Source organism: Hoplias malabaricus, chromosome 1, assembly GCF_029633855.1.
Source record: "Hoplias malabaricus isolate fHopMal1 chromosome 1, fHopMal1.hap1, whole genome shotgun sequence".
In the NCBI taxonomy this organism is placed as follows: Eukaryota; Metazoa; Chordata; class Actinopteri; order Characiformes; family Erythrinidae; genus Hoplias; species Hoplias malabaricus.
In genome coordinates, this window is record NC_089800.1 from 73,113,610 (window position 1) to 73,177,517 (window position 63,908).

At 38.1% G+C, this 63,908-nt stretch overlaps 1 protein-coding gene across 2 annotated transcripts; it reads left to right on the forward strand.

Annotated features, from left to right (window-relative positions):
• Positions 1-6,725: 6,725 nt before the first annotated feature.
• heatr5a (HEAT repeat containing 5a) lies at positions 6,726-56,723 on the forward strand. Of its 2 annotated transcripts, XM_066673206.1 has the most exons (37): positions 6,726-6,900; positions 9,831-10,037; positions 10,821-11,032; positions 11,405-11,513; positions 12,213-12,362; positions 12,532-12,703; positions 15,019-15,176; positions 17,948-18,197; positions 18,309-18,464; positions 21,652-21,902; positions 23,158-23,269; positions 24,430-24,582; positions 26,430-26,529; positions 26,634-26,743; positions 29,380-29,543; positions 29,899-30,059; positions 30,619-30,724; positions 30,817-31,007; positions 32,306-32,465; positions 32,650-32,839; positions 33,866-34,035; positions 35,263-35,289; positions 39,129-39,273; positions 39,518-39,697; positions 41,706-41,933; positions 42,819-42,997; positions 43,409-43,477; positions 44,053-44,232; positions 45,416-45,650; positions 45,800-46,039; positions 46,268-46,395; positions 46,764-46,911; positions 49,123-49,395; positions 50,311-50,535; positions 51,374-51,525; positions 52,402-52,612; positions 54,810-56,723. In XM_066673206.1, exons 2-37 carry the CDS (start codon positions 9,912-9,914, stop codon positions 55,109-55,111), a joined length of 6,123 nt encoding a protein of 2,040 aa, XP_066529303.1. In that variant the 5' UTR covers positions 6,726-6,900; positions 9,831-9,911; the 3' UTR covers positions 55,112-56,723. The 2 variants fall into 2 exon arrangements, with proteins under 2 accessions (XP_066529303.1, XP_066529311.1); XM_066673214.1 differs by lacking the exon at positions 35,263-35,289.
• The last annotated feature ends 7,185 nt before the right edge of the window (positions 56,724-63,908 follow it).

Sequence of the window (63,908 nt, forward strand, 5' to 3'; positions counted from 1 at the left end):
TATATACAAACACACAGGGGTTGGACAATGAAACTGAAATACCTGTTGTTTTAGTGTGGGAAGTTTCATGGCTAAATTGGACCAGCCTGGTGGCCAATCTTCATTAATTGCACCAGTAAGAGCAGTGTGTGAAGGTTCAATTAGCAGAGGGTAAGAGCACAGTTTTGCTCAAACTTTTGCCATGCACACAACATTATGGGTGACATCCCAGAGTTCAAAAGAGGACAAATTGTTGGTGTGCATCTGTGACCAAGACAGCAAGTCTTTGTGATGTATCAAGAGCCACGGTATCCAGCGTATTGTCAGCATACCACCAAGAAGGACGAAACACATCCAACAGAATTGTTGTGGACGCAAGAGGAAGCTGTCTGATAGGGATGTTCGGGTGCTGACCCGGATTGTATCCAAAAAACAAAACCACAGCTGCCCAAATCACGGCAGAATTAAATGTGCACCTCAACTCTCCTGTTTCCACCAGAGCTGTCTGTCGGGAGCTCCACAGGGTCAATATACACAGCCAGGCTGCTATAGCCAAGCCGTTGGTCACTCGTGCCAATGCCAAATGTCGTTTCAATGGTGCAAGGAGTGTAAATCTTGGGCTGTGGACAATGTGAAACATGTATTGTTCTCTGATGAGTCCACCTTTACTATTTTCCCCACATCCGGGAGAGTTACGGTGTGGAGAAGCCCCAAATAAGTGTACCACCAAGACTGTTGCATGTCCAGAGTGAAGCATGGGTGTGGATCACTGATGGTTTGGGCTGCCATATCATGGCATTCCCTTGGCCCAATACTTTTGCTTGATGGGTGTGTCACTGCCAAGGACTACCGAACATTTCTGGAGGACCATGTGCATTCAATGGTTCAAACATTGTATCCTGAAGGTGGTGCTGTGTATCATGACGACAATGCACCAATACACACAGCAAGACTGGTGAAAGATTGGTTTGATGAACATGAAAGTGAAGTTGAACATCTCCCATGGCCTGCACAGTCACCAGATCTAAATATTATTGAGCCACTTTGGGGTGTTTTGGAGGAGCGAGTCAGGAAACGTTTTCCTCCACCAGCATCACGTAGTGACCTGGCCACTATCCTGCAAAAAGAATGGTTTAAAATCCCTCTGACCACTGTGCAGGACTTGTATATGTCATTCCCAAGACGAATTGACGCTGTATTGGTCGCAAAAGGAGGCCCTACACCATACTAATAAATTATTGTGGTCTAAAACCAGGCCTTTCAGTTTCATTATATATATTTACAATTCGTTCACACGATTTAGCTAATTTGAGTGAACGAATTAGTTATTTGTGCGCACGAATAAGGAATTGATTCTCCGGGGGCTCCGTAGAAGCCAGCTGCCTTTTGCCAAAATTCTTATAATGTGCGAGCTGTGGTACTAATGACTGCAGTCACTGCACATGGAGTGAAATGACCTTATTTAGTCCGTAAAGACAAAAGATATCAGTTCAGTGTTGATCAAGTGTTTTAAACTCGTGCTTATATAAATATATAAAGAACAATATGTAGGCTTAGTTAAAAACGAACTGAAACAACCTTCAAATAAACAACAAATAAACAAATTAAGAAATAATTGTTTAAATAAACAAGGAATATTACATGTATGGAACTAAATTAATAAAATAAACGTAAAATATATATTAAAATAAAAATAAATATATACAAATATGAATTTAACTAAATTAGTAAATTAAACAATATATTCACATAGGAACGAAATGATCAAATAATTTCTCCTTCAGTACAGTGGCCTTAGATCTCTGTTATATATCCGTTATAATCTCCGTTGGAAAGAAACATAATTGTTTTTCACGAATCCATTAATCTCCGACTAATACTTTCACAGCAGGCGGCCCTTGTGTTCCTGACGTCTAAGGACAGATAGCGATTTTATTTACAAAATAAATAGCAATATATTCTGCTTATTCGATTCCCACTCCGGGTGACTGTCTGTGAGGAGTTGGTGTGTTCTCCCCGTGTCCGCGTGGGTTTCCTCCGGGTGCTCCGGTTTCCTCCCACAGTCCAAAAACACACATTGCAGGTGGATTGGCGACTCGAAAGTGTCCGTAGGTGTGAATGTGTGTGTGTGTCTGTGTTGCCCTGTGAAGGACTGGCGCCCCCTCCAGGGTGTATTCCCGCCTTGCGCCCAATGATTCCAGGTAGGCTCTGGACCCCCGCGACCCTAAATTGGATAAGCGGTTACAGATAATGGATGGATGGATATTCTGCTTATATTTGCCAAATATCTGAAATTGAATTATTATACCGCGGTGTGTGTCTGTGTGTGTGGCAAATCTGACCATGTTTTTCGCAAATACAGTGTAACCGCTGTACTATATTTTATTAAATTACAATGAGATCTGAAAGCATCTTATCGGTTTAAGAGGTCCAGTCTCATCCTCATTACATTACCATATATAACCTATATGTCCTGATGTCTTATAATTAGTTATATTAAAACACAATTACTACCATATGTCCTGTGTTTAAAATAGTCTGCTTATTTAGGACTCCTATATATGTATTATACTCTGAGAATAACTGTGTCTTGTGTTTAAATGACAGCTATGAGCTTCTAGTGCTCAGCCGAAAAGATGATGCACGCCGTTTACTTCAACACTTCACATGTACACAGTGTGATCAACACCGAACTGATATCTTTTGTCTTTATGGACTAAATAAGGTCATTTTACTTCATGTGCAGTGACTGCAGTCATTAGGACCACAGCTCGCACATTATAAGAGTTTTGGCAAAAGGCAGCTGGCTTCTACGGAGCCCCCAGAGAATCAATTCCTTATTCGTGCGCACAAATAACTAATTCGTTCACTCGAATTAGCTAAATCTTGTGCTCGAATAACTAATTCATTCACTCGAATTAGCTAAAACGTGTGAACGAATTGTAAATCGTTCACTCTAATTATTTTTTTTTTTTTACCCATGTCCCCTCCAGGGCTCCTTAGTCATTAATACCACGGCTTGTACATTATAATAGTTTTGGCAAAAGGCAGCTGGCTTCTACCCCAGTAAACAAGGAACGTCCCTGGACGTTCAAAATAGGTCTAAATGTAGTCTGTCCGTCAAGGACATATTTTAAACGTCAATGGACGTCCAAAATCCATCTTAATAAGTTAGTTAAGTGGTGACCAATCGATAACATCAGTGGACGTCCAAAATGCGTTTTATACAAGTAATTTATTTCGGGACCAATTAATAACGTCAATGGACGTCCAAATACGTCTAATAGTCTCTTTTCAATGTCTGTGTTTGGACGTCTTTTCAACTTTCATTTCCAACCTTAAGAGAATGTTCATTAGACGGCAGTCATTACGTTATTTCAACGTTGAATCAACGGCTAAATGTTTACTGGGACGGAGCCCCCAGAGAATCAATTCCTTATTTGTGCGCACGAATAACTATTTCGTTCACTCGAAGTAGCTAAATTGTTCGCACAAATAACTAATTCGTTACCTCAAATTAACTAAATCATGTGCGGAATAACTCATTTGTTCACTCCAATTAGCTAAAACGTGTGAACGTATTGTAAATCGTTCACTCAATTATTATTATTATTATTATTATTTTTTTTTTTTTTTTAATGAAAACAAGTTGGGACAAGTATTCCTTTGACCACAGTCTATATCTGCTATTTTTTAACCAAATGAACTTGGGCCCAAAGAACATCTGCATTTCTCTTTGTGCAAACTCTTTTGAGTTTCAAGTTGCATTTCTTGATGTAGCTGTTGACTACTATGGGACAAGGGTTTTCCAGAATGTTACCGATCCTATCTGGTTGTATTTATATCAGCTGCATGGCTGTGTGTCATGCCATGCATGATGGCTAACTCTAAATGGCATGTTTCTAAACACTGCTGCCCTACACATTTCTATGAATTACCAATAAAATGATTATGCTGAAAAAGTTGACGCTGTGCTGGATTAAAATGATTTACTAATCTAATTTATAAAGAACAACAAAAGAACCTAATGTATGGAACGTTTGTAAATTGAATTGTGAATGGAAAAGTGATAAAATGTGGCATTTTCTCTAAAAGTGTTTAATCAATGGTGGGCCACCCAGAAAGTGCCAGCTGACTTCCAACTTTGCCCTCAGTCACCAATCGTAGTCCACCATCTTCTTGTTGTCTCCTCATTTACAGTATTAGCCGAGCTATAATTTATTGACACCTAGTCTATTTATTACACTTTAAATCATTAATTCTTTAGAAAACCTTACCTGAATAAATCTAGGATATTTTTTGCCTATGTGAGATAATCTCAGTGATACACATTATTACTCCAAGCTGAACTCATGCAGCTTGTTACTTATTTCACCATATTTATTAATTTGAACAGTTTTCCTGTTTTTGACATGCCAGAAACACCTCTGTGACAAAAGCTACATGGTTAATGGCGGTCCAGCAAAACCAGGCTTAACTAGATTCTCTTTGCTCTTGTTTTGAAATGTCTGACAGTTCTCTCAAAAAGTTGGTCACAATGTGAGGCACAACCCACGTTTGTTTGCAAGGTACATGATACTCTTGCCTTTTATCAATTCACTTGCTTAGTATTGAATATATTTAAATTTAAATAAGTTTTCACTTTAATGTTGCCTCTGTCCTAACTTTTTTTGGAGTGTGCTGCAGAAATCAATCCTAAATCAGTTTATTAAACAAAAATCAGTTCAGTGAAATTCAGTAAAAACACTGGAAACATGTCTGTGTTTTATTTAAATTTGTTAGTTTGTTATAGTCGTTATTGTATAGTACAAACTTTCTGAAGGAGCACTATCTGTAATAAAAAGGGGGTTGAAAGAAAGTAAACTATACTTAAACTGAAAACATTAGCAAGGAATGTATGAAATATGCAATCAAATTTAAATCAAATCATAGTTTATTTGTCACATATATTACTATAGTTGTACAAATCAACATAAAAGTATATGTTAAACATGTATACAGAGAGAATACTGTAAATTTGGAAGTAGAGAGTAATATAACTATAAAAATGCAAAAATAATAATGTAAAATAAAAGAAATCCCCCTCCAGGGTGTGTTCCTGCCTTGCGCCCAGTGATTCGGGCTAGGCTCAGGACCCACCGCCACCCTGAACTGGATAAGCGCTTACAGACAATGAATGAATGAATAAAAACATGTAATAGACCTTTTAAAAAATAAATATAGATTAAATATGTATTATAAAGAAACAATAATATAATGTATTGCTGTGGAGGAACAAAAAGCTTAAGCAAGGACACATCCTCCTTCTGCACAGGGCTCACTCTCATCTGGACAAGGGGAGAGGTGCTGTGAAGGTTCTTTGACTTCTCCAGTGCCTTCAACACCATCCATCCCCTTCTACTGAGAGACAAGCTGATGGAGATTGCCTGGATCACGGACTACCTCACCAGGAGACCAGAACATGTCAGAATCAGGGACTGCACATAAGACATAAGTGATCAGCAGCACAGGAGCACCACAGGGGACCATGCTCACTCCAGTTCTTTTCACCCTGTACACAGCCAACTTCACATAGAACTCAGAGTCATGCCAAATGCAGAAGTTCTCAGGCGACCCAGCAGTTGTGGGGTGTGTGTGTGACGCACAGGAGAAAAGTACAGGAACCTGATAGAGGACTTTGTGATGAGTTGCAGATCCAACCACCTGCAGCTGAACAATGTGAAAACAAAGAAGATGCTAGTGGACCTCAAAAGATCCAGGCCTTCTCTGCACCCAATCTCCATCAAGGGGGTTGATGTGGAGGTGTTCAGGACCTACAAATATCTCAACGTTCACAAGGACGACAAGCTGGAAAGCTCAGTGAATACTTACACCCTCTACAAGGAGGGACAGGGCAGGCTCTACTTCCTGAGAAGGCTTGGGTCCTTCATGTTCTGCCAGATAGTCCTTCAGATGTTGTACCAGTCTGTTATGTTAGCCAGTGCCCTCTTCTGTGCAGTAGTACATTATGGAGGCTGCATTTAGATGAGGGACGCCGGGCGACTCGACAGGCTAGTGAGGAAAGCTGTTTTTGTGCTGGGAACAGACCTGGATTCTCTAACATCAGTGGCAGAGAGAAGGGCCCTCAGTAAACTCAGTAAACCCTCTGCACAGTGCCATCATCAGGCAGAGGATCTCTTTTAGCAGCAGACTGCTGTCCCAGTCCTGCTCCACGAACAGATTCAGGAAGTCTTTTGTCCCTAAGGCCATTAGATTGTTCAACTCATCTCAGCACAGCAAATAATAATCCTGTGACTCTGCTGAACCCCGAACAATTTAATAGACACAACTCCACTACTGTACTGGTCTACACTGTTTACACTGTTGGGTTAACTGCACTACCTCCATCTCACTGTGAGATTTTTCTAAATCTATTTCTAATTTTTATATTTTATATTTTATATTCTATTTTATACTTCTACTTGCTATTTCATATTTTATTTTATATTCTATATTCAGCTCCACTTCTATATTCAGTTTATTTGTATTTGTGTTGTCTTTATCTTTGTATTTATATTTTATTCTTTAATGTGGAACAGCTATTGGTTGCCTTGAATTTCCCTCTGGCATCAATAAAGTATCTATCTAAATTATATAAGTATATTATGATGACAACAAATATATCCCCATATATCAACACACGCTAATAAACATATTTTATATTATATTATGTGGAGGAATCCCCTCATTCCGGGGTGGGTGATTTCCCTCTGGTGGTCAATCTTTGAGCTGAGAGGATGTTTGTCCCTGTTCTCTCTCAGTTTCTCCTCAACACAGACATTCATCTGTCGAGTTCGGGACGGTTTATCAAGTTCCCCTTGAAGCCAAGAGCTTTGTGCTCGTGCATCTCTTGGGCAGAAAAAGAACTGATATTTCTCTCAGGTAACGGACCTCCTGATTATGTTTTTGTTAAATTTCTCATAAATCGAAGCTCGAATGCTAACTGTGTTAGCCGTGGAACTGAGGAACAGCAGTTAGCGTTCTCTCACCGTCATTTCACACCTAGCTGATTTACTAACTGAACTGCAGCCTCCTTCGCTGTCTTGTTTAGTTTGATATTTCACTGCAAGATGTATTTTTACTTTATAATCAATACCCGACTTACAAACAGCAACTTTTTTTCTTGGCGAGCTAACGTTGATACTAGCTTGCTCTAAGGAGAAAAAGACGTTCAGACACCTGCGAGAAATTATATTGTACCGACTTTATTTAGTGGGATTTCACTATATTTGTAGGTTATGGTTTAACTAAGACTTACCCGTGTTCAAATCCAAATAGTATCACGTGGAACGTCCTGCAGAAAGAAAATAATAATGAACAATAACTAAAGTGGGTGTTATGGTAAAATATATATCGATATCCACTTAAGGATGTTTGAAGGATAGGCACAACATGCCTTAAGAAACACTATGAATAGTGCTGAGCCCTGCTGGGTCCAGGGTAAAATAAAATAAACCTATGCACCCATTTTTCTAATTTGTGGCTATGTTCTGTGGTCTTTCTGAATTCAAGTCCCCCCACAATTAAAACCATAAAGACTGTTCATTTAAACTACATTCAGAATTTAGCCTGTTTCCAAGAAAATGAATATCTTCCCAGCCAGCACTCCTCTGTGGGCCAAAAATGGGCAGCCCAGCTAGGTACCAGCAAGTTTTAACATTTTAAAGTTGGCCCCACATATATTTGCCCTCCAGGATCTGTGATGGGAACAGGGTGGGTTAAACATACAGGGCTAATGCAGACAGCCCACATTAAAGCACAAAATCTCTCTATTACAGGACCGGCAGCACATCTGTGTTCCACTAACAGCCCATGGCATGTACCAATCCATCTAGAGTCCATGCCCACTTTGGAAGGAGCTAGACCAATTCTTATGTTGTATTCCTTTAAGACTGATATGATTTGAATAATGTTTTAAAAATGAAGATAGGGGTATAAAGCTGGATATTTCATCTTTTATTGTTAATAGATTGGTTGTTAAAATGTAATGGTCCTTGAGATTATTAATGCAAATAATGTTTCAGTTAAACTAAAACCTTTTCAGTACTCGTAATGATCATAAGATTTCTCTGTAAATAAGTCACTTGAATGTCATCAGTAGTTTTGAGTTTTGTAGTTTGATATGTTTTGATATGTTTTGTAGTTTGATCATTTGAGTTTTGTAGTTTGATATGAACAGACAATAACAGGTTTTTCATGATCATACACTGTTCTTCACAGACTGTGAGCCTTTATTGCTCCTGTTGGTTAGTGATGAATTTGGTGTTGTCTGTACGGGAGTATTTTCTTTAATTCATTAATATATTTATGGACATTTAGTGGATGAGGTATTGAGTGTTTTTGACTTTTCTGAAGGGCTTTTTTTCTGTGCTGATGCTGTTTGTAGTTGGAGGATGCCTGCTTGGCACAATGTATTATTCATAGCTGCGTCAGATACGTTTACATGTTCTAGGTCCCCTTACGGATTGTTCTTTATTCCCAGAAACGTGCTTAAGAGTTTTGCTTTGTTTGCAAAACTAGACATCAATAGAATTTTTTAACCCTGAATATCACTGCAGCTTTCTGATGCTTATATCGTGGGGCTGATGGATTATTCATTAGGTTTATAACAATATTCATATATATAATTTCATAGATTATCAAAACATTTTAGTGAGTAAATTTAAACTAATAACTTGGAGCTTGTGACCTCCTTTCGATGGGTTCAGTCGCAATCACAAGCCAAACACCAATGTGCAAGGTACCTAACAAAACATACCAGCCTCAAGTCATATAATGTGGATATGCTGGTAGGGCTGTCTCAGTGAAAGAATCTCCCTTGTGGTGATTTAACAGGGCACAACAGTGCGATATGCAGTATTACCACCCCAAAGTGCTATACTCTAAACGGTCAGCTGGAACCATCCTGAGCTGTTCGCTTTGAAGCTGATCCATGATTACGTGCCAGAGGAGGTTTCAGACCACCTGTCAATACAAAATCAGTGATCAATGGAGATTCAAGGTGAAACCCTTCTTCTAAGACCCTCCCATCTGTGGGATTCTGAGACCTTACCAGAAGAAAAAAAAACTAAAACAATGAAAGCAAAAACTGGCAAAATACAAACAAAAATAAGGATCAAATAATTGCAAAGTGTAATAAGGTAAACAAGTATCTTTTAAAAATATATTTTCACAACATATACTTTTTGCTCTTGATTTTAAGAATCCTATTTTTAGATTGTTTTTTGCTTTTGTAGAACTTGTGACACCAAATTCACTCCATACACTTGGGTTTCGATAGCTGGCCGACAGGTAGCTAGACGACACCTTAAATTTTATGTATTTAACTGGCACAGAATTTACATGTCACTTGTCCACATTGACTGGTTCACCCTTTTAAGCAATTATTTAAACAAGTTTAATTAACATTCGTTACATATGTGCTGAAGTGTAAACCAAGAAAGACCTTGCAAAGAATGAAAAACATCTATAGACCTCGTTTGAGACAGTGCTTGCCATTCCCTGCGATTGGCTGGCTAATATCGTGATATTACCAAACTGCAGTAATTGTGACAGCCCTATATGCTGGTTGCCTTCATCAAATAAATATAGTCCCGGACCTTAATTTAATTTAATTATTTTACAATTAATACATTGCTCAGAAAATAAAACACAATTAGGTTGTTAAATTGTTCCACCATATTCCATAGAAAATAATTTATGCTTGACACACTATTGTTTGGTCAGTATCAGCATAAAACTCAAGAGCTCCCAATTAAGAAACAAATGCAATGTCGTGTGTTTCTTCATTATCTTCTGCTTGTGTCTTTTAGAGATGATTCCCTGAGGGTCAGTGCCAGGAGTTTTGACTTAGCCAGGTGGAGGTCAGAGAGAGAGTTGTAGAGGTGGAAAGGATGGATCAGGCCCACAGTCTTCTGCTGAATGAACATGCCTACAGCCGCCTGGGAGAACAGCAGAGGGCCGAATTCATTTTTGAGTGGCTGTGTTTTCTGAAGAAGCATCTCCCAGCTGCAGACCGGGTGAGTTGAAGAGCTTAATGTTGGAGATTCACATCATGCTTTATTTGCAAGTAAACTGACACAAACAAGTGACAGGATAAAATCCGAACTCTTATTATATTATTTACAGCTGTATACACCAACCACAAGAGACTGTGCAAAGATGCTTATACTTGTATCATACTGCTCTGACGAGACATATATGAAATACTGACCCATTAATGACCCATTAAGTTTGATGTGTCACATGACCCTCTTCCCATTGAATAAACAAAAGTTGGATCCAAAATGGCCGCCATGGTCACTACCTATCTTGAAAAGTTTCCCCCCTCCCATACACCAATGTGCCACATACAGGAGGTTAATATCACCAACCATTCCCATTTTATTAAGGTGTATCCATATAAATGGCCCACCCTGTAGATAAAGCCTCAAGCTGCTTTCTAAATAGTTAGTACACATGTGGTGTAGAAATAAAGGGGTGTTTTGTGCTGCTCTGTTGTGTCACTCGCTTGTGTTGCTTGCAGTTGTGACACAGTGTCGAGTCCAGAGGTAACAAGCCAGTTGTCTTCAATCTGATTCTGCTTATTCATTCATTCATTCATTCGTTATGTCTTTAATTTACATAATCTTAAAAAAAAACAATGTCCTTGCTGTAGCAGCATCATTTATGATCATAAAATACAGATGCTTCACAAAGAATAAATGCTGCAGTGTTCATTTAAATGAAGATTGAATGAAGATTAGTATTATATGAATTCTGCTGTCACTTTAGTAACAGCAGTATGTTTGTGTGTGTTTCAGGCACATGTAAAGAAGAATCAGAAGCAGCTTGTGGAGCATCTGACTTCCATTTTGACAGGGTCTCCAGGCCCTGCCACACGCAGGCTGTTGGCTGACTGTCTGGCTCTGCTCTATATGGTGGGCGACTCCTTCACCTCCAGCCTCACTGTGGACCGCTGCAATGATATCATCCGCAGCAAGGATGACTCGCCCAGTTTCCTGCCCACTCGGCTGTGAGTGCAGTCTATCATAAATCAACAGCCTCTCTCTCTGTTTCCAGTAGGGGACATATGGGATATATGTGCAAACACACAAACTCTCACAGGCTTTCAATGATTTTCATTTTTTCCCAGAGCCATAATTGGACACTATAGAACTTCACATGAACTTCCAAGTAGAAAAGAGGCTGTACTGTGCATAAACCTATTTAGATGAATCTTTAAACATATCTTGGGAATAATATCTGGTTAAAGCAGCTGTAACAGCACTTATCCATATTATACTGTACTATATACATGTATTATTCAATATCTATAAACTATTCTATATCCATATTAATCTTACTTATTTATGCATTAACACACAGTCTTCATTGTTTCTCATAGGGCGGCTGTCGCCTGTCTGGGTGCTTTGTTTGAACAGCTGGGCCGTCTCCTCATTAGTTCCTTCAAAGAAACAGTGGCAAACCTTCTGAAAGCCTTGAAAAGTGCAGAGGTAAAGATTTAGGTTTCAAATTTAGACCCTGAGTCACGTATTTCTGCTGTTCCTGTAGTGAAAGAAAAACTTAAATTGTTAATTTGTGCAGAGATTCCCTAGACATGGGATGTATCTAAAACAAGCAAGAGTGGAACATAAAGGGAATGTCTACAGTTGTGGGGAAACTATGTTCTCTCAGGTTTATTTACGATCAGAAGCTCCACGTCTTTTAAGGTGGAACGGTGTGTTTGAGGAAGAAAACAACTGTCATTTATACATGGCTAAAATGTAATTGTAAGTTTTCATTTGTTGTTTGAACTACCAAAGAAACTCATTTGTAACTCATGTTTTATATCAGTTTCCGTCTGTGTTTGCTTTCATGCAATTTGCCGTCCACGGAATTTGGAGACATTTCAACCTTAAGTGATCTGAAACAACAAATATCCAGCAATATCAGCAATATCCTAACCTCTTTTTGTGCTTTTCGACGTTTTAAGGTCTATTAGAGAGAGAAAGCCTAGCATACCGGACAGAGACACTGTCCCTTTTTTGTAGCCATTTACCAGACACCAGTGAACACTTTAGACCAATTTCGGGCAGAGCTAACAAATGTTGTGGAAACATCAAATTTTGAATGTTAATCCAAAAATCAGCACAATTCTAGAAAAAAAAATGTATATGTGTGGTGAGTTTGTTTCTGATTTTGTGTGTGTCCAGTCACAGGGGCGCTATGAGATTATGCTGTGCATAGAAAAGATTCTAAAAGGTTTAGGTCTGAGTGCAGTGCCCTGTCACAGAGACATCTACAAAGCCACACGCACCTGCCTTACTGATCGTTGTATGGCTGTTCGCTGTGCTGCCGCAAAGGTATTATCCAGACTTCTTTTCCAGTCGCATTAGTATTTGCATGTTTGTTGCATAAGTTCATTGTCATTGAGAGATTTTAATGTTTGCAGAGTGCAGTTGTTTTGGCATTTTCCATGTGAGGTAGACTAGTGTGATGTATCCAGTGTCTGTGTTGTGTCTGCTTTTCCAGTGCCTGTTGGAGCTCCAGAGAGAAGCTGTGTTCTTGTGGTCTACAGAGCTGGAGAATATGGCCTCACTTTGTTTCAGAGCTTTTGAGGGCTCCAACTATGATGTTCGTGTTGCTGTTTCCAAATTATTAGGCACCTTGTTAGCCTCTGCCCTCAAGCCTAATCAAGCCATAGGTATGTTGAGTTCATTAATTAATCACTAAGTGCTGTTTACATATTTAAGTGTGGTGATTGGACAGTTGATGATGAAATTACCCCGTGACCCAATGCGTCACACACAGCAAGTAAAGTTAGTGTTGCAGGTTAGTGTTGCTTTGTTTTGCTAACTACGTGCCTGCACACTGTGATTAAGCATGGAGGCTCTGACATGGTGCCTCTGTGTGCCACTATGCTGATATGCAAATTTGTCGTTGGGACTGAAGAATCTGGGTTTTCCTGCTTGGTGCTACCCACAAAATTGCGAAATGTTATTTTGTGTGACCAGGCCTGTCTGTCTGTCTGTTGTGGCATGTGTCTAGTGGAATATGGTGCAGTGCGTTCATGGACCTGCCAATATTTTGTGTGAGTGTTCAGAAACGATGGACAAATTTGCCATCTGTTGAACTGGCTCCAAGATATCAATACACACACATTTCCAACAAGAAGAGAATATATATACCTACACTCGATCATGCGTTGACTCATGTGAGTGATTTTTATTGTTGCTAACTCTCCATGTGGCACAACAGAGACATGTCCAATTCTTTACCCTTCCATAGTGGTCAGTAGGTGTGAAACATTGCTAGTTTTAATTTCTGGTAATTTTTTTTGCAACATAAAAGCAATGGTTCTGCTGTGGAGTTCCATTTAGGAAACTTGAATATGGTTCAATAACATACCACATACAAATAATCTAGGACAGTGGTTCTCAAACTGTGGTATACATAGCAGTTGTGGTACATGAAGCAGCAAGAAGTAGTACATGAGAATACCTCAAAAGATTTCATTATTACTTAATAGTGAAAAGCATAGTTCACGATTGTAATCAAAAAAACACTTTTTATAAAATTCAGATGTTTCCTCACCATTTACTGATCTCCAGTCTGTTTGCGTGCTCAAACCTGTCTAATGTGTTTAAGAAGCCCTTGTTTCTAAAAATGTCCCATAACACATTTAAATGTGGAAAAGGAGGAAAGCCCACAGCTTTAGCTGCTCACTTTATGGATGCAAGCAAAGGCTAGAGAGAAGCGTGAGCAATCTGGACTTTATCACACAAATGGCAAAGCGGATACAGGAAAAAAAGATTAGACCAAGCGAGGGAACACACAGAGAAGTACAAAATCCAGTTGCAATTAGATAAAAAAAATAAACAAAGAATTGTGTACACGCTCAGCTAAAAGATAAACCATGGCCATTCTTCACATTATTAGAGGCCTTAAACACAGGTTAACACTACAAGCACCACACCTTCTTGACCTCCTGATACAAGTGCAGGAGCTGCTGTTTTCACCTATAGTTTCATATTTAAAGAGCATAATCATAAATACCAAAAATTGACCCCTCTTCTCGCATTTCTTTCTATAAAAACACTTAATATCTTTTCCCAAAATTGTGTTTGTTCATTTTAATGCTTAGTTGTGTTTAAAATACTCAATATAGGTGTATTAATTAGTTTTGTCTGTAAGTATTAGTAATTTTTTTAGAATAATTATTCCGGAACGGAGGAAGAACCAAGGGCACACATGTTTCTATGTAATAAGGATTTGGGTAATATGATTGGCACTGATGGTTTTGTCTCCAAAACAAGAGGTGATATACAGATATTTCATGCGGATTACAAATTACAACACAATCGAGTGTCATACTATACCCCAGTGTTCGATCGAGTTGTGCTACCTTGTCAAAATTTGCTACCCTTGTGTACTTTTATAAGTACAACCACCTAAAAATCAGTAGGTAGGATATTTTGATAAGCCAAAAGAAGCATATCAGGAAATGCACAGTCTAAATCCCTTTTATTTTGGGAAAGATTAAATGTAAATAGAGTGATAATCTCACTGAATACCACAGCCAACACTTTAATGTATGTTAATGAAGTAAGTAAATGGTTTCATTTTATATTATTGGAGGAGATGGGGACATATACAGTTTTATTTTAAGTAGCCTAAGACTGGCATTTATGCTGGTAGAGCTTTCATTTGTCCAGATTTCAAAGGTGATCTTATACATAAAAAAGTTGGTGATCACTAACATACACAATCGTAAATAAAGGAGTGCTTTTCTGTGTTTTACACCCAACGCCACTTAGACCTTGTTATTTTCTGATTAAAAAAATAACATATATTCAAACCACTCTAACATTTTACTACTACTTTTTAATTAAAAGCAAAGCTTGTTTCCTTTCATGTATAATTTTCACCTTCATTTTTCACAGTCTCCACCATCACCTCTCATGGTGTTTTTTTTTTTTTTTTGTCATTATAGCTTTTTGTTTCTTGTTGTCCCTTCAGCTCCCAGGCCAGGCTCCAGGCGAAGTTGTCTGGAGGAAGTGATGGAGCTTGTGTCTAGTGGATTCCTGCGAGGGTGTGCGGGCTTCCTTCGAGCCAGCGGGGACATGCTGCAGGGAACAAGCTCTGTTAGCCGAGATGTGCGCGTGGGGATCACACAGGTAATTCAGTGCACCTAAATTTTCTTTTACCTTCATGTTCAGTCCAGGCAAAGATGAGGGTGATTTAATTTGTTTTCAAATAGCTAGTAGTAGTAAGAATTCACATATGGAGTAAAACAGGAGTGTCAAACTCGGGCCACTTGACACTCAGTTCAATGTCAGGTACAGGTCGGACCACAAAAAAAGCTTAGTATTAATAAATAACATTTCATAAACTCCTCTTAAATGTTTCAGTTTATTTACAGGGTGCATGCTTACCTCAAAATTTGAACATACAAAAGGGGTGAACATGTGGAATTCCATATAACAGATATGTTTTTATCATATTTAGCCTCACTGACATAACATATAGTGTTTTTAAAACATACAACACACATCACTGCTTGTCAAAATGAGCTTCATATTGTAAGACAATTTCTGGTAACAAACAAACAAACAAACAAAAAAAATAAACTGAATTTCTCTCAGACAGAACATTATGGTTATGAAAATAAGATTAAAACTGTCATTCAGTGCAGTTTATACAGGAGTGAAAAGCTACTTTACCATTTACATTATATTGCTCCTGAAACTTGACACATCTTCAACTTTTGGTCTTGGTCCAATTTAGGTAGGCCCAGGTGGACCTGTGGCTGTGCCCCTGAAGAAAAAAGATTTTTATTTAGAATGTTTAGAATGTTTTTTTGGGGTGCTGGATTAGAGGGATAATTGGGCTGGATCTGGCCCACGGGCCATAAATCTGGATGTTTTAAAATTTTCTTGAACATTTATTTAATAGACAGTTAGAACGAAAATATTTTCAACTTCATTGTATTTTGTAAATGCAATCAGTTTTTTTTAGGGGACATTCATTATTGTTTTACATATTTATTTGATTTATCTTCAAAAGGTTATTTAATTGTTTGGGAACGAGGATACAAAACTTTGCAGTTTTGCCATTGGAACTTTTTGACCGTTTTACTCCAGTATCTAATGAATCTGTTTATGATGTGTCAAAGGAAACAGCTGGATTGAACGGATGTCAGACATGCACAAAGAATCTGTGTCTACGAAAACAAGTGGTTGTAACATGAGGCCTAGAATTGTCCTGCTGAACTAACCAAGAGCTTTCTATCACCATGTTGGCTTTTGTACCTCTTACTGATGTTTGCTGACCAAAACATTGTCTTTTGTCTGTTTTCACCATCACTGTCTTTTGCACCATATGTGATGAGTTTGATTCCAGACAGCACTGTAGTTTGTGCTTTTAATTATTGTACAACTTTCTCCTGGCCTCATAGTTTCAAATAGCATTTCTTAATAAAGTGTCAGACTATGTTAATTGACAGCAATATTCATATATATATATATATATATATATGTGTTTAACATTACACTTATATAGCGCCTTTCTAGAAACCCAATGACGCTTTACAGTCATCTGTGTCAGGGCTGTATCTTATCACATAATAAAATTGCAAAAGTTCTTTAAACGATAAAAACTAATTATTATCGTGAATATCATTATATTCTGACTTTTTTACATAATGACATCATGCAGTTGCACATAATATTGCATACATTTATTACGTGAGTCATTTAGGCACAGCAGCAGGTACGGTGGAATTGTGCTCTGCTCGTTTAAAAATTTACTTCAAAAGACGAGTGACTTCTGTTGTGTGGAGGTGGTTTGTATATAAAACTTAAATATTCTATGTATTTTTATACAATGTCATACAATTTTGGTAAGTTGCGGTTGTTTACAAAATAAGCAAATATTTACACATTTACTTTGTTGTTTCTCCTGAATGTTTGAAATTTAGATTTATACTAATATATAAATTATAATATAATACAAGTAACACATTCAATATATTATTAATTTATTATAATTACTATTAATATAGCATTTATTTTGTTGCAGTAGTGTGTTCTTGAAATTAATAAAATTATTTTCATTGTTTTTTCATATCTCCAAGAATATTGCTATCCCCAAAATACCCTGAAATATCATGATATTATTTTAGGGCCATATCGCCCACCCCTAATATATTTATATTCATTTAACACAGTCATTTGAATGTTGATAAACCAGTAATGTTCTAGTAGTTATTACCCACATTAGTTTGAAGCAGTGTGGCCAACATTTATGGCCTAATGTTGGTATGGCCTCATTTAAGCATTTCTTCTAAAATCCTGGGTATTAGTAAATGGTGTCTTCCTTTTATTACGGTAACAGTCTATATTCTGAGAATTTCTGCGAGAATAAGTTGGCTTTCAAATGCGTAAGAATGACTGTGGTCAGATACATATTTTGAATGATGAATTCTGGAATGTGGTGTAATTTTATCAGTCTGCATTGTATACAGACTTGCTCCACTCTTTGCTACTTCATGTCTTTGGCGTCTGTCTTCCAGATGCACAGACACTTGGATATGTAATTGATTCAGCACAGATGTTTATTTCGTACCAATTCCAAGGCTGTTTTTACTTTTGCAGTTTTAAATGGCAGCTCCTTGTTTGACCAGAGCAGAATAGGTCATCCTTGTGACACTTGGTTTCTTTTAAGGTTTCTGCTTCCAGCTTCAGCAGACACTTTCCTTGCCACTGTTGCCTTCGGTTGCTCATAAGGAGATATTACATTTGCTTTTGTTTTAATAATGGATTTCTGTTTAACACCACCAGGTTATGAAAAGCACTGTAAAAAACATCAAACCTGACAAACTCAGCATCCATTAGGAGATATTAACTTCTGTTATATACTTACATTTTGCTTTGTCTTATTTTTCTAGGCATGTGTGGTGTTCATATCTACGCTGGGTGGAGTGTGGCTAGAGGCACATTTCTCTTCACTCTTGTCCCTCCTCATGGAATTGGTATCAAATACACGGGCAACTCAAAGTATGGCTGATGCTGTCTGTTGTCGACGCTGTGTTTCTTTCATCCTGCGAGCTTCCGTAGGCAGCCTCCTGGGTGAGAAAGCTCAGATAGCAGCTGCCAAGGAGATCTGCCGGGCCATTAACAAACAGAAAAAAGCTATAGGTTAGAAAGTTTTTATGTTTAAAAAATACATATTAGTTCTGGCTTTGGTGAGTATTTGGTTGATTTAAATTTGTGGGGCAGGCTGTAATTATTTTTGTTTGTTTCTCTTAGACACAGCATTGGTTGAGGGGAATGTGGAGACACGAGTGAGCAGTACAAGTGTGTTAGCCAGTCAGCATTTTCTGGTGTGTGCCCTGCTGGAGCTGGGTAGTGTATTACAAGACCTGGGCTCCAGTGCTTCTCCCTTGCTACATGATGCCAGCACAGGTTTGTCACAATCTATGGTTTTATCTCCAGCTTGCAAATTCACACTCAAGTGGGTAAAACTCAGTGGGGTGTTGCTGCCTCGTTTCTGTAGTGGAATTAGTTATATTATTATTCTAAAAGGGGACTATCAAATAAACCACATGACCTTACTTTCTCCTTGGAGATGACTTTTGGGACAGTGTGAGGAGAGGGCTTCCCAGATGTGCAGAGATTTCTGTAGAGATTGGCCTTTTTGCAATACAGCAGTTACTCTTCTTCCCAGGTCGTCGGTCAGAGAGACAGCCTTACTAGGCGACCACTCTCAGGCATTCTACATATCTGGATCTGCATCTTTTGGCCAAGCACGGGCACGTGTTTCTGTCCTGCGCCACAGACTGGAGCGTTAAGCTCTTGTTCCACAACTCTTAGGGTTCAGAGGTTAGAGGATTTTTCATGCCTAGGTTGTGGCATCAATCATCAAATGATTAACTAAAGCTTTCTAATATGCTAATAGCTCTGGTTTCCTCCCAAGTTCCAAAAACACGCGTTGGTAGGTGGATTGGCTACTCAAAAGTGTCCATAAATGTAAATGTAAGTGTGTGTCGTCCTGTGAAGGACTGGCGCTCCCTCCAGGATGTGTTCTGCCCTGCGCCCAGTGATTCTGGGTAGGTTCTGGACCCATCATGACCCTGAACTGGATAAGCGCCTTCAAACGATAAATGAATTAGCTAATATATACATAGAAAAAGATCTTGAGCTGTTTTACTGTTGCCTAGAGTGCTCTCCCCATGTCCATGTAGGTTTCCTCCGGCTGCTCTGGTTTCCTCCCACGGTCCAAAAATACACACTTGAAAATGAATTGCAGACTCAAAAAGTGTCCAAAGGTGTGTGTTGTCCTGTGAAGGTCTGAGTTTGATTCCGCTTTGTGCCCAGTGATTCTGGGTAGACTCCGGACCCACCGCGACCCTGAGCTGGATAAGGGTTACAGACCCAGTTTGTATTTTTACAAACTGCAGACTGTGAGACACAGATTTGGATGTATTTATTTGTGAATAGTGAAACATATTTGTGACTTAATTAATTTGTGGATTAACATTTACACATTTGTCAAGCATTTTGAGACTAATCTCTCGCCATAATCAAGCATGTCCTTTCTCACTCACACTCTTCTACCGTTATTACAGAGACAGAACATAAAGTGGCATTAAATGCTGACAATGTACTGTTATATATCAGAGATCCACCTTCTTCTTTGCCTGTGTTATTTATTTATTTTTTGGAAATATTTGGAAGTTAATCAGGTTAAAAATTGATTTTAGAAAAGTAATGGCCTTTGGACTTTGTTAACACATAATAAGAGACTAGACATTGGGTTGAATTGGAATTCACAATTCACCAAATATTTGGGGTTTTACTGACCAAAGACCTTAGTAATTTATTTGAAAAAAGCCCATACCCCAATTAACAAAAAAATTCGAGATGATTTGACATGCTGATCTCTAATTCCCTTAGATATCAGTTCACGAGTCGAGATAATAAAAATTAACATTTTACCAAGGCTATTATACTTATTCCAGGCTTTACCTGTCATGATCTCTCATGATCCATGGACTGAGTGGACAAACAAATTTCACACTTCCTCTGGAGGGGGAAAAACTCAGAATCCGATATGCGACACTCCAGCTGAACAAAGATTAAAAAAGGGCTGTCACTCTCAAATTTGAAAGAAAACTTTTGCGCAGCCCACTTGAGGTCTTTGGTGCATTGGTGTGATTCTAGCATAATAGCAAAGTGTAAAGATACAGAAGAAAACCTGTTCTATCCCACCGCAAGCTCTAATAGGAAATTTAGTTTTGAGTGTTAATTGTCAACATGCACTCAAATTGGGTTTAATTTAAATGGTTCAAACTCCAGAGGCGAATTTAACAATTAAGATGGTTTCCCTATGATTCAGCATTCCTTCCTGGTTTGCCTTGTATAGAACTTCATTAAAAGTACAGAACTAAAAATCTCATATAAAAAAAAATCTACACTTCTACATAGTGAAAATACATATATTTGGATCTTCACACAATTACCCTGGTAATGAGATTTATTGCAGCCTATGGAATTTCCTGACCAAATTCCAAAAGGAGGTCACAACACCAGAGGCTATAACTATTTAGGCTACTTAACTGTTTTGTGTCTAAAAAGGGCTGGCTGCATTTTAATGGATGTTTCTTAGTGTGCTCTGTAAGATGAATTGGGAAAGCAACAATGACTGTGTTTACATTGGCAGCTTGTTTAAGAGAGGGGTCTGTTGATGTCATGTCACAACCAATTGGTGTTTGCCTGGATTTGATTGGTCTAACTATTGATGGAAAACAGTTCACTATCAGTATTTATTGTGAGAGAAAATGTTTCAGTTACCGTGATATGATTTTTAAACACATTTCAGATATTTCAATATGCATTACTTAGTGTCTGTCACTGACTGACGTTTTCAGGGCGCTACTGTCTGATATGTGTTTCCTCTTGGATTTTTTTTCAAATCCATTATACTTCTTTCCACACCACCACAGTTGAATATGAAAAGGTTGCCACATGTCCAGTGTGTGACTGACATTTAAAAATGCAGCATTAAGTGATCTCTCCAGAAGGGTCCTCACCAGAAAAGGCCCTCTGTGTGTATGAGTGTGATAGAGAGAGGAACATGGTCATGTGATCTGTGAGCGGGAGGGAGAAGCATCTAGGTTTGAAAATCACAACATTCAGGGCAAATCAAAAATCTTCCTGGAGTTTCTTTCAGGAGCAGGCAGCATAATGACTTAAAGCTGCATTACAGTGTGTGAATCTGAGCTTGGGCACTACAGCTGACCAGTCCTGAGTGATGTGAGGGGCCTACAGGGTTTACACCCTTCTAGCAAACGAGCAGTATATTTTGGTCAGTGGCAAAATAATTCAATATTTAATAGCAATTCAAAACCAATCCTACATTTAATCGGTAGGAGGACTGGTGGAGTAATGTAGAACTTGTTTAGACAACATTTGTTGATAATGAAAGCTACAGTAAATTAGCAGCTCTTGTAATTTAAAAAGTACCCTCTAGAAAATAGAAGGTGGATTGTATTTTTTTTTTTTTAGTTGTCTTTGCGAAATGAAAAGAAAACAGTACTAAATTAGCTAATTATATTATTTAATTACCATTGTGTCTTATTTCTCATTTCAGGACTGCTGGATACTGTGATTTCTGTGCTTCTTTACCCAAGTGTATCTGCGCAGATGGCAGCAGCCTGGTGCTTACGTTGTGTTGCTGTGGCAGTACCTGCACAGGTGTCTGTCTTGCTGGATCGCTGTTCAGAAAGGCTAAATGCCCTGAAGTCCTGTTCTGAGGCTGTGGCTGGGTACAGTTCTGCTATTGCTGCCTTACTGGGAGCTGTACAACACTGTACACTTGGAATACCACATGCCAAAGGCAAGGTAAGATGCATGTCTGGGATTAAATGCACCTGTATATTGTCCTACTTCCATGCAGTACTGTAATTTGCACAATGAGCTTCCTCTTTATCTACATACTGTACAGTATTTGTGGAGAGCTTTATCCAGGAATTCATTATAAAGGGCTTCTTAAATAAAGTTACTTTGCCTCTACAGCAAATCAGTAATCAACTGTGGTCATAAACAAATAAAATGCCATTGAGTTGCCCCCACAGATGTACACAGAAGAGAGACTATCTTTATCACTACTCACATACAATTCTATAAATTTTTCAGTCTTCAGATATTTTGTTTTAGGTGCAGGAGTTCAGAATAAAAAGTATTGTGAAGATACAGATGTCGTATAAGATCTGTAGTTGCTCTCTCTACACAGCTCTGGCTGCTCCAGGTATCTGTACAGGGTTGTGCCCAAAATTAATCTGTGTCCTATTTACTGTATACTTCACTACATAGCAATGTCGGGAATAGAGTAGGGGGTAGGGGTGTCACAATACACATAGTAATATAATTTTTTTTTTCGATACAGGGGTTTCGAATTTGATGTCCCCATTTTATTGGCCTCTGACCTCTACATCGAAAGAATAAAAGGGAAATTAAAATCATGTTCTTTCTTTATGTTGTATCAAAAATATATCGTATCATGGAGTGGAAACAGCAATATGTATTGTATTGTGAAAATTGTGTATTGTTGCACCCCTAGTAGGGGGCCATTTGGAATACGCCTCACCTTGTATATGACAAAAGTACGTTGGGGTGAGCCCTCCCAGAACCCACTGGGAATGTACAGAAGGCTCTGCAGCTTGGGGAAAAAAAGAGCCTTAACATGAGCGTTTATGAGAGGAGTGGGGGGCGAAAGTATTCTCATCTCCAAAAGGGGGACACGGTAGAAAAAGTTTGGGAACCACTGTTCTAGCTTACGGTGTTGGGCATAGTAACTTTAGTTTCATGTACAGTTGTTTCAGATCATTCCATTGTATTTTTAATGATATGGATAATGTATAAACTGACACTAGAACATCGGTGTCAGCACAGGGAGCACATTTAAAATTTATCATTATAAGGAGTGATCTCTAATCTTAGGACTTGTACTGAAAGTTAATGGAAGTTTTCACTTGTTCATGGTTGAGCTTCATTGTTTTTTCTTAATTCTTTTATATCTTTGTATTTGTGCCACTGACAAGTTTGGAGTTTTGCTTTTTTAGTCTTAAGCAATGAATTAATTCTTGTCTGAGAACAGGTAGTGATGAGCCTGGCTGAAAGTCTGCTGCGTTCTGCTGCCCAAAACAGTCGTATTTCCATCCAGCGAACTCAGGGAGGCTGGCTAATAATCTGCGCTCTTATGACCTTGGGTAAACATGGACTAACTGCACATCCTTGATTAGCATGTAAAACTCCCTAAAATTGCTACCAAATATAAGTAGATCATATGAAATGAAATAATAAAAAGTAAAAAATTTACTTATTTAAACATCAAATTGAAGAATAGCAAAGATGGAAAATGTGGTTTCTGCTTAAACCTGGTGTCTGTGATTTTTCTTAAAAACTTTAAGAAAAACTTTTTTTTCATTTTCCTTTTTTAGACCCCAGAACTGTAAAACCTCCATTATATCATTTCACTTGGACGCCACAAATTGATTGAATCGCTTAACTGCCTATCTAGAGCCACTCTGATCACCATCAGGCACACCTGGGCAGAGACTCCACATGCACAATTTGAGAGCAAAAAAGAGAGTTATTAATTGATTGATTGATTGCAAATGGAGGCTTAATTAAGCCAGAGAGTAAGGCAAATTGAATGTCTGTGGAACTGTTGGAGGTATTTTTAAATATGAATCATGTATGAGGTATATAGATAATAATTGAACATGGCGTCACAACTGACAGTGCACTAAACATTACACTGTGATACAAATTGTTTTATTATCCAGCATACAATTCACAAAAAGAAAAAGAAAAAAAATTATTTATGACCTACATTTTACACTACATAGGGTGGAGGAAGATAATTCAGCCCTAGTGTTGTAGCTGAGGCCATGCAAAACATGATGCCCTTCCTTTGAGTTAGAAGCATGACTTTAAAAGAAGGCGAAAGTAAGGAGAGGGACCTTTTTTGGTTGAATTTGATCAGAAATAACAATGATTTCTGCAAAATCACACACTCCAGTTTTAAGTGGATACTTTGTACCATATATGGCTAATATGCCTTATCATTGATTTATTTCATGGAACATATGATGCCTGGAAACATGTTTATTTAAGAATTGTGTTAGATTTTATGCATTTAAGCCGGTGCTGTTTGTTTGACTAATGATCTCCATTTTTACTAACCAAAAATTAATGTAATATTCTACTAATCATGTTTCTTTATTTGTTTGATTGTGATTTTCAAAGGTGGCAGTTATTAGAAGAATAGCACTTAACACATTTAGTTGAAACTTGGGTGCTTTGAACTTTTGAACTGACTAACTTGTTTTGACCTTGTGGTTTATTATTATTATTATTTTTGTAGGACCTACTGTAGTGGAGCACCAGATGCCCAGAATATTGCTGCTGTGGAAATGTGCCTTTCCTCAATCTGTAAAGGAGCTGGACAGCGAACTGAGACGTGGAGACTCTTTCACCTGGCAGGTGACCCTGGAAAGCCGATCGGGAGCGCTGTGCGGTGAGTAGGTTTTCAACTCTAAGCTTCTACATATTTGTCTTAGAATATCCTCACACATTCTAAACTGCTTCCATAGCTGCACAAGTATCCCTGAATACATAAAAAAAGTCAAAAATAGTGTTTCATTTTCTTAAAAGAGACAGCAAAGTGTTGGCATGGTTCTTTGTATTTGGGTATAACAATGCAATGTTCATGTCCACTTTTGCAAAAGTCTCTGAAGATTAGGTATAAAGCTTACTTTTGGTGCAATAATAATATATAGTGTGTATCGTGAAACATAATGGACAATAAATACTTATGTTTTGTTTCTGCATTTATTGACATTGCCTAAATAGTTTAATACCTTCAAACTGTGAAGGGATTTATTAGTCAGTGAGACACTAAATTTATTTGTTTGTCAAGACAGAGTAGAGAAACAGATATATTCTGGGAGTATATCAAACGCACTGTTTCATTTTCATAGTTTCTCCACTCCACTCTCCTCTCTGAAAAAACCTCTGAAAATAGAAAGCCTCTTCAAAATAGAAATATTTAGTGTAAAAACTTTTATTCCAAGTCATTTAGCAGCATACCTATTGGCATACAGCTCATAAAATACATAGAAAGCATCATAAAAAAAAACATGAATAAGTGACTATGAAGCAAAAGACGGTAATTGCCTGATGGCCAGAGTTACACTTTGTGTCAGTGGAACCCAAGATTTATTGATGACCAAGTCTAATTTTTTTACAGGTTTTTGAGAGTTACTAGTGCTCGAGCGCCATTGGTAGGACCTGCTTTAGCTCACTTTTTAGTGTTGGACATTGATTCTTTTAGTAAGGGCTTTTCTGTCAGTTGCTTTGTAGGTGTAACAGCTAGAGTAATACCAAAGTTACACTTCATTGTAAGAACATGGTCCACTGTGTATTATGAGCAGTATATGGGTTTTATAATGCAGTCAGTTATAATGCAGGCTCAATATTGAGGTTTTTTTTTTCCTCTTTCCATTCCATGAAGAGGTACCAATATGTTCACACCTCTACCTGAGTTAATACGATACATTAAGATAATCCTTTTTATTCCCACAGTGGGGAAATTCAGAGTGTTACAGCAGCAAAGGGACAGAAAAGTACTCAGTAATAAACAAGAGGATAACAAAGAATAAAACTTAGTTGTTACTATAAACATAAATAATGGAATATAAAATCTAATAAAAATACTATCAAAAACGTTGAAGTATATTTACAGCTAAATGAACATGACTATTTTACATGGTATATAACACATCGGAAGGTAGATTGAAATATTGCACATTTATATTTTATACAATATCACAGTATTATATTAAATATCACACATTCTATATCGTCCAAATAAATTTACATTCTGTATTCATAGTGTAGTGTAAACGGTCAGTGTAGATGTAAAGTGGTTTACTGGGAGCAGTGTTGGTTGTTAAGTCTAACATCAGCAGGAAGACCTGCGATAACATTTCTTCACACACTTGGGGTGAAGCTGTTGGTCACTGAGGAACTTCCCAGTGCTGTCAGAGTCTCAAATATAGGGTGAGAGTAATTCTCCAGCGTGGACATTAACTTGGTTAAGATCCTCCTCTCTCCCACCAACTGCACTTGGTCTAGGGGGCTTCCCAGGACAGAATGGGCCCTCAGAATAATGTAACTCATAATTTAAAGATACCGAATAAACAGAGGAATACTTAATTCTTAATATTACATGTTAGTTCCAAGGTTTCCCACTGTAAGAAATTCTGGATTCAGATTAAACATTTGCTTTGAGTATTATTAGGTGTATGTTTTGTTTTATCTTGTACGTTGGTCATATTTGTGGCTATATGTTAATTATTTTAGCAATGAAGAATCTGGTGATTTACTGCAAGGATCTCCTGACTGAGGATGTCATTTGTCGACTGCTTCCTCTTCTTCGCTGTGCTGTGGCTCTTCTGACTCAGTGAGAGAGATCAAGTTACCATGAATAGTATTTATTCAGTAAATGTTCATTAGTAAAAAAACAACAACAGTATTTACCATATCCTTATTGTTTCTGTATTAAAGATTGCCTTCTCTTGTGAAATCTTATGGGATCCAGCTCAAAAATGCTGCAATAGTTTTCCGACTGCGAGTGTATGAAATCTTTGCTCTATTGCCCCCCAAGACCTATGAAGGTAAGCTGTGCAGATTTGCCCGTTACTATTAATGCTGACTTGCCAAAGTTAAATATGTCCCCCTGCGATAATTGGAGAACTCTGCAGACTTTCATTTGAAGTTTGAGACAACTTGAGGTTTTTTTGGCAAACAGAACTGCAAAATAAAATTAAGTAGACATGAAAAGAAGAAGCGTACAAAGGAAAATATGTTTGCATATAAATTATTTAAGGTGGATTGTAGGAGAGGCAGAACGTTACCAAAAGAGTCTCAGAACGTCTTTGCAATTTACCATGGGGTAAACAAGCAGTCCAATATATTTACGGGCCATTCAAGATGGAATCAAGTGCCTAGCTATGGCACCGTTTGAATGGAGATGTGGGTTTGTATTTCTGGCTAGAATGTGTTCTTATTTTGCCTGAGATATCTTTTAATTTTTGTTACAAATTAAATGACTAAACCAGCAGCTTTCTACAGTGTGTGTACAGCATTTGCTGTAAAAGTCTGTAGTTAGCTTACAAGTCTTCAGGAGCTATAGAGTGACACAAAACAAACTGATGCTACATTTGGTAGACTGATGCTACATTTGGTACATTTTAAAGGCAGCATTCAAATTTAGAAAAAATATTAAATAAATAAAACTTTATATTAATAAAATAAAATTGTGTTTCCTCAAGATTTAATAGCTCTGCAGTCGGTTTGCGCTCGAAACCGGTCTAATGTGTTTAAGAAGCCGCAGTGTCTGAAAATGGGTATAAAAACAGAATGTCTCATTCTGGTATGCTTGGTTTTCTCTCACTGCTCACAGCAGAGAAAAGGCATTTGGAGTTTTTTTTAATAACAGAGAGAACTCTAAATGTTGAAAAGCTTGAACCCAAATGAGGATATTGCTCTTTTCCTGCTCCATAGGTCTGTAATATTGATTTACTTTTGCTCTTTCAGATTACTTAATATGGAATGTCTCCAAAAAACTAAACTCCACAAAACTAAACAACTCAAGTTACAAATAAGTTTCTGTGCCAATTCAAACAATGAATAAAAACACAAGTTACACATAAGCTGCATAAAAATGACAATGTTGTTTTTTGTTCCCTCAAATATACTATTTCAACTTAAAAGCCACAGAGCTTGTGAACATAAACAAACCAGAGAGAGAACAGCTTTTCCCTACATTCGTAGACATCCCCTTTAATGGAAGTTATGTGACGTATCTCCTGACTGCCAGGGGCTGAGCTTACATAGTGGATGATCCCTGCTTTGCTAACTGCAAACCTGTGACTTGATATGAATAGTATATCAGCTTATGCAGACCGTCAGGAGTCACTCCTTTTCTTCTCGCTTTCTCAGACCAGCAGCCCTGCAGCTTTTTGATGGAGCTACATATATTTTTGTCCTCCAAGGGCTGGAATACGGCAGCAGAGTGGTTAGTGTACTCGTGAGTGAGCCTGTGTTTATTCAAAGCAGCACGTGAATACCTCTCTTCCTCACCCACCAGCATTTGGCAGTGAGGGAGCCAGAGTTTATTTGGAGCTGCAGGTGAAAACCTCTTCTCACCCATCAGCGTTGGGCAGTGAGTGAGCCCTGCTACACCTGCAGTGTGGGTTCAGAGTGCAGTTAAGCTGGCCCTGACAAAACTCTTGTTGGATACTCCAGCAATTTTTGCTCTGAAGAACAACATATTCTTTGGTGTATTGGTCAAAGAGGTGCTATTAGGTGCCAGGGTGTAAAGTTTTTGTGTCTGAATACACAGGCTCTTTTTAAAGAAGCTCATTAAAAAACAGAGGGATGTCCACACCTTAGCGTTCATGGCATCCATGGCCTGGGCCCTCAGGGATACACACACCCTGTTGCACCATGTTTGTGACCTGTGCCTGAGGATCAATGTGAAGAAAAGTTGGTTGTACCCTTCTCAGACAACAGTTTTTATATATGTAGTTCTATGCTCCAGATGCTTGAGGGTGTCACCCGCTTCACCACAGACATTTCTCTTTCTCTGGCTGCCTTTAGCAGATTTGTCCAGAGGCTAAATGATCTTCTTGCAGATGTCACAAGAACCGATACCATGTCAATACCAAAATTCTGAAAACAATACGGTTCTTGTTTCTTGTGGTACCGGAGGTACAGAAGGCTTAACAAAACTCCCAGACCACATCAGGTCACCATAATAAGCCTATGCTCTAATAAGCCGACAAAGATAAAACACCAACATGAGGAATGGCAAAAAACAATTGCACCTCTTTTTTGCTGGAGAATCTTTTTAAATAAAGCCTTTATGTAGAGATGCATTCATTTCATTGGTTTATTTTTTGTCGTGGTATTGTTACTGTTATTGATGTTACACGTTAAGTCACCTGTGACTTATTGGTATTCAGATTATCAGTCTTTTGGTGGCACAGCAGGGATCATCCAATATGTAAGCTCTGCCCCTGACTCAACTTCTACTAACATAACCACAGTAACACGCATAACTAGATTCGGTAATACTAACCATAAGACATAAGTCTGTAACCATTTCATGTCTAATGTTAAGAAAACCTAGTGACGGTTGTTGAAAATTTACAAAATTTAAAACTTTGTTTTTCAAAAAGTGCAGTATTGTGATTTAATTGTTTGGGTTCTGTTAGCCTTTACATTATTTTCATCTTTTTTGGTACAGACTGTTTAAGCACAGTGCTAAAACAACTGGTGAATGATCTGATTGGTCCAGAGAATGTGGCATGTGCTGAGCTCAGCTTGTTGTCTCCTCTGTGCAACAAACAGGACCTGGCTCTGCTGGGTCCTGCTCTTCAGGACATGGAGCAGCAGTACATTGAGGAGCAGGTCAGCATTAGACCAGACATTTTTAACACATTGTATTTCATATTAACAGATAATTATAATTTTAGCATACAGTTTTCTTATTCCTGCCCTGAAATACCTATATACTTTTGTATTGAAATGTTATTTTTGATGTAATACATAAATTTCAGCTTATGACTGGATGGTAAATTAAGTGATGGGAAGTGCATTAGAGCAGAGAAAGCATTATGTGCAGTTCATTTGTGCAGTTGGGAGAACATTTTAAAAGTTTAAGAAACTAAGCAGATTTTTAATTTACTCATTTTGACCTTTCTAGCTTTTACCACTTGCTACACATTATGCCATTTTACAAATGTATTTTTGTGTCCGTCTACAGCTGCAGGGAGTTGGTATAGGAGGAACATTAGAGTATGATCCTTTCACCATTTTTGAAAAAACTCAGGTGGTACCTGCACCTCTTCCCCCAGCAGCTGCCCTCACTGCTTCTGCCGTCAAGCTCTTTGGGGTTATTTTCCCCCACCTGGCTCTTCAACAGAGGTATAACAGTTTCCATAGCTTGTCTGTAAATTGCTGTATGAAATCTGTGTTGTTGTTGTTTTTTTTTTTTTTTTAATGTTAATTAGACCTATGTGTGACCACATTATTTAGCTTCTTACTTAGCACATACCATAGTCTTCCCTGTGGTTTATTAACACTCTACTGTGGTCAACTCAAAACAAGTCAAATTCAGCTAATTGCATATTTCCACCATGGTTTATGTTGGCTTTAATGTTTGGAGATTGCAAATTCAGTCCCTGATAAAGTCATAGCCTTACTCCCTAATGAAAAAAAAAAGTTATTCCTTTTCTTCGTGCCATCGCTCAGCATAATTCTGTTGCTTTTGTTAACCACCAATTCAGAATTGGCAGTTCTTCAATACTGACTTATCCTTTGACATTGTGATAGCAGCAGTTTAAAAAAACGTGTTGCTTCATGTGTCTCAGAGGTAGAAGTGGTAAAGGTTTACACTCCAAACTTGGTAATGGGATGTGACATGGATATCTATATACAGAAAACTGAGAAGGGAAAAAATGGCATTTCTCCATCTTTGATTCAGGGCTAAGGTGCTGGAGCAGTTCTGTGAGCGTGTGAGGGTGCTCAAAGGAGTTTTGCAACAGACTGTCAAGGTCCATGTGACAGCTGCCTTTTGCTGCGCTCTCAAGGTACAAACATGGTTGATGCACTCCTGCTGGAAATTTAGTAAAGGTTTTTACTGTTTATAACTTGCAGTTTCTTTCTTTCACACTCTCTCTAGTGTTTGGCATTGGGTCATGAAGCGTTAGGTGCAGAGGAGGTCCAGAAACCAGGTGTCTCTCTATTGGTGGGGGCATTAGAGAATTCTAACCCTCTTCTGCGCTGTGTAGCTGCTGAGGGTCTGACCCGACTAGCACAGGTCCTTAATGAGCCAAGCTTCACAGTCTCCCTGGCTCTAATGAGCTTTGACAAGTGAGTGTCTGCTGCTGGATATTTATTTGAAGTTTATTTTTTCTACCTTACGAATTCATAAACTGCAAAGTTTTTAAGCTGTATCCATAAAATGCAGAGAATTGGATTTCTGTGATTTAAAAATTCTGTAGAGCTGATTTAAGTACATTTCTTTCAGCTAAAATGTATTTCTGTAGCTTTGTTGTTTCAGAATCATCTTTTCAGAGTTCTGCTTGGCTTAGCTTTTCTTAGAATTTTCAAAAAAAAAACTAGTGATGTCCTGATTAAGTGTTTTAATCCCAACCCCAGTCTTCTAATATTGAGTATGTGCTGATACCAAGTTGCAATCAGTTACAGTAATACCTTGATTTATAAGATTAATTCTTCTGTGACCGAACTCGTAACTCAGAAGAAAAGACTTGTCCTATAACAACGCACGATAAAATGAATTAGTTTTGCTTTAATCCAATGTGAATTTTCTTTAATTACAAAAAGATAATTATCGGTTTTTAATATTGGTATCGGCTACTCCAAGGTGCTAATTATTATATATGTATCAGCCCAAAAAATTAAAAATCGGTGTATCCCTATTCAAAAAATTTCTGTATATTTATTAAGTTAAACACATGAAATGTATCACCCTTCTGTACTTTTATTAGATCTAACAATTATATTTACAATTCCCTGAAAAAACATGGCTTAGCTTTTCTTCGAATTAAAAAAAAAAAAAAACTATTGATGTTTAAGTGTTTGATTGTTGTTAAATGTTTTAATCCCAATCCCAGGCTTCTAATATTGCGTATGCGCCGATACCAAGTTACAGTAATACCTTGATTTATGAGATTAATTCCTTCTGTGACCGAGCTCGTAACTCAGTTTGCGCATATATCAAATTAAATTTCCCATTTAAAATGAATCAAAAGGCTATTAATCCATTCCAGCCCTCCAAAAACCACACCTATTTTTTTCTTGTTTTTAAGTAAGAAAAATATACTTTATAATTTATAAAAAGATATAATACATAATCAAAGAGAATGTAAGGTAATAAACTGGTTCTATTAAGTGTATTTACTTTGAAGATCAGATGAAGATGCTGGCGGAGCTGGAGGAGCTCTCATCCGTGAAGAGCACAGGGCTCTGATTAATACAAATAAGCTGTATACCATTAGAAAGTGTTACTTCTTAGAACCATTATTTAAAAACCTTTAGAATTAGTAGATTATAATCAACAAATCGATTGCATAAACATTTTATTAGATATTATGAATGCTCTAAATGGCTGTGTAAGGCATAAAATAATGCTCCTTTCTATTTCACAGATTGAAGGTAGCACGGGATGCCATTTCACGCACTGGACATTCCCTGGCTCTGGGTGTACTTTATCGATACCTGGGGGGAATCAGTTCCCCTCAGCACCTCAGTGCCTGTGTTGGGGTCCTCTTCACACTGTCCCAGGACAATACCTCTCCAGAAGTCCAGGTAAAACTATACATTTTTTTTCTTTAAAACATAAATAATAAATAATCTCATGTTAAAGCATGAAATATGTTGTTGTTTTCAATGTAGTGCAGGTCAAAGATATGTCTGTGTGTGTATGGATTTGTCTTTATTTTCCATACAGTCCCAGCCTTTTCTAATTTGGAATTGTATTTGTGTGTTATAGATGTGGTCTCTACATTCTTTATCCATGGTGGTGGACCTGGCAGGGCCTCTTTATCGCAGTCATGTGGAGGCCAGCTTGACTTTGGTGCTGCGGTTGCTTCTGTTGACTCCATACACACATGTGGAGGTGCAGCAGAGCTTGGGCCGCTGTCTCAATGCTCTCATCACGTCACTGGGTCCTGACCTACAAGGTGCTTGCGCCCACACAAATGCTAAACTACTTCTCAGAAGCACAGATTTTTTTGTATTGAAGTGTTTTTTTTAAAAAAAGGAACCAGAAACCATTTTTAAAAAGAACCAGAAACCTGAAATTTTGTCATGTTTAATAACTTATAATGTTGTGTCTGTGAATGACACTGCTGTACAGAAATTATTGTAGAACCCTCAGGATCTTATACACTTTGAGGACCCCTTATGAATTCTGTCAAATAAATATCTTAGAGTATACTGATCAGCCATAACATTAATACCACATGCCTAATAAAATATTGTGAATTAGGGTTCACATGTAGCTGACTTGACATGTACCTGCCAAGTGAACATCTTGAAATCTCATGATATGTGATGATGTAGCGTTCCTGAAAGATATTTGCAGTGTGGCAGGGCTCATTATCCTACTAAAGGAGGCCACTGCAAGTTTTCTCTGCAGAACATTGCAACAGAACATCACACTGACTCCATTGGATTGCCTTCTTCCTATAGTTCCTCCTGGTGCTGTCTATTTTGGCAGTGGACAGGGGTCAGCATGGGGACACTATTTCCATATCTTTTCAACCCTTTTGCTTGGGCCAGTTTTGGTAGGCAGTATCCCCACAGCTCTTGCCAATTTAGAGATGCTCTGAATAAACAAAATAACCATCACAGTTTGGTCCTTGTCAAAGTGGCTGAGATCCTTAAGTTTTCCTTTAAATTCCTTTGTTATTTTTCTTGGTTCCAACACACCTACTTTAGGAGCTGACTGTTCATTCACTGCCTGATATATCCTACACCTTGACAGGTGCCACTCTATGAGTTAATCAATGTTAGTTATGTCATCCGTCAGTGATTTTAATACTGTGGATTATTAAAACTGATGTGTATGTTTATCAGTTCAAGAGAACAAACAAATAATTGACAGAGTCTTTTTATATTGTGTGTTATTTAGCACTATAATTTTTTTTTTAACCTTTTACATGATTTGTAGATTCTAATGTGACATGTTTATGTGTCACATCCAGGTGAAGGTACAGGGGTTTCTGCACTGAGGACGTCATGTTTAGTGGGCTGTGCAGTGATGCAGGACAGTCCAGACTGTGTAGTACAGGCCCAGGCCATAACTTGTCTGCAGCAGCTGCATATGTTCTCACCTCGCCATGTTAACTTGGCAAACCTGGTGCCTAGCCTCTGCGTGAGTACACACAAAATGGTCTCTCTCTGTCTCTTTCTGTCTGTCTGTGTTTTCAATAATAAACTTAATTCTATTTGTTAAATATAATCAAATTTACAATCTGATACCTGCAACACACTCAGAAATGCTGGGGCACTGGCATATTTTCTTTTAATTATTTAGTTATATATATTTATATATTTTTGTCGTTTTGCAGGTGGATTTTTTGCCCATTCTTGCTGTATACTAGACTTGAGCTGCTCAACAGTCTATGGTTGCCATTGTCTGATTCTGCCCTTCAAGATTCCCAATACATTTTTAGTAAGAGATTACAGGCAGGCATGTTAAGCACACGCACATTGTCTACAAGCCACGCTGTTGTAACTCATGTAGAATGAGGCCTGGCATTGTCTTGCTGAAATAGACATGGGGCTCCTGGGAATAGATGTAGTTATGATGGCAGCATTTGTGTTCTCCAAAAAAACTGTATGAGCCTTTGCATCAGTGGTACTTTCACGTATATGTCGATCACCCATGTCAAGGGCAGATATGCACACTCATGCCATTATAGATGCTGGGTTTTGCACTCTTTGTTGGTAACAGTCTGGTTGGACTTTTTCTTCTTTGTCACGTCAGCCCCATCCCAACTTTTTGTGCAGTGTGCTGCAGGTGTCAAATAATATCTTTGTTTAGATTTATAAAAAAATATTGGAAATGGTTTCTTTGTTCTTTTGTCAGTTACATAAATGTTCAAGAAAAATAACAAACCAAATAGTTTTATTACATTTTAGAGAATGTCACGATTTTTTATGAAAACTGGGATTTGTACAGCCAAAAGTTTGTGGGCACTTGGCACGTAGGCTCGTAGGCTCATGTGCAGTGTCTCAAGTGCATCCCATTTCATTTCATTACATTTTTAAGTTGTGAATGAAACCGTGCATTCACAGTTGAATGTTTATGCACATTAAGTGCACGTCACAGTAGCTGTATTCTTTAATTAATAAGTGGTGTCCTCCATATTTAGATGTATAATGTGTGTCCAAAATAATTTAAAGAATTGATACTCTTTCACTATATAGGGATCTATTTGGGGTTTTTATTTATTTATTTATTTATTTATTTTTTGAAGTTAGAAAATGTGTTGTAAACCCGAGTTTTGCTTCTGAGTTCAGCAGAACTCGCTTGGTCTGCTAAGCCTGAGGTTCTCTCCTTTGTCATGACTGTGCTGTTCTCTACTCTTTTGTACAGGAGATCTTATTGGATTATTCTGTGTTGGTAGGTCACTCTTTTGCAACACACTGCCAGGCTGCAGTTTGAAATTGTTTGCGCGTTTTTTTTTTCCCTGCCTCATCCACTCTGTCTCTCTCTCTCTCTCTCTCTTTTCTTTCTTTCTTCCATTCTATTGTCCTTGGTTTATTTACATAACTCCTAAGGCAAACTAACCAAAGCTTCTGTTTTTGAGCATGAGCTGTCACTGTCACAGTGTCTTACTGGAGGGTTACTGCCAGGGATTTATTTTCATAAGCTTAAATGACTTTGACTAAGTATAACTACAACTATGACTTTTAGCTCCAATTTTTAACCCCAGTTTCCAGTTGCGCCTTATCTGTGCTGTTTGGCCCTACTCTGCCGATTTTGGTACAGGTGAAGATGACAGATATTAGGAAAGTCAGGTATTATGCAAGGGACAGTCATGTTTAAGACCAGTCAGATTATATAAAACATGTTTTGTTTTGAGTGTAATCTCATAGTGTAAAATCTTCACCAGTCAAGTCTGAAAAGGTCCCTAAAGGAGGGGGCGAAAAACTCCCAGTGGGGAAATGGCAAACAACAGGGGAAAACTAATCAGGCAGGCACTGTCCTCTTTCAACTGGAAAGTTTGGGCCCACTTAGGCTTTTTCAACACAAGGGACAAACGAAATAGACAAAGAACTGATTTGCAAGAACTGTATAAAGTACACGATGAACAGAGATAATATACCTGCATAGCCACCTTGTTTATCCTGAACTGATAGTTTCGAAACCACTTAAAGTTACTTCAGGGTAAAACGCCAGTGCCCGCCAGCTGGCAAAAAAAAAAACAATCATTGTTTATATCCGTCATTATATCTTAAGTATAACAGGTCCAATATAGACAGTCAAAGTGCAGTCTCTGCTTTTCATTTAATATGCCATTTACATATAATTCCACTCTAAAAAAAATATTTCTGCTGAAACATTCCTTGCCAGAAAATTCATGAAAAAATATTAAAAGTATAGCTATACAGTACTGTGCAAATGTTTTAGGCACCAGAGATCATGAGATTTAAAAAGCTATTTATCTGAACAGTAAAAAACAAACAAACAGATAGCACCCAATATTAGAATAAATCCAAATAACATTATTCCAGTAAGTGTGATTTTCTGTGTGTGAATGTGTTAGTTTAACCTTTTCCAAATCTCTCCTTGTGGCAGTCCATATTATTTGAGGTTATCATCCAACACCTAGTTTTAGTCGTTAATAAATGATTTTAAATAATGTGTGCTGTTGATTTAACAAATTCATGCAATCAAGGAGAATCTGAACAAAACATTGTTCATCGAACTCAAACCTACTACTTCATAGAAAAAAATGTTATCAGTTATTTCATATTTGTTTGATATTATCTTTTTTTTTTTAATTTACGCTTACTGAGAAGGCATCAGTTTAAATATATATAATTATCTTAGGTGCCTAAGACTTCTGCACAGTACTGTATATATTTCCTTCTGTGCAGAAGTCTTAGGCACCTAAGATAATTATATATATTTTATTCAAATATTGGGCATTATTTGTAGTTTGTTTGTATTTTAGCAAATAAACACTTACTGCTCACATAAATAGCTTCTCAATCTCTGGTGCTGAAAACTTTTGCAGAGTACTGTATGACTACAGGATTAAAAGCAAAATATTCCAAACTTTAGATCTCTTCCTCACAAAAAACTAAACTGCTGCATCAAAAAGCCTCAAGAGACCAGAAGCAATTCCAACAGTTTTTTCATCAAATCATTTGTTACTAATCCTCATGTTTGTGTAAAGAGTACTGGTAATAAATGAATAAATAAAGACCATTTAGCTTTAGCTGTAGACCAGTCAGGGGCCAAGTTATGGCGATGCACCACCAAGGAGGAGGGACAAACACAGACCCATACTTCAGCAGAGCACATTTGGTTTCAGTGACTAATGGACCCCAGCAGACTCAAATGGATTTATTTGGCAACCACAAGCTTAACAAACAAAAATAAATGTGTTTTCAAAGCTTAGATTTCTTTCACTAGCTTCTTTTGCCCTTCTTGAGACCATTTAAACACAGGAGGGAGCGTGAGGGTGTCGACATCACTCCAGAGCCAAACAGGGTGAAGCTCTCGTCTTCCAACATTTCTGGCATTTAAAGGGGCACACTGTGTTAGAAACAAGTGTAAACATCCGTATAAAATACAACAATATATTAGATTTTTTCTGTTGGATAACAGTAAAAAAAAGGCCACTTGGAGAGGAGCATGAGGATTGTTTCTCAAGGAAGTTAAAGAAAAACATTGTAAGATATTGGTGTTAGATCTTCAAAAGACTATTTCTGGAGTTAAAGTAATCATTTTCCTTATGGCGAGCTTAGGAACTTTGGGGACTCCAGAGGGACACTTGAAGAGGCCACCTGCTTACTGTTTACTTCAGCTTGAATAACATACAATCAAAAAAGTAATTAAATCTAATAAACAAATTAAAATGAGAAATCATTTCAAATGAAATTCAGAAAAGTGCCTACCTTTTTGTGTTTTTTTTTTTTTTATCAGATTTTGAACACTTCAGATAATCTTCAATACCTGTGAATGGTGTCTATTACAAATTAGATGGGCTTTCAGTAACATTATATCATGAAACTGCCTCTAGTTTATTCATTGCCTGAGTAGGAAGCCTCAAGACTTGGGAATGTGATATCAGGCAGAAAATGGAAAAAAGGCCTGGATTGTTAAGAAACACGAGCAAGCACTTCCATGTCCAAAATGGATGCCATGGATGCAGGCAAAGGACTCTAATAGTTATGACATTCCTCCCTAGATGTGGGAATTGAACCCTTGATCTTCTTCGTGTGGGGTAATGGTAACCTCTTTATTGTACTGTTCGTCATATTACGGATTGGATCTTTGCCCTCAGTTGGACATTTCCAAACGTTTCAGCCTAAGAATTTAATTGCCCAAATAACAAATGGATAGGATGGATTTGACTTAAAATAAAAGATTATAGTGAAGCACCAAATCACCATATTTAAAAGACCCACGTTTTTATAATCTTGTTTTGTGTGTACAACATGACTCTAGCAGTGACATCTGAATAATATTATTACACAGTTGCAAGATATTGGCAGTAACAAACCTTGGCAGTAGCCTTTACTTATACTTTCCTTATATTACCAACATTACCAACATGTGGACTGGAGATGTGTGTGCAGAATCCACTTAAATGATGCAATGACAGGCAAATTACCTACCACATATCAGCTGTTAGATAGAGAGATGATGTGATGAAAGAGTATAGCCATTTGTTTGTTTGTTTATTTATTTATTTATAAAGATTGGTCTGATGATTATGATGTTGGACGTGTTCACAATGGCAGAATTAGCAGGACAAGTGGATAATACCCCTATTGTTTTTTGGTGAAAAGTCCAGGCATCTTTTATTATCTCAGAGAGTCAAGACATCTGCTTTACATCTCCTCCGATGGATGGCACCATTTATTCAGTAGTGTCCCTGTCACTACAGTGAGACTTGACAACGGCTTTCATGTGTTGGCCCTAACAACACCACCTCCAGCAGACACACAGGCTTTCCTAGGAGGCCTCCCATCCAATTACTAGCCAGGCTGGAACTTGCTCAGCTTCAGTGAATTTGCATGTTCTGTTGTTCAGATGCTGTTACCGCTGGCACAGCAGAGCACTGGATGTAGCCAACCTCTGACACACTTGATGCTTGTTTTTTCTGTTTGTGTATTTGTCTGTTGTTGTTTTCTTACTTTGAGACTCTCCAGGTTTGATGAGTATTTTTATAAACGCATATTATTTAAGTAGAGAGAAAAGTATTTTTGTGTGTGTATGTGCAGGTAAACCTGTGTAGCTTGTACCTATCTCTGCGGCGGGCAGTAGTTGCGTGCTTGCGGCAGCTGGCTCAGCGTGAGACTGTGGAGGTGTCTGCGCACGCTGTGGCATTGGTGAAGGAGCTCCCTCGCAGAGACAACACACAGCTGGGTGTGTCAGCACCTCTAACACTGATTATCTCATTTTCTATCTCACATAGGAGCATCTTCAGTAATGCTTTTTATCACTCATTAATACAGCCTCCCTTTAACCTATTTTAGAGGGAGAGTTAAAGAAGTTAATTTTGTACTTAAGAGAATGGATGAAGTTGATAAAGTTATCAGCACTGATATTCAAAAATGTTTTAAATATTTATCTACCTTGGTTCCGTATCATGACTGGCTGTGTCTTGCAGATGTTACAATTAAAGAAGTGGGTTTGGAGGGTGCTCTGTTCAGCTTGCTTGACCGAGAGTTGGATCCCAGGCTCCGCCAAGACTTCAAAGACACACTGGTTCACATGATGCGCTCTGCTGCTGAGTGTGAACTAGCTCACTGGTTGAAGCTCTGCAAGGATGTGCTCTCTGCTTCTTCAGGTGAGATCCTTGATCTTAGATATTTGTTAAAGGAAGAAGTGCTAATGTGGCTAAACATTCGGTAATGCTATTTTAGCACATATTTTTTGGCATCTTTAGCAGAATACCATTGTTTCTTTTAACACGCTTGACCACACATTTTAATTACATTTTAAACCTAAAACATTTTACAGTGAATATCATTATAATTCTCACTTGCTTGGGGTATAATGTTGTTTCCTTTCACAAAGACTAAAAGTTTAACCTTCTTATACTTAGCGGAGGTCTAGTGCTGCACTGGATGGAATTCCAGAGCCCTCCTTTTATGACTTTTATGAATTTCCCTAGTTTTTAATTTCATTCGTGTGATTCACTGATTTACACCATGGCTTACAGCCAATGAAATATAAGAAACATATATAATATATATTATAATAAACATTTAAATAACAATAAAAATATTAAGAATGAAAGTAAAATGAATTTTAAAATGACATTATTCATATAATCCAATAAATAAATAAAAAAACATTAAATATAAATGTAAATACATATCGTCGCTGTCCTATTAAGAGATTAATTTCAGGAACAGGAAAAGACTGTATTTCTCTGAGGGTAACAGAAAAAGAAAAACACAGATGACATGATTTATACCCACATAAAGGGACAAAATAGTTTTGTCACAACTTCATTTTAAATAGAGAACGCTGGAAATGTTTAATAGGTTTAAAATACTCTTACAAATTAACACAAGTTTTTGATAAAAGGACTGAGGTTTTCAAAACAAAACAAACAAAAGAAAAGGAGAAAGCAGCCTAAAAGTTTCCTGATCCACAGCCCTAAATGGAGATTTAAAATAAACATTCCTCTCCGTTGTTTCTCTGTCTCAGAAGAAAAACTTTAGATAATATTAAACATTTTACATGGCCTATATTTCTGTGTGTGTTCCCGTCTTGTGCCCAGTGATTCTGGGTAGGCTCCGGACCCACCACCACCTTGATCTGGATAAGCGCTTACAGACAGTGAATGAATGGATATATTTCTGAGAGCTAATTTTAAGTTTAATAAAACCGCACTGCTCTTAGGGTAAGTTTTTCTAGTGTTAATATATTGGTATGTTTGAGGAAATAAAAGACAGTTGTATGTATGCGGCTGAAGTTTAACTTGTCTGTAAGTATTTACTCATTAGCAGAGAGAGAGAGAGAGAGAGAAAGATTAACATACTGGACATGGATTTTTTTTTTTTCCCCCCAACCCTTTTACAGACATTGGGGCTTTGTATAAACATAAGACACATTTCGAGCACACAAACAAGACTAGAGGGCTATCAAGTGCTGAGGAAACATCCTCACAAGTTTATAAAAGGTGTTTTTTGATTAAAACCATGAATGTCAAGGGGGAAATGAATAAATCCAAGCCAGTCTTGTAACACATCTACCCAGTGTCATTGGGAGATGGCTGTTTCAATCCTGAAGCCTTCAGCCATCCAAGGAAGTGAAGACGAGAGATAACAATTGGCTTTGTTCTCTGCATGGTTAGGATGGCTTCTCCCTTGATCACACTTTCCACAGTGCAATGCAACATGGGTTTGATCTGTTTGGTGTTATGACTAATAATATACAACTTGGTATAAAACTGCAAAATATTCTTCTGAAACTAAACATTTGCTTGACTGGTTCTCAATCTAGTCACCCTCCTCTGTGGTCTGTAATCTGGGTATCATCCTTGACTCCACCATAAACTTGTTAACTCGATTGTTAAAAGCTACTTCTTTAACTTGAGCAAGATTGTGAAAATCCACCCGTGTTTCTGCACGCTGCTGAAGCTCATTCATGCCTTCGTCTCCAGCTTTCCTGAGTACTGTAACTAGTAACATTACTCTGCACTCCGTAACCCTGTTATTGCAAATAAAGGTAATGTGTGGTTGGGTTTTTCAGGTCAGTTACAAACCCGTTAACATAAGATGAGTTTTACCACAACTTTGACAGCATCTTTTATTCATAACCATAATATGTTCATATTCCATTAGATTCAGCGGCAGCTGCCCTTGTGGAGACCAACCAGGAAGATGATGCTGATGACTCTTCTGCCTTTCAAATGAAGCATGAACAAAGTGGACCTTTTAGCAACCTGCGCTGGTCCACACGTGTTTTTGCTGTGGAGTGTGTTTGTCGCATCATAGTTCAGTGTGAGAGTGGAGATCCGGCTCACTTTGACATGGTCCTGGCTCAAGAACAGCGCTTGCACAAATCGACAGGTCAGAGGCTGTTGTGCCAAATGTTATTTAAATTTTCTTTCTTTGATTTATGCAGATTCCCTTTGGTTGGCTTTTTTGTTGTTTATGACACTTTTATGGAGCTGCTACTTGTGTTTTTGCTTCTTGGAGCATTGGTCATGAAAACAATCTTGAGGGCACCTACATGCTTCACGTTTTTCCATTGTTTAAAAAACACTGCAATTTTAATATGTGGTTAATTCTCAGGTCGTTTTGTGAAAAGAAGCTTCACCCTATAATTTAGTCAATTACAGTGATCCCTGGGTGTCTCTGTTCATCAGTCTATAACTGGGGTAAAAATGATAGTGGCAGTATTTGTCAGATAATGAGCCTAACAAGTAAAGAGGCAAGATTGTATTATCAGGAGCTGGGATTTTATGCTGAGTTTCCTGTTTGTGCTGGTGTTTCATTAAATTCCCCAAACTGAAACTTTGTTCCCTGATCTCCTAAGAGCTATATATACAATAACATGGATACATCATCATTTAACTTTATTGTTCTTAAATGAAAATGGGTGTTTTGGTCTCTAATGCCCCTTTCAAACACGCAAGGTGCGGGAAATGTTCTGTAGTTCCTCCTGCACATGTTGTACAAGCTCTGTGCACCATGCCTAAACCACATGTTTCATCTCCCACTGCAAGAGTGCATCTAAGGCAGAAAACCTCCTGCTTTGTAAACAACTGCTCCAGGACATCTCCGGAGTTCCTGTGGCGTTCATGTGTGAAAGCGACATTTATATGTGCTATTGTTTATATGTGCTATTGAAAGTTTGACTGGCAAAGCCACAGTAAGCTAAGGGAGGCAAGATGTTTTTTTTGAGGTGCTGTGTTGTCTGACACACAGACTTCTGCTTTTATTGCTTTATAGATTTTCTGGTTCTCCACTTGGCGGATCTTGTGCGCATGGCCTTCATGGCAGCTACAGACCACAGCGAGCAGCTCCGACTGGCCGGCCTACAGATGCTGCTGGTTATCATTCGCAAATTTGCCAGTGTTCCAGAACCAGAGTTCCACGGACATTTGATCCTAGAGCAGTACCAAGCCCATGTAAGAACAATACATATGCAGTTATGGCTTCAATCCAAGCTTGTTAATGCTATAGTCATATCTGTCATAAGTCACACAAATTTGTAGCTATTGTGCAACTGTGATATAGATACTGTAAGCTGTGAACGGAAACTGATAATACTTGAGATTGTGGTGCCACGACTGCAGAAGTAAAATTAATAAAGGCAACCCAGCCTTGATTCAAATAAATTCAAATTTCAGAGGTTCTGTCTTTAAAAGAACAAATTAAAAAAATAAAAAATCAGTGAAAGTGCAGTGAAAAAGAAGCTGCACTCTTTAGGATGATATGAATTGTTAATCAAATTGCTTAAATAGTTCTTGTTTTACATATTCCACAATATGAAATGTATTAGAAACTGTATCTTACATTAATAATGACTTTGTTTAAAGGTGGGAGCTGCTCTCAGGCCTGCCTTTAGTGTGGAAGCCCCTCCTGATGTCACTGCTAAAGCCTGTCAGGTCTGACATTTCTATATTTTTCTGTCTCCCCTAAATGAATTGCAAGTCTGGTCACACATCCAGACGTTTGTGGACACTAAGTTTTCTAATGTAACACACATTGATATAGTCTCCTTGGAATAAATACTGTGCTTTGGAGCAGCTACAGAGAAGCCAAACACCAATGCAAAGCGCGGTTTAGAAACCCTTAAGTGAATTTTTTCTCTAGTATCTTTGCAGTGTTTTGGAGTGGAAATAGTAATCCAGAGCTAATCATCAGTGCCCGACCTGAGTAATGCTCCTGTGGATGAATGATCAAATCCTCTATTTATGAAGAAATGTTTCAGAAGAAATGTTGGATAGGCAGAGAAGTAGGAACTGTTTGGCCGTGTTTTGTAGCATTCAGCTAACACACTCTTAATAGGTTGATTCCTATTAATTTATTAAACATGTTACTCTCCTTTTTAATTTTTCAAATAATGTGAATTCACTTGGTGTCTGCTTGACCTACATTTCCCCTCTGAGCCTTGGCTGTTTACTACAGGCTTTAAAAGAACGCCTCAGTAGCACTGAGATCTTTTGTTGTTGTTGTGCAGGTTTGCAGTGCATGGATCGCCAGCAGGGTCGTCAGTGATCAACGGGACCTCAGAAGGGTGCACCAGCTCTTGGCGTCTTCACTGGTCAGGGTTCAAGCAGGGAGAGATGTGTCCAGTCCCTTTTATAACGAGAGCACTTTCACCATGGAAACACTCGCTGTTCTCAAAGCCTGGGCAGAGGTGAGAAGGATTAGCTTCCTTTCATCAGGCCAAACATGGTTCTGCATTAATTCTCCACTTCCTGACCTACATTCTATCATGAGACGTTCACTCACTGCAAGTGTTATAAGTTTTTATGAGGTTTTGCACTCTGTAAATGGTGACATGTAGCATCAATGTGTATATCATCGCTGTCTAATTAAAAACACATATCTCCAAAAAGCTAAACAGGAAAAGACTGTATTTCTCTGATGGTAACAGTAAATATAAACCACAGATGACTTGATTAATACCCATTACAGCTCAGACATGTAAACATATCTTAATTGGGACACATGTCCAATGTTTCATATGTAAAATGGACTTCTGTGTTTTGTAAACAACAAATACAGAGAAACACAGATTCCTTTTAGTGGATTCCAGTGAGCCACTTCCACCACCGTGTGAACCCAGCCTGCAGCATAGTCTCATACAACACTGCCGCTACAAATCCATGTTTTAGCAAAAGCAGAGTCTATCGTTACTATACTTGCTCCAAATCAGCTTATTTAATCTTTACTATGATTAAGTATATTCATGCTTCACGTGAGTAAACATGAGATCAGTCATTAACTTTAGCACGAGCACTCAGACAGTACAGGGAGAACGGGGGAGGTGGGAGATGGTTTTGATGACCAGGTCTAGCAGCCAATGGAGATGCTTGTTAAAGAAAGTGGGTGTTTTTTTTTTTTTTTTTTTCAGCTTTTCATTGGTCGTTTTAATATTAGCTGCTATGAATAGACAGAGAAAAATCCCCACATTTAACATGTGTAACAAGAGAAAAACGCAAAAAATGAAGATAAATGTTTTTAATCGGACACCAACGATATTAAAAAAAAAAAATTCAGATAAAATTTTAATCAAATTTCAGATTCATAACTTTCCAATTTGTTAGCCCTATGTGGAAGAATATCTGTTTTTTTTTCTTTTCATTTATTTTTTAATAATACTAATTATTATTATTATTAATCTCGTCTATTTGTTTTTTCTCTTTTAGTATTGTTTGCTTTGTGTCCTTTTTCCATCCCTTTGTGCCCTTCATTAACCTGAGGCTTCCCATGACATTCAGCAGTAAATATTTTTCAGGAAAAAAAAATTAATAATAATACAACATTTTATTATTAAAAATAACATGGTTCTCTGTTTTCCATGTATGTCGTTTAAGGTTTATATAGTTGCAGTACTGAGCACCAGACAAAAGGATAGTCCCACTGGTCAGCACCAGGATCTACAACAAGAACTGTGTAAAGAACCTGGAATTACAGAGTCGACAGGATACAGTCTACTGAAGTTAGTGCAGAGTGACCTGGCCACACTAAGCCGCTTGTGGCTGGCTGCACTCCAGGACCACGCGTTGCTTACTCTGCCTCCAACTTACGCCAGCCAACTTCCCCCTGCAGGTTATTGTTAACAAAGAACAATGCAGTTTTAATAACACAAAAGACAACGATCATGTATTCACAGTATTACATTGTTTTGTTACATTATATATGAAATGGTAATAAAATGAAAATGAATCACAGTGACACATGCTTCCTGTGTCTCTCAGGGGGCTCGTTCTATACTGCAGAGACTGTGGAACAGGCTCGTCAACATTACTGTTCTGCCTGGGCTCCTATCCTCCATGCCACTGCACTCTGGCTCAAGAGCACAGAGTTTATCATGGTGGATGAGGAACCGGCTAACCTCTCCAGACCTGTCACCCCTACCTCCATGGGCCAGTCCACCTCTCTGGCCAACATCAAGTCCCCTGAAGATATAAGCACAGACCGACTATACCTTATCCTGGGTAAGGAGCTTAGATTTCATGTTAACATTTAATGTTTTAATGAATTTAAGTGAACTCAGTTTATTCACATTATAACAAAAATGTGGATATTAGCTTTACTCTAAGGAAAATGTATTGTTTATAGTTATTTATGGTAACCAAAGTATATATGGTGCTTCCACGTGCTTGTGAATGCTGCAGGTCAAATAACCTTTAATTAAATTGTCCCCTTTGGATTCACATTTGTAGGCATCAGTGTGGAGTTCCTGTGCTCACCACGTTCTCAGAATCAAGTGGAGAACATCACTTCATGTCTTCATGCCCTGCAGGCTTTGCTTGATGTGCCTTGGCCCCGTTCAAAAGTTGGCAATGACCAGGTGCTTCACCGTAACCTTATTTTATTTTGGCTAATGGAAGGGTGAAATACTGTATCAGTGGCATAGGCATAAATAAGCATTCATTGTGGCCACCGGCTAGAAATGTAAACATCATCTTATCATTTGCTTCTACTTTATGATTTCTAACTATACACACTGAGAATGCTGGTTTCACATAAACCCAATCAACGCTACAAGTTTTCAAGGTTATTGAAACATAAATAGCTTTCATTTGCACAGCTGACATTTTGGAAAAGGGGGAATAAAAGCAAACCTCAATCTGAAACTCGTCTGAAACATGAAGCATAAATCATTTGACTTTTGCTGAAGCTTTAAAATCTGATCTGTGTGTGTTTGTTTGTCTGCAGGCATTGAGTGTGGAGCTTCTGAGTGTTTTGCACAGGTTGATTGTGACCCGTGAGTCTCCAGGAATCCAGCTGGCTGTGATGGAGCTAGTGCAGCAGGTAGTGTGTGCAGCACAGGAGCACATCAGAGAGAAACGCCACAGCGCAGCAGGTGAGACATGAACTTTGGAACAGGCCCCAAGACTTTTACTGTTTTTGCTTGCGTACACAGCTTAACATCAAGCCAAACTTAATTTAAGTTAATACATTAGGATATAGCCTCCAAGTTCAAGTGCTTTACTGAGTTGCACATTCATACACTGAGTGTATAGGAGTGTATAACTTTAATAAGTGAAAAGGGGGGGGGTTCTTTTGGTTCTCTATCGCTTAACTTACTCACTACACACTTAATGTTACAATGCTACAAAAAAATAGCGATAAGACAAGAGACCGCAATATAACCACGTACTGAATGCCCGCTGGCCACCTAGTGGTGGGTGGCATAAGCTCACTTACTCGCTCCTAACTCAATTTAAACAAAAGCTAACAAATTAAAACACAAAGTGGCATTAAAAAGCTTAGGCAACAGCTTCAGAAAAAGAGGTCCTCCAAAGAATCTGCACTTTTGGATTCAACTCCCAATAGCTTCATTTGGGATGCAGCACACAGTGTAAACACTGTGCTTTATAACAAGAGATTTCCTCTTTCTTCATTATTAAATCAAAAACAGAAACAACAAGAATTTATCCTTTTCTTGACACTCTAATAATCATGGCAATTTTATTGTCTACTCTTAGCCCTCATATTAAAGTGGCAGCTCATTTAAAAGTTTTTTTTAAAGAATTTTCAGGTGCACAGATTGGTGGTGACTGTTTTCACTACTCCATTGTTCCCTCGCAGTGTGAGGAGATGATGTAAAGATAAATAAATAAACAGTCCATATTTCAAGTGAATAATTAGGAGGGTGTACATCTTGCAACATTTTCATTAGAGGATCTTATTATAAGATATGATAATACTAGCGTGTAATAGCTTTCCATTAACTTTCGCACCGAACAAACACTATAAGACCAAAAGATCACCTGCCAACAATCCAACAATATCTCTTGAAAAGAAGGCGATAATAGAGAATGTATTCCCACTTTGCAGCTTCTGCTCTTCCAGGAATGCTTTATATTAGAATATTAGAGAAAAAAATATTATTGAGATTTAGGATGATTAGTTCTGCTCATACAGGCCACTCAAACTTATTCGCTTGTTAAGTGTGACACCACTGACACCACCTGAATGTCTCAGTCAATTATGTAATCTCAGTTCAGGAGTTCAGGAAAGGAAATAAATAAACGTAAAAAGAAGCAAACGTTTTTGGCAACACAATTTGCACATTTACAGCTCATTCTGATGTGTGTGACCTGCCATGGGGACTGACTGTGCTGCTCCGTCTCTGGAAGCAGAGTACCTCGTAGGGAGAGCTGTCTCTCCCACTGCTCGGTCTCTGGGAGCAGAAGAGCACTAGAGGGAGCCGTGTCTCCCGCTCACAGTCAGTGTCCTGGTGTTGTAACGAGTTGCTACCGGTGAAAATCTACTATAAGAAGTATCAAAGATTTGTACAAAAAGTCAATAGATTTGGTCCTAGTCTGTTTTCTATTTATTTATTTATTTTCTATAAATCTCACCATAATGTCTGAAAAATCGCTAAATCTAGCGGCAAAATTATTAAGTTGGCCAAACTGAGCAGCGGTTTGGACCCAGACATGACATTTCACAAGGTCAATACGTCAGGACTTAACAAGTGGACTGGACAGAGTTCCATCACTCCCAGATTTCTCTCTATTTCATGAATTACAGATTGTAGGGGTTGTCTACCTTTATAGACAAGTATATATTTTGCGGCAATTGATTGCATTCAGGGCGACACGGTGGCGCAGCAGGTAGTGTCGCAGTCACACAGCTCCAGGGACCTGGAGGTTGTGGGTTCGATTCCCGCTCCGGGTGACTGTCTGTGAGGAGTTGGTGTGTTCTCCCCGTGTCCGCGTGGGTTTCCTCCGGGTGCTCCGGTTCCCTCCCACAGTCCAAAAACACACCGTGGTAGGTGGTTTGGCGACTCAAAAAGTGTCCGTAGGTGTGAGTGTGTGAGTGATTGTGTGTGTCTGTGTTGCCCTGTGAGAGACTGTCGCCCCCTCCAGGGTGTATTCCCGCCTTGCCCAATGATTCCAGGTAGGCTCTGGACCCACCGCAACCCTGAATTGGATAAGCGGTTACAGATATGAATGAATGAATGATTGCATTCACTAATACTCGTTTGTTTCACTACTTTTCTTGTACTGCTACTCATGAAAGCTGATAAATATTTGTTGACATGACATCTGTTTATTCTGTACAGTTGATGATGGTGCAGCTGAGAAGGAGACGGTGCCGGAGTTCGGAGAGGGCAGAGACACGGGCGGCCTCGTACCTGGGAGGTCCCTTGTGTTTGGAGCTCTGGAGCTTTGTCTCTGTACACTGGTCAGAAGACTACCCCAGCTCATTCCACGGCTAGATGGTAGCCCCACTGGCCAGAGAGGCATGCCCTGGTCCCTCAGCGAAAGTGATTGCAGGCTTGTCTCTTCAGCTTTGGGAATCATCTCAGAGTTGCCATCCATCTGCTCACCTGAGGGTAAGAGAGATGGGCAAGTCGGAAAGCATGAGTCATCATATGAGTTTTTAATAAAAGAAATTTAGAAGCTTCATGATAAAGGCTTTAAAATGGAGCCAGTGGGCACTTGTCCCCTAATTTTTTTGGAGGTGTCAGCCAAGTCTATATGGAAGCAAAAAATGTATTTAATTTCAGTTTACAAAATGGCAATGTAATTTGACATTTTATATGTATATATACATATATAAATCCTCTTATGCACGCTTGGTCTCAAATTTAATATTCTGTAAATTAATTTTCAAACTCCACTCCAAAGTTAGCAAAATTCTGGATTTCATTTTCATGGCACTCATTCACCTGTCAGTTAGCTCTGTAAATGACTATTAAATATGAGTTCTGTAAATGGATTTACTGAGTTTTGATTTATATTTTGAGACCAAAATTGGGCACTTGAGTGGCCCGTTTCACATATTGCATTTTCTTTGCCGTTTGTACAATGTGTATTTAAGTAATGAAAGCAGTATTCATACAGGTTTTTAGGTAATGACTATACATATGTATTGTTTTTTTATTAAATGCAGTGTGCAAAAAAACACACTGTCTGAATGTTTGGGTCCTGCCAGTGTTGATTTTATCAGTTCTAAGTGTGTAAAACATAAATGATTAATATGCATTGTCTGATAATGCATTTACAAAAACAAGCTGGTGCAAAACCCCATAGTAACCAGCACTATCTAGTTGAAAAACAGAATGGATGAAGAGATGAATACAGCAATTCCTTTAACAAGTAGATTTCAGAGTGCACTAGGTGTAGTTTCATTATTTCTTTTACACATTCTTTGTACTTAGTTCAGTTGTAAATAATCAAGTTTCAGTGGCTGTATTGTTCACTGGCTATAAAAGCTTCCTAAAAAAAATCAATTTTGTTTTAATTAGGCAGTGTGTCCGTGTTGCCAACGGTGCTCTATCTCCTACTTGGGGTCCTGAAGGAGCTGGTCAAGGGGTCTGTTGATACAGGTGGTGGAATGCTGGTGTCTGGAGCCCTGCAGGCACTGCAGAATGTCCTGTCCTCTCCCATGAGCAGAGCCGAGAAAAGCCGTGCTGCATGGGTCGAGCTGCTTCGCTCTGCTCTCAGTATGCTGCTGGAGTGCTGGGATACAGGTAACATATGCAATCACATGCATATATTATATTTACAAACCCCATTTGCAGAAAAGTTGCAATGCTGCGCAAAATGTAAATAAAAACAGAATGTAATGTAAGGCTGCGTGATGTTTCAGCATCTGAATTGCAATATGCACAATTCACATCACCATATACTGCTTCATTTGCAACTTTTTGTTCTCATTGTTTCTTCTGTATGCTTCTCACAATTTGAAAGCATATTTGTAGGTGGATTGTGTGTGCAAAAGTGCCCATAGGTATGAGTAAATGTGTGAGTGTGTAAAGTACTCTGATGGGCTGACGTCATGTCCAGGTTGTGTTCCTGTCTTATGCTTAGTAATACAGGGTAGGCTCCGGACCCACCATGACCTCAAACAGGATAAATCTGTTACAGGAATGAACGAATAAATGAATGAATGCAATAATTAATTATTACACTTTATATCCTTTGTTATTAATGGATGATGGGCAAAAAAAAAACACTTATAAGTGTAGTTTTAGTTTAAATTGGTACCAATGTATTAAAATAGACATGAGTGTCTTTATAAATTATATGACAGAATCATTTTAACTTGTATATTAATAATATTAAAAGTCACTACAGAAAAATGAATACAAGTCAACTTGAGAAAACAAAAATTCCAGGGAGTGGATACTGCTGGAGCAATGCTTCAGTAGTGTCCTCTGTCAGCAATCGAGTACATCTATGGCTTAGTCACCGAAGGAAAAATAAAGTCCTTAGCAGAATTCAGATTTGCATAAATTCACTGATATTATTTTTACATTGCCATGTAGGAATTTTAAGGACTTAAAATCTGTTGTTTGGATTTTGTAGATACAACTGAGCCCATAGTGGATAAGGTAACTTTGTTGAGAGCACTCACCATCTTCCTGCTGTCTGCCAGTGCTGAGGTCACCACGGTCGAGCCTCTAAAGTCCTGCTGTGTCAGCAGATTTCAAGCCAGCCTGGAATCTAAGGACCCTAAGGTAAACATAGCAGAGTAGATGAATGAGTACAGTATTCAGTATTTCATATTATCAGGGAATGCCACATCTTCTATACATTTCTTTATTTCATCAAGTTTAATCAATGAAGAAAAGGTTAAAATACTTTTTCTTGCCCATAATATTTGCCAGCTGTTAAATTGTCAATTTACTTTATAATGGTGGTTTTCCACTGCATGACATCAGCTAGATTCGACTCTCTTCAGCACAGCTGGTTTCTTTTCCACTAGCATAGCTTCCCATCGAAATGTACCCTGTCTCTAATGGGAACCACAGGCTTTGAAATGCATGGCACAGTTAACATTAGGCACTGTATACACATATTGTGTATTCATGTGTTGTTTTTGTTTTTTTTAATTGGACTGAACATGGCTCTGTTCCCCAGTTCTCACATCAAGTTCTCTTCATTGCAGTGTCTGGCTCACACTGGAGTTTTTCGTATGCCACTGCTCCAAGGAGCATTTGAACCTCTTCAACACACAACAGCATAATTTTGTGAGCTGACGTTGAGAGTTGGATAACAACAAATATTTGTTATTATCCAACTATTTATTTGCGGCTAGTTTGTGCTGGATATCTGCATTTGGTAGTGATTGACAAGTCTCTCTGGCAAGGTTTACACATGAAATTTAGTACCTACGCTTCATTACGCCATGCAAGCAGGGACCAAAAAGTACTCAGTTTCAGGGACCAGGCACCAGATTTGACTAGTGGAAAAGCAAAAGAGCCAAGCAAAGTCATGTCAAGTAGGTTCCATGGAGTGGGAATGCACCATAAATCAATGATTTAAAAAAATTATTGTGACAGGCTATTTGAAAGCTTTTCTTTTACTGCCTCATGTGGTTATTTCCTTAACAGGTGCTTAGCAGATGTTACCAGATGTTGACATCCGTGTTTCAAAGTCGAGCAGCAGTAGCTAGGCCATTTATCCAGGCATTGGGCAGACAGCTTGTGGCTCATTTGCAGCAAGTGGAGAAGAGTCGGCCCCAGACTGTTGCTGAGCTCCAGGCAGTGCAAGATGGAGTTAGAGCAATGGAGGCATTAGTCCTCGCTGCAGAGGAAACTCACCGTCAGTATTTTCTTTACATATAGTGCTTTACATTAAGTTATTACGATACACCATAACATTATGACCACCTCCTTGTTTCTACACCCACTGTCCATTCTCTTGGTCCCACTGACCATACAGGAGCACTTTGTAGTTTAATAACTAAACACTATAATCCATATGTTGCTCTGTTTTCTTTATTTAAACCCTTTCAACATGTTCTTTAATGGTCGGGACCCACACAGAGCAGGTGTGATGTGGTGGTGGATCATTCTCAGAGCTGCTGTGACACTGACATGGTGGTGTTAGTGTGTGTTGTGCTGGTATGAGTGGATCATACACAGCAATACTTCTGGAGTCTTTAAACTGTGTCCAGTCACTGTCCACTTTTTGAGACATCCACCTTGTAGATGTAATGTCAGAGACAGTAGCTCATCTGTCGCTGCACAGTTTCTGTTGGTCATCCTCTAGTCCTTCATCAGTGGACACAGGACACTGTCAGCTGGATATTTTGTGTTGGTGGACTATTCTCAGTCCAGCAGTGACACTGAGGACTTAAACTCAACAACAGCGATGTGTCTGATCCACTTGTACCAGCACAACACGTACCACCACCACAGAGAATGATCCACCACCAAATTTTACCTTCTCTGTGGTGGCCCTTTGCCAATCTTGACCATTGAAAAACAGGGTGAGAGTGGAACATGATGTAAACAGAGCAAGAGTTGGACTCCAGTCTGTAATTGTAGAACACCAAAGAGCTCCTGAATGTTCAGTGGATCTCAGACAATGGAGAGAGAGAGTGTAGAATCAAGGAGGTGGTCATAAAGTTATGGCTGAATGGGGTATGTTTACCTAGTGTAAGTGTATTTTGCATGTCTTTGGATTAAACACAGGTGGACTTATTTCACTAAGAATGTGACTTCTGAAAGTAATTGGTGGCTTCAACTTTTTAGGGGCTTCATAGCAAAGGGTGTGAATACATTTGCACATGCCATAGTTGGGCAGATGCATCACATACAATTCAGATAAAAAAAACCCATGTAAATAGAGGTTGTAATGTAACAAAATAAGTAAAAAGCCAAGGGGGTGAATACTTTCACAAGGCACTGTACCTTGGATCTACACTCACTGTCCATTTTAGCAGCTTCAATGACCATACATGAGAGCATTATTTTTTTTTTTTAAATCAGCTGCAGTAAATCTAATAAACTGTAAATACGGCCTTCTTACAACCGCCAGTCCTAGTTCTCACATGGTTTTAACCCCAAAATGGTGTTTGTGAGAGAAAATGAACATGGACCTCTATAATGAGCTAAAAAAAACATTTTAAACATTGTTGAATCATTTACCTCATTGCTATTGCTGAGTTTGATCACACTGGTAGTATTTCCTGGGAAGCTTTTGGTCTAATTGACCTCATCCCCAAAACAAAATACTGTTATAATGTATCTCAAATTTATGAGATACACCTGTATTAAAGAAAGTTCAGATTCACACATTTATGGCAGCTTTTAAATTTCATATTAATCCACATAGGAATTTACTCTTATCTTCTTGGTTTTGAATCCTCTTAGATTTACAGTGCTTTTATACTGCCTGTTAATTTTATTTGATCTGGATAATATTTGCCAAATGGCTGTATATTGGCCTTGAGCAGAGGTTGCAAGTTTAGGTTGTGAAAGTAAAAATCCCAGATTCCACTGAACTGACACCCTTCAGGGCTTTTGGAGATGATAAGTAAAGCTATGCAGTTGGAATAAAATCCTAGAGAGGAAACAGTTGTGACAGAAAAATGGGTAATATTTTACAATAAGGGTGCATTAAATAACAGTACTTAAGTCAGTATGAAGTACTAAGCATTACTAAACGATTAAGTCACAACCATTAATTACTGATAGATACAAAAATTTCATTATTTAGGAAATTACAAAGATGCTAGTTCTTGTTTATTATCATTATTTAATGATTAGTTGTGACATTACCTAGTCATTTATTAAACTTTATTACTGTCTTAAGTATTAATGTAATGTATGTGAATTAATCTACACTTATTTTGTTACCAAAAAATATAATAATGAAAATTCATTGGAGAAGGACTTAGACACGTGTGTGTGTATATCTGTGTGTAAATATTCACTTGTTTATTTATTTTTATTTAATTTAATCTAAGTTTTTTATAAAATATGTTACATGGTAATGCTGTGTTATTGTTCAGGTCCCCAGTTAGTGACAGCACTGTTGCCCATTCTGGTGTCCTTTCTGCTGGATGAGAACACTTTGGCTTCGGCACCTCCAACTTCCCAATCCCTCCATGAGTCTGCTCTTCAAGATCTGAAGCGCCTTGGTCCTCAGTATTCTACTGTCTTTAAAATGCTTATGGCCTCCGCCCCCCACATGAAGGCCCGGTTAGAGGCAGCTATTAAGGGCAACCAAGAGAGCATGACTGCTAAAGATACGCCACTTCATGTCTCTGGCAAAAGCACCCCCAGCATCCAGTTGAAGACCAACTTCCTGTGAATCGAAATATGTTATTTTATCTTTGTTTTAAAGTGGTAAGTTGTGAAAGTATTCAGATATTAGTATTCATTTAAACCTGTATTAACCTCTATGAGGAACCTAACCAGAATGAAGCTAGTGAAGTTACTTTTTTGGAAAGGGAATGCAGTACTCATTGAGAATGAGGATCAAGTTTAGGGTAAAGAAAACTCTAAGATTTTGTCATTTCTGTTTATTTATCACATGCAAATAAACATGAAGGGGCTTTCACATTTATCTTCATCATTTTAATTTTTTAATGTTGAATACTTCAGTGTGTGTTTGCTTTTAGTCAGAGTGATGTCCGTTACAAATGTTATGGACGTTTGTGTTCACACATAAACATCAGTCCAGGAACCAACTAATTGGAAAACGAAACATAATCACTACAGAAACACTCGCGCACACACACACACACACATCAGCCAATTAACAACAAGCATGAAAAAATTCAAAGCAACTCATTTTTACTGACTACAGAACAAACAACCCAAATGAGAGCACATTTGGATGCATTGACTGTCATTAGGCTTCTGCATGAAGTTCATTGTTTACCATTTTGTGCTGTTTTTTTTTATGGAATGCTGAGCATTAACTATATAGATAGGTACTTATTGAACTGCATGGGGATATTAAAACCTGCATTTGTACATTAAATTGTTTTCCAGGTCACTGTTCTCATATTCGCAGTACGACGTTTATGTAGACAGGCTGGTTCTCAATAGCAAAAACACAAAGCTTAGACATAGACTTATGGGCTACAGACCACTACAGTGGGCTTCTGTTCTGTGTCACTTTGCAAAAGCAAATTCATGATGCCGAAGTGAAAGGTGATACATTTAATGTGGTTGTCATTGGCCAGAGACAAGTCACAAAGAGATACCTTCTCATTATTTGAGGCGAATAAAGAGCAAAATCCAGGTTAATAACTAATTTTTCTTGTGTTCTTGAATTTTGAAATGCAACTTGGGCAGAGGAAGATGTAACGCTAGAATATAAAGATATAAAACAAAAGATAAATGCTGTTGACATTCAGCATAAAATGAACATTTTTCTTTGTGTTTAACCCAGTTTTGGCAAAAACACACACACACACACACACACACACACACACACACACACAAACAAGTGCACTAGGGGCTCTGAGCACATGCACACCCAGTGGGCAGGCAAAATGTATTTCATTCAGTATTTTAATGCATCAAAATCAGATCACAATTTTAACATTCTGCACTGTTTCCTACAATGTAGTGTAAGGGATTCTACATAAAAGGGATTAAATCATTGAAAGATTGAGTTTACAATGATCGAGGTTGACATCATGGTACAGTGAGGACACATCAGTAATAAATCAGACAGAACTAAAGACTTTACTACGTAAAACTGAAGAAATAGAGTTGGAACTTACCCTTGTAGTTTAATTTTTTTTCCCAGTATGTGTAGATGCTGTTTCAAGCTGTCAGTCACACGGCACTTCTGCTGCCGTGAAAATGTAAATTAATATGGTATTTTTAACCATATTACATTATATTTTGTATCCTTTTAATGAACAAACTCTTATTTTGTGATTTTATGTTGAAAGAATAAACTTTTAATTTCTGCCAAGAATTTGGAGCTGTCTCATTGAGTTATAGCACACAAGTTATCATTTTAATTAAAAATCTTGGTGAGATTAAAAGACCCACTAATCAAAAGGAAGGATACTGCTTAGGCCTAAGAAATCAAAATATAAAAAATATGTCCTTGTGTTGTCTAGTGTTTATGCACGTGTGTAGTCCGTCAGAGCCGACACAGAGTCCTGACTGAAATACGTTTAAGGAATGCATTTCTGATGCTACATCAGTCTCTAGTGTGTAGTGTGTAGGTGCACTATGAAGTTAACGGCGCTCAGTCAAGCATCAAAATATTTAAAACCATTTCAACTTTCCCAGCAATGGACTCTGACATAGTTAAATCCACCATCTTAACTTTGGTGGCTGATTGGCTTAATTAAAATGACGACTAATAAGAAGCACATTTTCTGTTTAAGAACCTTGGAGTAGCGCCCCCTCCCTCCAGCTGAGGGAGAGCAGTGGGGCTTCTGTCTCTCTCAAAAAATGGAGTGTCTTTACAGTCTATAACTCAAAAGCTGAATACGGAACACAGATTTAGTGTCTGAATACGGAATAATTTTTAAATATTTTATTTGACAACCAAGATAATGTGTTACATTCTGATGAAATGTGTAACGCTTAGGTCAGAAAATTAGGTTGGATATTCCTCTTGCTCTCAAACAACGTCGTAAATCTCTGAAATTTCATTTTCTTAATCATAGAGGAACAGAGAACAAGATACAGTCATTATATTTTGCCAAAATACCACATCTTTTCAATTTGTGGAGTATATTTACTGAAAATACCCCCTCCAGGGTGTATTCCTGCCTTGCGCCCAATGATTCCAGGTAGGCTCTGGACCCACCGCGACCCTGAACTGGATAAGGGTTACAGACAATGAATGAATGAATGAATTTACTGAAAATAGCAGACAGTCAGCAAACTGTAAATGTAGGCAGGGAACTCAAAACATACAACAGACAGGAGGTAAAAATCAACAGCCAACTATGACCTCCTTAATTTATGGGTAAATATATGGGTATTTTTTGTGGAAATTTCAAGATGTGCAAAATATAATAACTGTACAGTAGTTTGTTTTCTCTTCCTCCACAATTAAGAAAATAAAATTTCAGAGATTTCAGGATGTTGTGAGCAAGAGGAGGGGCAAAACCCGAATGTCCACTGAATAGCCAATGCTTTACGGCTCTCGAGTGTTTTGCTCACTACAGACGAATCTAGCTTGGTTTTCCCAGTATGGACATATGAGAGAGAGAGAGAGAGAGAGAGAGACCAGAAGGGGCTGTAGGTAAAAATACATTTTAATTTCAGGGCACAAACTTAATAACCACAAGTATAAATGCACAGATTCTGATTTGCCACTTTTAAGAAAGGCTCCACCCGGGCCCTGCAATCCTTAATTCGAATTCAGAAAGTTAACAACCCTAGACGTGATGGGAACGCAAGGAGATGCTGTGTAAAGTGTGCAACCACACACAGAAACCAATGTTGAAATCAGTTCCTCTGCACCTGTAAGGTTTGCCTTTGTTTGTTATTTTAGAAAGAGTATGAGTTTATGGATCAACCAATGCCTTTTCAGTATTTTTAAGACTATTAGAGCTTCCAAAAGAACAAAGGATTTAAGTTCAGTAGAAACGGACCACTCCAGCAAACAAACTTCACTTATGGCCAAACCACTCTGACCATACCTGACCTTGGCTGATCTCTGATGCTAGTATCTGCGCTGCTAGCCCTTGAATGGGAGGTGTAAGGACCTTAGATCCTGTACCAATATCCTATTGAAGGGAGTCACCATAGATTTCTAAGAACCAAAAAAGAAGAGAACTTTAAAAAGCCTGAGATTACCAAGCATTTTCTGTGGTTTAAAATTTACTAGAGCCTCAAGCAAAAGCAGCCATGACCTTCTTTTATGGCTATATCAGTCTCATAATACCTGATTTTGGCTGAAGGAAGGTTGGCCTTTATGGAGGATCAAACACGAAATGAGTGTGTGTGTAAGTATAAATGATAGAATGTGAATGAATAGATAAATATATGCATAATTATATGCTTGGAGAAAAAAAAAAAAAAATATATATATATATATATATAAATACTGCGGTGGCAGTCACAGCTCCAGGGACCTGGAGGTTGAGAGTTCAAGCACTGCTCCATTTGACTGTCTGAAGAGTTTGGTGTGTTCTCCCTGTGTCCGTGCAGGTTTCCTCCCACAGTCAAATAAAATTCATAAATACACATTGGTAGGTGGATTAGCGATTCAAAGCTGTACGTAAGTGTGACTGTGTGAGCGAATGTGTGTTGCTCTGTGAAGGACTGGCACCCCTTCCAGGGTAAATTCCTGCCTATGCAGTTGATATTCAGTGTTCATCAGTTTGTCTGTGGAACCTTAAGCATGGCACAAATGTTGTTTATAATCTACTTAATTAGACAGAGTTTTGCTTTATTTGGATGGTCCAAATTCACATCTACAAATGCTTATTTGGGAGTCCCTGTGTGCCTCTAGTGACTTTCTATTAGTAGACTTCATTAATTCTACAGTCTATATACATTCTACTAAAGAATTATTAGGTATCCCATTGAAATATCAGTAAAGTGTATTGTACTGACACTCTACTGGTATATTGTAGCACATCTTCGGGAATGATGTCTTGATAATTTTTCGTCTACCACTGACATTTCCACTTGCATTCTTGTGCCATGTATACCCGTGTGCTACTGACAGTCTGTTGATAGTTTGTAGCACACTACAGAAATAACTGATAATGTGATTATAGTTTAATGATGGTAACTAAGTGACTAAACTTTTTTTTTCTTTTTTTACATTTGAGTGTCAACTGAATGCCTACAAACGTTACTGTAATCTATAATAAAGAAACAAAATAAGTGTTTGAATAAATTAAACTAGCTGCTAATGTATTTATTAATGGTAAATGAACTCTGCTGGTCAACAGATGCACTGTTAACAGGTTTCTGAAAGTATGCAGAATATCTACAGGGGGACCATTAAAATAAATTGTGACCTTAAAATTCCATCTTCAAAATCATTGTGATGCTCCACTGGCCAGTAAATGGGAGAATAGGCCCTCTGTGTTTGCTATTCTGGGATTAGCACTGCAGAAACAGCACTATGTAACTTCTAGAGGAGGGTAGGAACTACACACTGCCTCCCTCCTCCCCCTTGAATTCAGGACAGTGCTTTAAAAATGAATTACACTAGGGGGAGCCCCAGAAGCACAACGCAATTTTTACCTATAAGGCACTTACAGAAAATGGCTTCTGTTTGAAAATCATCTGTGGTTACTGTTGTGAAACTATGGTTGTTTTTACAGTTTTAATGTCTGGAATTATGAAGATGTGAGGAAGCATCCTATCACTCATTTTACATCCCTGAATTTAGGAGCAAACATAATCCAGTTAAAAGAGGTAGAAGTGTGTATATATATATATATATATATATATATATATATATATATATATACAGGGCTTGGACAATGAAACTGAAACACCTGGTTTTAGACCACAATAATTTATTAGTATGGTGTAGGGCCTACTTTTGCGACCAATACAGCGTCAATTCGTCTTGACATATGCAAGTCCTGCACAGTGGTCAGAGGGATTTTAAGCCATTCTTCTTGCAGGATAGTGGCCAGGTCACTACGTGATGCTGGTGGAGGAAAACATTTCCTGACTCGCTCCTCCAAAACACCCCAAAGTGGCTCAATAATATTCAGATCTGGTGACTGTGCAGGCCATGGGAGATGTTCAACTTCACTTTCATGTTCATCAAACCAATCTTTCACCAGTCTTGCTGTGTGTATTGGTGCATTGTCGTCCTGATACACGGCACCGCCTTCAGGACACAATGTTTGAACCATTGGATGCACATGGTCTTAATGGTGCAATGAGTAATTAATGAAGATTGGCCACCAGGCTGCTCCAATTTAGGTACCTTGCTCAAGGGAATTGAACAGGTTACAAGCCCAGTTCCCTGACCACCAGGCCATGGCTGCCCATGTGGTCCTATGAAGAAAATTGTTCTATATAGTACCAAAAATGTTTCTTCTAGTCATAATATAAAGTACCAATAGAAGAACCTTTTTTTTTTGGGGGGGGGGGGGGGCATAACCCTTTTCAAAAGTTCCTAAATAGAACCATCTACAGCAGTGGTCACCAGCCTTTTTACTGAACAAGATCACCTTTTGAAATCTGAACAAGTGAAAGTCTACCAGCTTAAATGCCAGGCTTAGGCTACTTAAAAAAGCAAAGCTGTGTACGTCCCTGTTGCCTCCAATTACATAAAATTAAACTGTTTACTTACTTCATTAACGTACAGCTGAGTATTGGCTGTAGTGGTGCTCAGTGCCTGAGACTGTCTGTAACAGCTAAACAGGTGATCCGACATGTGCTACTTACTGATATCCTACAGCAGCTCTGCACATGTTCAGACCCAAAATTTGTAATGTTTTAATGTGTTTTTCATGGGAAATTGCCCTTTTTTTCTCTCCGTTGCATTATACAATCTTAGCTTACTGGTATTTTATGCTAAATTTATTAAAAAGGAATGCTTCACCATTTTCATATTCAAATGATAGTACACCATCTGAATGTGTCAATAATTTATTATCAAGGCATTCTTTATGTCATTTTAAAATGCAGAAATGTGATAACAGGGCCAGTAACTTTAATTCCGAATATAGTTAATTATTTAAAGGACAACTTTAAAGAATGAAATGAAAAACAACACTGCATATATACACAGCAAATACTTTTAATATAGTAATTTTTAAAGTTTAGATTTCTTTACTTACTATGTATGGTTAGAGTTGCGTGTGATGTTATGAGCCTAATTCAGAAAGTCATAATATCTTGGTCAAAACATCTGACACCTATAAATGACTTTTAGTTCTCTGCTTTTTGTGCTGACACAGAAATTTCTCGTGATATTAGCATGGGAAAAGCTTGTAGTTCAGTGGCCCGTGAACACAGTGACATTGGGCTATGTGCTAATATGGGATGCTATGTTTGTAACATGCCACTTGTTTGGCTTAAGGTCAGTTTACTAGCATTTAAGGCACCTAGCTAGTACATGGATGTGTTGGAATTATATGGTTATTCTGAATAGTAGATTGCTTTGCTGCCAAAGAATATACATATCATGCTTGCTTGCTTAGGGAAAGGTCAATTCTTATATCAAAAGGAAACAGGAAACCTCCAAAAACCACTGTTTGACCACAGAGATTAGGTCCGTGTGGTCGGCAAAAATGCAAAACAGGGAACAACATCCTAAGTAGAAAATATGCTGACAACACTAACTAAAAATATTAGAAAATATAGCTTATCAATAGAGGAAGTCAAGGGAGGATATATGTGTGTGTGTGTAACAACTGCCTGTCAGATCTCACTCACACTGCACTATGAAGTGACATCTCCAAAGATCTCTGTCCATTAAATGTTTGAAGAACACTCACACTGTCTCCAGTCTTTTCTTCCATGCATCAAAAAGAATAGGCTGCGACAAATGTTTGGCACCTAGCTAGGTGCCTATATAAACATCCAAGTGCTTGTTGATTGTAGGCTACTGGCAGATGTTCCACAATGGAATATATGCCAATGTCACAAAAACAAATGTCAATGACAATGAAATATGCCACTATTACAAAAACAAAAATTGCAATGCCATTGGCATATGCCACTGTCACCTATGCGTAAGATGCCTATGTCAATAGCATATGCCACTGTCACCCGTACGTAAGATGTCGTCGCCACTGCATATACCAACGTCACTCAAATGTAAGATACCGATGCCATTTAATGTTATTACTGCCTCTCGTTATTTGCTTCAGCGTTCCAAAACTGTACATGCTGAATCAAATGTTCAAAAAATTATAAATGTATTATCACTTTAATTACCTTTTAATTACGTTATCTTTGCCCTCATATAGGGCTTTAGACTTATCTTTTGGTTATACTTCTGTTGGGAGCATTTTCTAATATACTTTTTTTAGCCTATCCAAATATCCTACTTTTTATTACATGACTGTCACACATTTCCACAGGGCACACAACTCGACAGATCCCGGGTATAGTGTGAATCTCACTGTGTTTTAATTTGTAATCTCCCATTTGGAAACCGTGAGCGCTGCCACCATGTCGGCTCAGACAGGGCAGAGACAGAGCAGCAGCACTATTTGTCAGGAAATTCGTGTGTTAATATTCGTGGACACAAATCCTGTGTGACCAAGGCTCTATATGTCCCTGCGGATGCAGAATGACTCAGCTGTAGTAACTTAAAAGCCATAACTGGAGCAGCCATGGTTTATCAGCTGGTTGGCGACCACTGATCTACAGCCTATTCACCGTCAATCTGAAGTGTCATGCTTTTTTTTTTTTTTTTTTTAGGTGTTCAGGATTCTATATAGTAACCTTTTTATTTACCTAAGATCCTTTGAAGCACAAACGTTTTAAGTGTGTTAAAATCCAATGAAACGTAATTTATATTTAATAAATTCAAAGCACACTAATATGTAGTGCATTTAATAAATAATTTCAGTAAATATTTGGGGTAGTATATTTATCTGATTACAGCAAATATAACTTTTAATATTAGAGCCACTTTACTGTACTTATATTACTGTAAGTACACTGATGTACTACTTATTAATTAGTTTTTAAACACCCTAAAATCATTTATAATCATTTGTAAAACAGAGCTAGGAAGGGAACCAGTGACCTTTTTTGTCTAAAACTGAAAGTGTCAGAAAACTTGCTGAACATGTCAAGGTAAAGAATAAGCTCAGACCTGAGAATGTGAATCTAGTCATTTCACATGTTAATGTACACCACGTTATCGTCAATGTCTAAAAAGACACTGTCAGTCTTTAATTGATTCAAGTTGGTGGTGAAATATTAAACAAATATGTGCTGAAACTCACAGGGTTAATGTCGAATGATGGAGAAGGTCAGTATTCAGCAAGATCTGAGGTTTAACTGTAGATGGATGTGGGGTCACTATTTGACAAATAACAGGTTACTGTTACCCTTTCTATCTGTGTTATAAATGATTGTTGATTACTTTTAATATGTTTACAACTTATTAATTATAATGAACCAATTGTAAAGCATTTATACACCTTTAAAAGTTTTGTCACTCTAAAGTTGTACCGTTTAAT

Excerpts from the sequence above, each read along its gene's own strand:
- heatr5a (XM_066673206.1), top strand. The coding sequence starts at position 9,912 with ATGGATCAGGCCCACAGTCTTCTGCTGAATGAACATGCCTACAGCCGC. Across the intron at positions 31,008-32,305 it reads GCTCTAATGAGCTTTGACAA|ATTGAAGGTAGCACGGGATG; the intron begins GTGAGTGTCTGC and ends TCTATTTCACAG. Across the intron at positions 41,934-42,818 it reads GCGCTTGCACAAATCGACAG|ATTTTCTGGTTCTCCACTTG; the intron begins GTCAGAGGCTGT and ends ATTGCTTTATAG.